The 72089-nt window shown below is 44.8% G+C and overlaps 2 pseudogenes; both read right to left on the bottom strand.

The window, feature by feature from the left end:
- Positions 1 to 26984: 26984 nt before the first annotated feature.
- On the bottom strand, positions 26985 to 27086 carry LOC144820534 (small nucleolar RNA U3; annotated as a pseudogene).
- Positions 27087 to 40476: 13390 nt separating this feature from the next.
- LOC144820360 (E3 ubiquitin-protein ligase MYLIP pseudogene) lies at positions 40477 to 41641 on the bottom strand (annotated as a pseudogene).
- Between the last annotated feature and the right edge of the window lie 30448 nt (positions 41642 to 72089).

A 72089-nucleotide genomic window follows, 5' to 3' on the forward strand; every position in this document is an offset into this window, starting at 1 on the left:
ATTAAAAAGGATTTGGTTGATGCTCCGGATGTACAATCTTTTGTACCTTTTGAAGGGACTTTTGTAGTAACAGATGCTAGTTCAAAAGGTGTGTGTGCTGTTTTGAAACAAAGGAGGAATGGTCAAGAGAAACTGATTGCATGTGCTTCAAGGAGTTTGAGGGGCTCGGAACTGAACTATTCGGTTATAGAGAAGGAGGCCCTGGCTATATAAATTGGGCATTAAGGAAGTTTAAGCATTTCCTATGGGGTATGAGGTTCACAGTCTGTACAGATCATAAGCCATTAAGGGAGATTTTTATGATGAAAGGTTTGGATAGTGTTTCATCAAGGATTCGAAAATGGGTGATTGGACTTCAGGAGTTTAGTTTCAGTGTTGTTTATATACCAGGAGTTGACAATGTGTTTGCCGATTGTCTATCACGTTTGGTTGATGAAGTAGAGGGTGTTGACTGTGAAGATGATGTTTGTGAAGATGAAGTAAATGTGTGTGAGATTACCTCTGGTGTCATACTTGAAGATGAGTGGTTGGAGGAAATTGGTAAGGATGTTGAAATTGGGAAAATAATTGATAAACTTAAAGGAAAGGTTAATTGGGATAGTTCTTTTGAGAAAGTTTGGCGCTTAGTTGAAAATGAGTTGTCAGTTGAGAATGGAATTCTTTTGAGAGGTACCAAATTAATTCCTCCATGTTCTTTGAGGAGAAGGTTGATTGATGAAGCACATCAGGGTCATCTAGGAATTGTTAAGACCAAAGAAAGGATTCGAAGTTAATTTTGGTGGCCAGGAATGGATCAGGAAATAGAGAGGGAGGTTAGAGAGTGTTTGCAATGTAGGGTAAGTGACAACATTTTAATTTCACGTACCGCCCCCATGGTTTGTCGAGATCTCCCAACAGGCCCATGGGAGGATATTGCTATAGATATTGTAGGTCCTCTTTCAGGTGAGCATCGTACACCATTTTTGATTGTATTGATTGATCTTTATTCAAGGTGGGTGGAGGTCTCTTCTGTATCTGAAGTTACTTCTTCATGTGTTATTTCTTTTCTTGAAGAAATTTTTAGAAGGGAAGGTTTTCCAAAATCTATTTTATCTGATAATGGTCCACAATTTTGTTCTAAAATGATGTCAGAATTTTTAATGTCCTGTGGAATAAAGCATAAAAGGTCTTCTGTCTATCACCCAGAAACCAATGGATCTGTGGAAAGGTTCAATAGGGTGATAAAGGAAAATATTCAGCTTTCAAGGGTGAATTCTTTGAATTGGAAGGTGGAGTTGCAAACATGCATTTTAGCTCATAGATTTACTCCACAAATGACTACTAAGAAAACTCCATTTGAATTATTTAAAGGGAGGGTTCCCAACACTAGTTTGTGTCCAGCTTGGATGTGTTGAGGTAAAGGGTTGATCAACAATGGAATTGGTGATTGGAGGGAAGGAGAGGAGAAGGTTCAGTTTAAAAACAAAATATGCTTTGATGAAAGGAAAAGAGTTAAGGAAGGAAAGGTTGAAGTTGGTGATGTAGTTAGGGTCAGAGCACCTGTAGGTGCCTTGCCTGGTCAAAATACACTACACCGATGCATGTCATTAAATGTTTTAAAAACTCTGTTAAATTGGAGAATGGTAAGATTTGGAATTTAAATCGTGTTGCCATTGTTAAAGATTTTACGATTACTGATGAAACTAATGTGAAGAATTCTGTTTGTTCTGATGATACAAATGTAACTCAACAAAGACTTAGCTCTCGCAAAAAGAGAGTTCCTGCTTATCTAAAGGATTATACCAGATAAAGAATCGTTGTTATGTTTCTGCATGAATTAATCTAGCATTGTTTTCTGTGCTCCTTTTTGATTGCATTTTCTCTCATGTTTTTCTCCATTGTTTCTTTTTGTATTACTTCAGCTTTTAATTATAAGAAAGAGGATGTGTAGTATTCTCTCTATATCTATTACTTCTGGTTTCCATGGAACTTAGAATGTTCTGTATGAGGGATTCTTGTTTGGTCAGTTATTAGCTGTTGGCTGATGGATAGGGTGCATATGAATAAACCTTACAACTGAGGAATCACTTTCTTTACTGTTTTATTCATAACTTTTCAACAACCACAACTTAACTAGACACAGTGCCTACAGCACATAGAATCGCTGGGACCCCAAGGAACCACCCAAAGTAGTGATACAGGGGACCCACGGAGGATAGGTGCAGTGTGAGAACACAGGCGCAAGCTCCGTACAATCCTATGGCAAAGTTGCTGTTGGAATTTTAAAGATTAAGGATACTTCGGAGAGGACTTTAAGCAAACCCCTTCAAAAATAGAAGGTTCTAAGGCCAGCACCGTTGAGAGTACCAAGATACCTGTGTTACCTATCCCAGAGGAGCCGGTGCATAACGGTCAAGTGATGTCGGAAACCTTCGCTGTTTTCAATGGCATTATGCGGAAAAGTGCGGCTGCCTGAAAGATGAAAAGTGTCCGTTGGAATACAAGCCTGGATCTGAGGTGAGAAGCCTGAAAGCAGAGGGGACAGAGTCTGGGTCACTTGAGGGTGAGCAAGGGCTTGGTAGACGAATGCCCACTGATGTCGGGAGTTTCAGGTGAGATGATGGGGAGCTTGACTCTGCAGCCATGGGGACCAGGAGATGTCAATGATGATCAAAGTCTGGAGGGGAGCTTTCCCATGAAAGATGTCAAATGCTGAGGGGTCAGTGTCCAGATTGAACACCAACAAGCCTTGGCAAATGCAACCCATGAGGGCAGAGGAAAGCAGGCCCGTTGTGGAGTAGCAAGGACCTGGAGAATCTCCAAGCTATGGGGAGTCAGGACACGTCTGGAGCAACCAGAAAAGCCCAACAGAAGTCAAAGTTACCTTCACAGGAACCCACAGGCCAACGAACTAGGGATCGCTAAGGTACCTCGAGCTGAATCACAAAATACCAGCCCACGGAATACGCGTGAAGTGTAGGCCAGAAATCTTCAGTGCAATTACTGCTCAGGGTCAGGACTACACGTAGCCCATAGCACAGTCACAGGGATCGCCAAAAAGCATATGGCTGTAAAACTACACGGTGCACAGGGGTTCGGATTGCACGGTACCCACGAGGGATACTGGTCTCAGAATTGCTGAGATGGCTGATCAACCACGAGATGCTCAGAAACCCACCTCCTGTGTTGCAGAAATCTTTGGAGTCCTCAGAAGCTTGGGAGATACAAACCGGTCAGATGCTTTAAACGTGCCTGCAGGGCAGGGGAGTAACTCCTTTACTGCAAGGGAGATTCTTCAGTCATCCAGCGTAGTGTAGATCATCAAAGTACTTGGTTTCTGCTTGCAGAGTTTAGTACAGGTAAAATCTAAAGTCAGGGTTCCTACTTTATACCCAAGGAAGGGGTGGGACAAACTCTGGGACACTCCTATAGAAGGGTCAGGACAGAGGGGTGGTTACACCCATGTCCGTCATCCAGTTTTGCACCAGAGCAGGAGATAATGGCTATGCAACCGGTTTGAACTGAACTATGTCCAGGGACATCAAATGTGCCCCCAGTGCAGACTTCAAACACTCTCAGAGTGCACCCACCCAGCCCCAATACACTAAATCCTGTCTTGGAGGTGGTCACACCTCCCTGTGACAGGTAACCTATCGTCAAGCCTTCCCCTGCTCGAGCTTGGCTCAGCAGCAGGAGGGCAGACTCGTGTCTGATGGCTGGCAGCATCCTTTTTGTTATGCCCAGGTCGAGAAAGCTGGTACCAGGTGTGTCACATATGTCCCTTTAGGAGGGTGGAATCATACGGGGAGGTATGATTCCAAGGTGTTTGAGACCAAACACAAGATGTTTCCAAGCAGCCATTTTAAAGTTAACATTTACTGCGAGATTATAATGCACACAAATATATATGGTTGGCTGCATCACAAACAACCCCGGAAAATAGGTTCCGAAGGCTGCAGAGGGGTTCTGCTCATGCATGGGCACCCTCTCACATAAAACCCAGCACCCTGCCTTCAGGATTGACAAGGACTGTCATAGGAGTGACTGATAGGTTTATATGGGCAGTGAATTAGGATAGATATAGTGAACCTATATCTAAGTAAGGGGTACATGCACCACCTTACACAGGCTGCAGTAGCAGCCCTGTGGTGACAGTTTGAGTGGTCTCTCAGGGGTGGTATAATACATGCTACAGCCCCTGAGAGGCCTCTGGGGTACCTATGCCCTGGGTACATAGTATACCATATACCAGGGACTGACAACAATCCACTGTGATCCCTCCATTTCCTCTAACTTCAGAGCCATCTCACATCTTCCTGTTGTTTCCAAAATCCTTGAATCTCATATGGACATCCAACTGACTTTCTTTCTGAAGCCAATAACCGTTTTCACTTTCACCAGCCTGGCTTCTCTCCTACCATTAGAATCAATGAGTGTCTTTGTTCTCAGTGAGATTCATATGTGCCTTGATGTAGGACATTCCGCTGTGCTTATCTTACTTGACTTATCTGCAGCCTTCAAGATAATTGCTCACCTCATTCTTTTAACACATCTCAAAGCAACCCATGTAAGACACTGTGCTCACAGCTGGTTTACATCTTTTCTGACAAACTACTCTCAACTGCTACTTCTTTCCTGTTTTCATTTAATTCAAAGCTTAGCATTCCCACAGGATCATCACTACGCCATACACTCTTTAATGTATTTCTCACTGCTTTATAAGCATTCATACGTGTGCTTAGCTTTATGCATGATGCATAGGCTGATGATACTGAGCTAATCCTTAAACTAGAAGTAGTTATTTCTTCTATGTAGTCTTGCTTCAAACACTGCATGATTTCCATTGCCTCTTGGATAATTAGCACCTCTTTAATGAAACTTAACGCCTCCAAAACTAAAACTTTGGTCTTTGCAAATATGTTGGCTCAAGATCCTAACCTGTGTTCTCAAAAAAAATATATTCATCATCTCCAGCGGATCCAAAATGCTGCAGCATGCATTTTTCTTGGTATCAGATTCTTCTTACATCTAAAGCAATTGCACTTTTCTTTTTGTTTAAAAAACGGCCTGTTACACCTGGCATCCTTGGAATGGCTTCTCCAGACTTTTTTGCTGACTATATTCTTGCTGGCTTTAGGATTCTATGCACTTTACCACTGCCTACAAGTAATAATGTGCATATACTCTGTACTCAAAACAAGATAGAATTGGCCTATCCACAACAGGCATATTTAATTCATAAGTCCCTGATAATATGCACTATGAGTGACTAGGGCCTGTAAATTAAATGCTATGGGCCTGCAGCACTGATTGTGCAACCCACTTCAGTAGCTCTCTAAGCAAGTCCCAGGCCTACCACTGTGGCGCCTGTATGTGCAGTTTTAAACTGCCATTTCTACCTGACAAGTTATCCTATTCGCCGGGCCAAACCTTCCCTTATATTACATATATGCCACCCTTAAGGCAGGCCCTAGGCAGCCCTGTGGGCAGGGTGCAGTGCAGGTAAGAGGCAGGGCATGTACTCTTTTACATGTCCTGGTAGTGATGACATGCTTAATTAATTTTCCTCCACTGCAAGTCCTATCTGTCCCTTAGGTTAGCATTAGGATTGCCTTAAAACCTCTTTTAAGTGAAGTGTAATTTCTAATTGGGAAAAGATGGAGATTTTGAGCTGTATGTCTCTCTGGACTCACAATTTACAGCGGGGCTTTGTGCATTCCCTCTAGACAGTCACACAAATGCAGCTGCTGTGTGCCATTTGTATCCTGATGGCCCATCACCAGATTGATGGGCCTTTCAGATGAAGATTTGGAGGGAGGAGCTTGCACCTGAATAGGGTTGTGCCTGTCCCCACAAAAAGAGCTGCAGTGAGCCCCCCCAGTGAGTCTGAAGCGAGGGCAAGAAAGGCAGGGACATTGTGATCTCCAAAGGCCTCTGTGAGCCCAATTCAAAGGTGCAACTGGGTCTAAGTACTGACTGGGTGGAAATCTCACAGTAATATCATTTTCGGAAATGTTAGTAAATGTTGCACAATTTCCTTTAATTACCCTTACCCTTTTTCCGGCAAAATTCTATTCTCAAGGTGATGAATCTTTGCCACCGCATTTCGACCAAAGGAGCTCCTTCATAAACACAGGTAAGTAATAAAATGCAAGTATATATTTTAGTCAGTAATGAGATTTGTGAGTAGTTTTAAAGGGATTATATTTAGTAATTAAAGTTTAAGATTCTCTTACTCTTCATTTATTAGTCAGGTTTCAATGAGTTTACAGAATTGATAGTAGAAAAATAGTTAGTGCACAGCATATCATAATTTGCATTCCATGAAGGAAAGAATACTTATTTTAAGAAAATAAGGCACAAATTGTGTCAGTCAGAACTCATGAAGAGCTCAAGAATAAAAGAAAGAGTGAAATTAGCATGAAATTAAATCAGTAATTAATAATTGCAGAATCTCATATTAAGAGAAATAGATCACAGACCAAATAAGCCGTAACAAAGCTAATTAGTAAAAGCATAAAACTTGGGGATTTTAATAAAAGTCAGAATGGAAAAAAACCTGCATCTAATCTCCCTTCATCTGCACCTGTTCTGCTCTCCATCAAGGTATGTCCTCCCATCCTCTGTAGGTCCCTAAACTGTGTCTGAAAAAGTCTGCAAAGTTCCCCGTCCCTAAGTCTGAAACTTCTAAACTAGGAACGTGGTTATAAGATAGAAAAATCCTGCAAGGCATGTGGTTTGATCTTCTTTCTTCGTCTAATTGGAATACAGAATTCTCCAGAAGTACATCTCCACCTCTCTGCTGTCTGCATATTTCACCCATCAGGAAGGCAACATCCTTCCCACAGCACATTCTGAATCTTATTTAATATAACTTCATCTCATAACTTTTTTAAAAGAAACATTTTATTTTAACTAGACAAAAAAGCAATAGCTGTAAAAGAATTTGTTATTTAAGCAGGAATTCTTAAAACATAATGTGATAATACATTTGAAAAATTAGTGTTTTCTATTCTCTAAAGTAAAGAAATTAATGACCTTTGTTTAAATGAAGCATTTTACAGCAACTCAATACGATAAGGCTCCGAAGATACATGCCATGAATTATGTAAGGCATCTCTCTTTCTCACAAGAAGAAACATTCCTCTGTTATCTTGAAGTTCAAGCTGGGGCTTTCAGAGCAAGCTAAATCATGAGCTACTTTCTGTGTTGTACAATTTAAAATGTTGTGTTAATTTAATACAAATTATTTTCTTCTACTGAAGATGTTTAACGTTTTTGTAAGTTAAAATCACATTCTACAGTGAGGACAAAATCTAAACTAGTCACATTAAATCAAACTATTAATTAACTGTGCATGTTTTATATGATTTGTTAAGGGGAAAGTGTCTGACTAAAGCCTGTGAATGTCAAAGCCTCATGTTTTCATTTTGGAGCACCAAATGACTGCGTGTCAATTTTTAAAATGCATTTTTGCGACTGATGCCCAAAGCAGGTTTATCATTATAGCGCTTAATTCTATAGGACATTTAAAAGCTCTTCATACTGGACCCTTGGCACCACCAAATCAGAACTCTTCAGAAATTCAAGACATTGTGCCCAGAAGAAGAGCTGTTGTGCTGTAGGGGGGACTGCCACTCTGCTAACTGCTTTTCTGTGTTGACCTGCTGCCTGCTGATTGCTGTGCTGTAGGAGAGACTACCATTTTGCTACCTACTTGGCTGTGTTGGCCTGCTGCCTGCTACTTCTTATCTGGTTGTGAAAAGGACTGTACCTGCTCTCTACATCCTTGAACCCATGTTTCTCCAAGGACTTGCTGGCTTGCCCCCTGTTTTTGAAGTCTCAGGGCCATCAAAGACTTCCTTCCACTTTGCTGCAGCTGCAGGAGCCTGCAAACTGTTATTCCTGTCCTGTTAAGAGGTGCCAATCCAATCCTGGGTCTTGTAAGTGGTTTCTGCAACGGTTTTCCTAAAAAAATCAATGCAGTGATGACTTTGTACCGATCGGAAGTGACGCAGTGCCCTTTGACATTAACTCAGTGCCAATCCAAGGACATCCCTGCACAGCTTGACGGAGATGCTGTACCTAACTGCGAGGTTTGAACACAATGCAGCACCAACCAAAGTTCCTGACTGTGAGGCTCGACGACTGCACACCTCCTGCATCATAAGGGGTTCAACAATGATGGGGGACACAACTTGTAAGGTTGGACTTTGACACAGTGACTGGATTGCGTGAATCAGAACTCATGCTCCATCCATGGTACTTTTTCAGAGGGCTCTACAAGGATCCTGTATCCGACCTGTCCTCCATCGCGGTCGGCCACAACCTTTGATTTACCCAGGTCTAGCATTAACTCAAGTAACCCCTGAGCAATATTGACATCTGAGCAATATATAGCAGGTTATTCTTTAAAAAATCATATTTCAAGTTCTTTTTATTGAAGGTTTCTTCTTTTTCATTCTCCTTCTTCTTCCTTCTCATTTCCACCTTCACTCCCCCTCTCTAAGCTTATTATGTCACTATGTATTTGTGGTATAGCAAAGCACAGGGCCCAGGCACCAGGCACTAGGCACTGAAAAAAAGTGTCTTGAGAGAGAGGAAAAATAAAAGGGCTGGCCCAACAATACTTGACCAACAATCTATCATCTCAAATTTGATTTGGTACAACAGAAGATTAGAAGAATATAGGTGACTGATAAATTGGAAACTGGAACTGAAAAACATCAATAAGGGGGTCAGACAACTCAGAGAGCGAGCTCTAGGATCCCCCTGAGAGGAGGAGGTCAAGCTGGTTGCGCAATCGGTTTGCCTACTGCAGATGTGGCTTGAGACCAGCCTGTGCTACATCCGCGCTACCCCCTCATCATCAAATAGTCACGAATTAAGTAAAGCTGCGATAAGTGGCAACAACACGCAGCAACACGCACTCAATGAAGCGCATATCAAGAGATCCCTCGGCAGCAAAAAAGAAAGATACCGCTAGAAGGAGGAGAAAATCACAGGCCAAACAAAATCCTGTAGACATTAAATCGCGCTCCTCCAACCACTCCACTCCTTCTCCATCCCCCGATCAAGCCAGGCACAGAGCTCTGTGGGTTAGAAAGATAAAAATGGATATGGTTAAAAACATCAATAAGGACAGCCTTCCAATGGATTCAACACCCTCAGTAGGAGCTGATTCCTGCACTCTATGCAAAAATATGAAGGCTCCCGAATTCCAGGGCACCAAGATAATCAACAGGGCTTGCCCCAGAGATTTGAGAATAAGGATATAGGGAAATCAGTGTACCCTCTTTTCTCTTTGGGAGGACAAAAAGCAAAAGCAAAATCTCTCCAAATACCCTGTCCTCCACATTTGAAACCCTCTTGTGAAGCTACCAATGAAGCGCTAGCAGAACAAGCAGAACAAGACCTATTTGATAACCAAACATTGGCAGATGCAGCTTCATTACAATCAACCATGCCAGTGGAAGAAACGTCATCGACTGCAATGCCCGCCTATTCACTGCCATCCACAACCATTGAAATTACTCTAAATCAGACCTTACATGAGCTTCGCGTCATGAAGCTTTCCCAGGAATTAGCTCACAAGAAGATTAACAAACTAGGCCAGCGCAATGAAAATGTTCATCAGCTTTCAACTGGTCTGACTCAGGCCGAACAGAAAGTATCTTCACTAGAGGCAAAACAAAATGATCATGGAAGCAATTTGAGCAAATTGCAGACAGGACTTGAGGATATGCAACAGAAAATAGACGATTTGGAAAATCTAGCCAGATGTACAAATTTATTGTTCATTGGGATTCCCGAAGATCGAGAAGCGGGCTAATCTCCAGTCCAATTCATAAATGAGCTGATACGGAAAATTGTTCTTCCTGAAAGCGTCAAAGATATTGGGGACTTGACCATCAATAGGGCCCATCGAGTACCAGGAATTCGCTCTTCCAACCCAAATTTCCAAGAACAGTTCTGGTTAACTAATGCAAAGAACAGATTCTATCAAAAGCATTCCTAAAAATAATGTTTACTTCCTTCAAGAGCTTCACTATTTTAGCTGAGCGAGGGCGCAAAGATTTTGTGCAAATGATTGATTAATTCAAACTCTATAATGCAACGGCGGGGATAATACTGCAATCCAAGCTAAAGATTTGTTCAAAGCGAGGTCATACATATTTCAGTCAGCAGGGTCGGCCCGGGACCTCCTTCATTCAATGAACCAGGGTATAACTAGAGGAAGTAGTATGTAGAATTTGGGCATATAAGAGATATAGATGGAGGGGAAATCATGCAAACTGATAGAAAGATAATAATGTGTCAGGTATGTCTATCCATCTTGGTATAATCTAGCGATGATATCCTCCACCTCCTGCTATTCTGCCCTCTCGGCTGCCATCTCCCCAAGGTGGCGGAGCTCTCAGTACCATATCAAGGTACAATAGTAGGGGAAAGGGGGGACACAGGGTGGGATCCAGGGCAGAGGAGGGCAAGGGTCCATGGCAGGCAAAGGCCTGACTCACAGAGAGGGAAGGATGGGGGGCACTCCAAGATGGGTGGCTGGAAAAAAAAAACAATCACAGATCTAATTAGGAGCAATCTTCACAAATCCAGGGTTGAAGGTAATGGAGCCCACTATTTAAAGAGGAATAAGAAATCTAATATATATAAAGGATAGAGGTCAGATAATACTAACCAGCATGAATGGTTGAACCAGAGGTGTTACATATTGTATGCAACAAAATTAAGAGCCACACTTCAATGGTTATTGGTAAATCAACCTTGTGTTATTCTTCTTCAGGAGTCACATTTTTAAAAAAGTATGCCTATACCCAAATGGCCAAAATTTACAAAACAAGCCGTTTTGTCCTCAGCAGACACCATTAGTAGGGGGGTTGCAATTCTTTTTACCTGTCATTATCAAGGGGAACCCCTTGAGACTATGAGTGATCCCCTAGCCAGATTGGTGATGCGAAATCTAAAACTGGGGGAACAAATTATCCACTGATTTAGCTTTTATTGCCCCTTACATGATGAAACGCTAGCATTGGAAAAAATGGCTGAACTTTTTATCCCTCTACGGGGAGCCATAATCATCGTAAGGGATTTCATTTTATTCAGACTTTTGGTTCAGACTCCTCCTGAAAGAACAACTCCCAAAATAAACGATTAACTGCCAGATACTTGAATGGTATGATGCAGGACTTCATGCTAGTCAATCCATGGTGGTCTCAGCACCCCGCCAGTAAGGAATTAATGTGTTTTTCCAAAAATATAACATAGCATCCAGAATTGACTTTTATTTAATTTCTCATCAGTGCAAAAAAGGGGAGTCTTGGATTATTCCTAATCCCTTTTCTGACCACTCAATCCTTGTAATTTAGATCAAAGCAAAAATCGGCCCAAGGGAGCGACCCAAATGGACATTAGATAAAACCCTGCTAACAGACGAGGTCTGGATTAAAAAAATGCTGTCACTACTTGCTGAGTTTGCCATCAGAAATGTAGGCTCTGCCTCACCTTTTGCGCTATAGGATTCCTGCAAGACTTATATTAGAGGGAAGGCAATTTCACGTAAAGCCAGAATCATCAAAGAGAAAAAAGAATTAGCTAGATATCTTCAATATAATTTTGATGACGCAAGTTGACTCAATCTTTCATTCCATTCCAAAAGAACAGCACTCAATTTAAAACAGGCCAGAGTAAATATCTGAAACTTTTATGAACATCAGGAAATAGTAAATCAAAAAACTTGCCTCCAAAATTGGTATGAGGAAAGTGAGCATGCAGGCACATTTTTAGCATGGTCCTTAAAAAGAATCGCAATAATGGGATGTATGACGTTACAACGCATACTTTTACAACGCCTACCTTTACATCACAAGTTTTACAACGCATACCTTTACAACGCATAGTGCTTTTAGGCGCTGGATAGTGAATAGTTTAATTTATTATTCCAACTCCAGTCCCCGTGGATAGTAGGGAAGGTGTTGGATAGTACATTAAACCTATTCCCTATCCTAGAGCGCCCCCCAGCGCAATGCATTGTAATAGTTTGCGTTGTAAAAGTTGCATCGTAAAGGATGTTTACCGCAATAATGCCATGGTGAAGTCCAGCTTTGATAATACAAAAGCTTAAAATGTCCACCAGGCTGACAAGATCAGTAAGGTCTTCTTATCAGATTATGAAAGACTATATACAGCTCTGAAACCTAAACCACTAGAAGAAATTGATAATTTCCTTAAAAAAATCATGCTGCGATATTAAACTCCCTCCCAGAATGCTCATGGTAGCACCAATTTCAGAAATCGAGATGGGTGCGACCGTGAAAATATACGCCTAGCAGTAAAGCCTGTGGAATTGATGGAATACCCACTGAATTCTATAAAATGTTTTTGCCACTGCTACATAATTTTTTGACTTCCTTATACAATGCAATCTTGAAAGGTAGCAATATCCCCAAGACTTTTTCCGAAGCAGAGGTAGTTAGTTTTTTAAAGAAAGGGAAGCCACCAGATATGCCCGGAACTTATCGGCCCATTAGTCTCTTAAAAATGACTACAAAATTCTCACGGAAATAATGGCAACAAGAATTATCTCAGTCACCCAAGGTTTGGTCACGAGGACCAATGTGGTTGTTTTACCAGAAAGATCTCTCACAACTATACAAACTTCTTAAACCAGGCCATCAACTTTTTCTTAAATAACAACACGAAAGCAGCAATCTTCATGATTGATGCAGAAAAAGCTTTCAACATGGTAAACTAGAATATTCTTATCACAGTTCTGAAAAAAATTGATTTCCCCCCAGTTATAGTGGACCTACTCATGAAATTATACAAGACCCAGGTGAAAATAATTATGAATGCATTTACTGCTGGTACAGTTCAGATCCGTATCAATTCACACCTTTACACCCAGACACTAAACTGCTACACTGTAGGGATCTACGAGTTGCAATTGATAAAAAGACATTGAAGAACTGGGAAAGGCTGGGCATCTATCCAATTAAAGATAATCAGGCACATGCATCAAAATAAAAACTGGTTGCAAACGGGCAGATTCTCAGAATCTTCCCCTTTGCGACCTGTATTTTCGCATTTGGGATGCATCATCCCAAAAGCAAAAATTACAATTTAAGTAATCTCTAAATTGCTATTACTTAAATTGTGATTGCATTTAAGGAATCGCAAATTGAGATTCCTTAAATGCAATGCATTAAAGTAATAAAATCAGCAATTTCACTAAACTGAACTTCATGGTAATTTGCAAAAACTTTGAAAAATTTACTTTTGTGCATTTTTTTCAGTTTCATGTTGCACACACACATGCCCTTAGGGCATGTGTGTGTGCAACATATGTGCACTGATGAATTTCAGGGGTGCAACAGGGTGTCCTTTTGACACCCTTGCACCCTCAAATTGCATGTGCAGTTTGCGAGGACCTATTGCCACTCGCAAATTGCGCATGCAAATTCCCATTCATTCCTATGGGCCTATAGGCCCATAGGAATGTATGGGAAGCAATTCCTTATTTGCGACTCGCAAATAAGGAATGTGTAAGAATTGCTATTTTACAGCGATTCCTACATGCATAGGATTTTGCGTGTCCTTAATTGCGATTCCTTAATTATCGCAATTAAGGACTAGCAAAATCCTACCTAGATGCATGTGGCTGTACGTAATAAAAAAGAGAGATGAAATCTTGGGGACAAAGTAGACAAGATAAAATAGAAGAAGTCCCTACCCTGATAGTTTCCTATCTTTAACTTCAAAGCCTAGTTAAGAAATTGTGACTCACAAAGGGTCAACTTCCTGAAGCCATTACCTATGCGTTGTATATCAAACAAATGGTGGGAATCAGAAACTGGTACCACATCTTGCAGCAACATATATATGATTCCCTAGTCCAAAGCTCCCTTCTAAAAATACAGAGACTATGGGCTGTCGCATAGAGGCAACCCAAGGGCAGGACTATAATAAATGGTCTACCAAGGCAATTCCCAGGATGAGCTATAAACGAATGGCATTCTTTTCTAAATGATTTCAGAGAAGTGCCAACAAGGGATTTTACTTGAAAGTGTTTATCACAGATGACAGACTATTTATAGAAGGATGTATGACGATACAACGCGTGGTATTACCACGCGTACCGTTACAACGCGTCTTTTACACTGCAAGTTGTTACCATGACTTGCGCTGTAGGGGTGCGGACTTAGGAATAGTTACATTTACTATTCCAACACCAGCCTATGTACAGTAGGGAAGGTGTTGGAATAGTAAATCTACTATTCCTTATCCTTGAGCGCCCTCCAGCGCAAGTCGTGGTTACGACTTGCGTTGTAAAAGATGCGTTGTAACGGTACTGCGGGGTAACATCCGCGTTGTAAAGGATGTTCACCTTTATGGAGTACCTGTATATGTCTGTTCCAATTAAATTGATGTCTGAAACATTTATCATAAAGCTACATATGTAGACAATGAAGACATGAGAAAAGAGCAACACGGGAAAGTTTTCATATCAAAAATATTTTCTTTTATATAGATTTTAGACAAAAATTAATAGGGTACATGTAAACAATGAGAATTAATCATAACTCATTCAAATTAACAAGAAAATGCAAACTTATTCCTATAATTCATTTTAGTAGAAAGTCCGGACCAGTGCAAATAAAAACAAATGACTCTTATTTTGCTAAAATAAAGATCACTTAGTGAAGAGCAGGTAAGGTAATGGACTTAGTCGTTGGCGTTTCGGTCTCATACGGTACAACTCATTCAGATCATCTTCAGGACAAAAAATTTGTTTGTAGCTGTGACCCCTTATTCGAACTGATCCTTTGTGACTTCAGGATGCATAAAGTAATAAAAGGACTTGTAGCAATGGTCTTGATGATCTGAATAATCAGTTTTTTCACAAGTCAGTAGATGCTTTGAGTAATTCCTTTCCTCACGAGCAGTTTTTTTCAGTAAGGTTATTGACCTTCGTTATTTTTGGCCAATTTGCGAAAAGGTGAGCGTACACCAACGTGGAGACGCTGGAGTCTTCCCAGTAGAGACATGCTGATCTGACCGAGTCACATGAAATCTGGCAGATCTGGTACCCTATTAATTTTTATTTAAAATCTATATAAAAGAAAATATTTTTTATATGAAAACTTTCCCGCGTTGCTCTTTTCTCATGTCTTCATTGTCTACATATGTAGCTTTATGATAAATGTTTCAGACATCAATTTAATTGGAACAGACATATATAGGTATTCAATTAATAGTCTGTCATCTGTGATAAACACTTTCAAGTAAAATCCCTTGCTGGCACTTCTCTGAAATCATTTAATCTGCCCAAGCCCGCAAGGGTAAATTGGGTTTCCCACCCTCCTTTTTCTATTCTTTTCAAAATGGCAATTATACTATTATACTATTATACTAAATTGCACAAATTGTTCCCGGAAACATCAACCGATTGTCTTAGATGTAGTCATTCAAGAGGGTACTGGACCCATATGTGTTTCTCCTACCCAAAATTGACCGTCTACTGGACCAGGGTCTTTCAGTCGGTTAGTCAACAACTCGAATGTAGCATAGAACCCAATCCTATGGTAACTTTATTTTCGATCCCTAACACTACTTTAACGGTGCAACAAAAACTATTTGTTTTGAATGCTTCACTAATAGCTAGATCTTTGATCTTACAAAACTGGAAAACACCGGATCCACATAAGCATGCACAATAGGTAATCAAAATGAGAAACACAAAAGAAAGAGAAAAATTTTCTTTCCTCTGGATATGGGCTATCCAGATATTTGCACAAATATGGGGAGCAGAATAAAATCTAAATTGGCAGGTACTGCAACATAGCATAAATTAAGTAATAGATGTTGATAACTAATCGTAGCTTCAAGAATCTACAACCTAGCCTGCACGTTTCCATGATCTATTTATTGTATTGTATTTATACCTGTACTTAGGTATAGATATCTAACCCTAAATATTGATAAACTACATTTTACATGACAACTATTTTCGGCATTTGAATCATGAATTGTCCCGACACTACCCTTCCTTTTAATGGTTTATTTATCCTTTTCCAGAAAAAAAATATTCTGTTATTATATAGAATGGTATGTGATTTATACAATAAATAAAGGAATACAAAAAAGTTCTTCTTATTGGATTTTTGTTGTTTTGGTCTTGCTTTACTCAAATAAATATGTTCTATTTTTCTAAACTGTGTGGAGTCTTTTTGTGGTGGTCATTTTGTTACTGTAATTGAAGTGTACCGAAATACTTCACACATGGCCTCCTAAGTAAAGCCAGACTGCTCTGTGCCAAGCTACCGGAGGGTGAGCACAGATTGGCTAGAATTGTGATTCCTTCTTGGACAAAGTGCAAACCTGCGCCAACTAGAAATTCAATTTCTTTCACGGCTGATTTAAACCCAAATTAAAACCAATTGTCTCTGTCACGGAGCCTATTTCCCCTGTGGCCTTGTGTACTTGGCAGAATGTCTTACACAAATATTCTCCTGCATGTTCTCTCAGATCAACTGCGGGAAACCTTCTTGCCATCCTGGGAACATCTTTGCCATATTATTTCTCATTTAAAATCCAGGAAAAATGTGAACACCTCCAAATATCTGCAAAAGACCTTCTAATATCCTCTCCTTACAGTTCTGTTTGTGTCTTCTAGCACCAGGACATCCAGTTGGGTAATATAGCGTTCCAAAATATTGTATGATTACTGACTGCTTAGATCAGGCAGTAGCTATATGTACAGCAAACAGGTCATCTTGGACTAGCGTTTATTGGCCAGATGCCTGTATTCATATGTACCCTGCATTATAACATTGTAGAAATTGTTTACTAAGGGCCATATGTATGAAGGCAATTTTGCGATTGCAAACGCCAAAATTCGCCGAATTTCGGCATTTGTGATCGCAAAATTGCTAAGTGGTATGTATGTAAGCAAAACAGCTTCGCAAAATAACAAATTGCAAATTTGTGATTACCTATTTTGCGATTGCATTTAAGGAATCGCAAATTGCGATTCCTTAAATGCAATGTATGAGGCCCAGAAAAAGTGCAATTTGGCCATAAGGAATTGCAAATTACCACCAACTTTAAGTTGGTGGTAATTTGCGATTTCTTTGAAAAATGCACTTTTTTGCATTTTTCAAGGTGTCAAAGAAAAACCAGCATCTGACAGTCCTCTTTAAACATAGGCAAATTCTGCAGCAGTAGAATTATGTGACAGTGAACAGTGGGAGCTGTTCTTTGGATACAACTTCAGCTTTCACCTTGCATTGAAAGTGCTCTGGATAGCTCCCAAAAATGAATGAATTACCGATCCCAAATTCAAAATCTCAGTGGTAAAGTAGAGGTCACGTGAGTAGCCGTAAGACACAATTGAACACATACCAGCTATTAGAAGCATAAGTTGGAAAGCATACAACACCCCATTCTCCAATAATTCCAGACATACAAAAAATGAACGTACTGATAACCAAATGAGGGGTAGGTAATGGAATGTATCCATATGTTTCCCCCTTGTCACAAATAATCCATAGCATTTATTTTTTTAAAGAATGGCAGCGACTTTTGCATCTTTGGAATTAGTCTCTCATAAGTGGTTATTCAGGATACTTCTGAGAGCCCTTCACTGCTTGAAGGAACAGTCGCAGCCCGCTAGTGCCTTTATAGACACATTTGCCACTGCCTCTATGGTGCCAATCCACCATCACCAGTAGAATCCCACCCCATCATTATCTGAAATATCATGAATCATTGCCAGTCATTGCCAGTTTGATTAACATCTTCTCTGCAGATTTTAGGTGAAAGTAGTAATGCCTTTAGTTCAGTGAGCCACAAGGTAGACTTCGAAATTACAGATTTTCCCCCTAAAAAAGAGGAGTTAGCAAAATTCAGAAAATGCCTATGAAAGAGTTACCGCACGGAGGAGAGTGCAGTGGGTCACTCTTTCTTAAGTATTTACTGTCAGAAAGAAGAGCTGTAACATACAACTAGCATTTAACAGCCTGGACAGCAAACTGGTTGGGAGCCATATCATGCTCATAGGTTCTTCAGGAGAAGAGGAGAATCTTTGCTCAACAAGGTGCATACTGCTGCTGAGTGCAGCCTGAAAGCTTTTGTCTGCACTAAAAAGGTTAGATACGTATGTTCCCAGAATCTAGTGGCCTGAAAGAGGGATAGCTGGTGTTTTTGATGTCAGCAGTAGGACATGCCAGAACATCATATTTGAACTACTCGGCCCACCTCGCCCGATATTTATTCTGCCATCAGTTAATTGTCAACAGACAAGGTAAGAAAAAGAGTTCAGGGGTCCTGTTAGATTCGAGTAAGGATGTACTGTTGTTTGGCCAAAGGAGCAGCATACCCCTCCCTATTCTCACCTAGTTTCAATCAACATATACAGCGCAGCAGCTCCTCCCCACCTGTACCAAGATCTTAGGCAATGCCAGATTGTTTTGCCCGCCTTCAGATCACTATCAGGTCAGGACAAAATCCGTCAACATACCGGTGAGAACCCTACCAAAGCTAAAAAAACAGCCGATCATTCAGGACTTCTTTTATTCAAGACTGAAAACTAGTGAAGAGGTAATTGAGAGAACTGGGGCTTCACCAAGCAATAGAATGATTCTGTTTAAGGAACCTGCAGACCTTATATAATTTCAAGAATCTAGTTAACTTTGATTCCAGTGGTCTGTTCTGAATTGCAAATGTAAGGAACAGTGATGAAATAAATAATAGTGAAGGAGTTAGCTACATAGGAGGTTTGCAAGGAGGATTGCACTTTTGGACTATTTTCAGATTTAATTTGAAGCAATGTTGACTCCACCCAATGTTGAGGAAATGTTGTTGTAAAGGGAATCATGTCTTTCTTTAGAGACAAATGTTCTCCCTCAACTGGTAACTAATATCCTAATATTTACGTGCCAGTTAATGTATAACATTTAGCTTTGTTTATTGTGTCCCTGTACCAAACAGAATATTAGACTGGGTCATTGCCTCGCAACTCAAACCAGCATTGAACAACATTTGACAGGGTCCACTAGGAGAACTGAAACTTGTTTGGCTGCTGGCAAGTCACTACCATAGTGAAAATAGATTTGGATTCTCAGAATGAATCTAGCCATCTCTCACCTCAATCAGATGCAGAAAGAAATCCGGGTTCAGAGGCTAACCGTCCAAAATGGGATCCTCAAGCCTTATCTAAGGAGGTTAGAATGAGGTACCCTCAAATAAGGAGGAAGACAAATGTCCTTTCTGAAACAATCACAGGTCCTTATAGTTGACTTTATACAGCATCTCCAATGACTCCATCATCTATGTTTGGGTTAAGTGGTGGGTTGAGAAAGAGTACCGATGGGAGAAAATGAAAACCTTTTAGTCATTAATCTCCCCAAATAAAATCATTTGTTCAAAGTAAATTATGTGTAGATCCAGAAGGAGGGTGAGAATTATATTGTACATACGAAAGCATGGAAAATAATAAAGTTAAATGAAAAACCATGTAGAGACCTCTTTGATCTCCTCTAACATCCATCCCTCTCAAACAGAGTAAGCAATGTCTTCTTAGAAATTAGATGGAGGAAAGAGTTTTAGAAATATGTAAAAGCATGGTAAGAGGGAGTTGGAAAGTAATGTTCGCATCACGAGAGATAGGTGTGCTAGCAGGTTTAGTAGAGGTATGTGAAACAACTACCCTGAATATTGTGGTCTTTTACTTTATTCCAGAAAAAATGCCCTGCAAATGTTTAGAGAGAAAAGCAGAATTATAGACTGCAGTTTGTAGCTGTCACTGGTTGAGAGACTGTATGTAGTACCAGGATGTAGCGACATGCCTAGTTCTCATATGATCCTCTTAGGCTATGTATATTTGATTTATTCCATGATTTGCACTTGATCAGCCCAATACGTAGAATGGTAGTACTGATAGCTTTATCTGGTATACTCAAATTGAGCACTCTTTTTACAGACACTATTGGTAAAATTGCATTTTCAAAAGATGAATCTAATCTACATGACCTCATAGGTGTTTCGGTTTCATTTAACACAAGATCTGCTCATATACTGTTAGATGTGTCAAAAAAATTGAATGACAGTTCGATAAACCTGGGGATCTTGGTGATGAATCAAACATCAAAAACACACTGCGGCCGATTCACAGAGCTAATCTGAGAGAAAATCCTAAACTTACTACTTTTGGTATTCTCAGAAGGCATTTATTAGTAGTAAAGGTAGGACTCCTGACGTTACTACTACTAAACTGAGATACAATCCTAAACTTACTACTTTTGGTATTCACAGAAGGTATTTAGAAGTAGTAAAGTTAACTCCTAACTTTACTAGTAAGCCATAAAGTTAGGATTTTGTCCATGGTTAATGGAAATTGGTGTAGTACAGTCAGAAATTGGTGTAGTGTGCAGATTTAATTTATGGACCAAATGTTTTATCAATGTGACAAAACCATAATTAATAGTTCATACTGTAGGCGCACAGTGATCAGTGACATGAATCAATAAAGTTCACGAGCTAGTAGCCAACATTTTCAGGAAAATCAGTTATACAAAAAACTAGAAAAATGCATTTTAGTACGTCTATAGAGATTTTGGGTTTCATAATCACGCCTTCTCATTGACCTCAAATAGATAGAAGCAGCAAAGATAACAAAAGACGTTCAAAGTGTTTTAGAGATACATTTTTGGAGACAATTCATGTTTCTGTAATAGTGGCCCAATTATAAGACTCTGGAGTACAGGAATCCATTTTATGTGGAATGATGAGGCTAAATAGACTTTTTGTGAACTAAAGACACAATTTATTACTGCTCCGGGGTTGCATCATCCTGATATTTCACAACCATTTATAAGTGAGGCTGATGAATCACTGTGGCTGTGGAATTTGCTTTGTCACATCAAGTTTCCATCACTATCACTGGGTAGTTCCATCCACTTTACATCTATCATAGAAAGTGACCCGCTGAGAGCAATTATCAAACGATCAAAAAGAATCTATTATCTCTCTTTTTTTATTATTGATTAACTGTACACCAATCATTGGAGCATTACCAACAAATATATACAGATATTTAATCATTAATAACATATACTTTCTTTCATCTTTTCAAAACAAAAGAGGGCACAAACGCAGTAAAATTAATACATATTAATACATATTTCGGGCATCAAGCAGCAAATAATACATTGGACTTTCCCACCAAGATTAATACTAATACCCTCCAAACCACCCCATCATTCTGGTCACTAAGTCCACTTTTACGGGGCGACTTCTAACCAGTCCTCACCACCCCTGCTCCCTCTAAGCTATTTACACATTGGTGCTCATATCTGACGTCCTTTCTTACTAGATCGGCTACTCTTACAATTATGTAATGTTCGTTCCAGATTTTAAATGGCTAACAAACAGCCTAACCAAGCCTGGTACCTTAGGAGCTCCACATCTTTCCACTGAGTGGCGATAAGCAGCCGAGCAATGGCGACAAGTATAAATGTAAACTTCACCTGATGTTGATCCAATTGTAAACTACAATCACAACCCAATTACATCAATAAAGGGGTTATGACAACTCTCCTGCCCATTATTTCAAATAAAAACAACTTGATCCCTTTCATCAAGTGTATCAGTTTCCCGCACATATTATATATATGGATCAGGTCAGCTGGTCCCTGAAAACATCTAGGGCATGCTCTCTCCTACCCCAACCAAAAACTTTAGCCGGGGTAAAATATAAGTTAAAAATTGTTTGATAATTTTGGGCTTTTAGATTAGCAGCTAAAAAAAACTTCTGATCCCAAAGCAATTGACCTATATAAATCAACATCCTCATCACCCAACTTCCGAACCCAGTTGGCTTCAACCTGCTGTAAGTCATCAGGAACTGTTTCCTGTAAGATTTTATAAATGTGTTTGATCCTAAGGCAGGAACACTTAAAAACTTCCAATAATGGGAATTTTACTAAAGAGAGTTGTTTATTCCGGGGCGGGAAGAAATAGCTGATGATCTGGATATATTTAAAATAGGAAACACCCGCAACCCCAAAGCCCTGTTGAAGGTCAGTAAACGATCAAATTTGATTAGCCCAACATAAATCTCCGACTCTGGTAATACCTCTTTATTCCCACTGCTTACTCACTGCATCATAAGATACTGCTGGAAACAAAGATGACCACCAAAGTAGTGAATATCTATTATAAGCAGGTATCTTCATAAGTTTTACCACTTTGGACCACACTTTCCAGGCTGCAATCACACACTCAAACCGTGTTCTCTTATAATAACTTGCTTCAAGCTGTCTAAGAAACATACAGCGGGCCATTGCACCCATAACCAACTCATAGATAGAGGAAATTGTTCTATCATACACCTGGCCCGGGTATCTATCCCAACATTATACCCTAAAAGCAATTCCACCATCTGCTGTAAAAAGGCTGCATAATAATAGCAAAGCATATTTGGGACCGCCCATCCTCCACGTTCTTGTGGTAGGGTTAATAACGTTAAAAATCTACTTCTTTAACAAATGCCCCTTAACCTTCAACGAAATAGTACAAATAAATACAGAATTTGTGGGAAAATCATAATTTTAAGTATGTTACATCTGCCAATTATCGTGAGATGTAACCTATCCAACCATTTTAAATCCATACTAATCTTGCTGACCATCGGACATAGATTTATTGACCATATTTTGCTGATTGTTACCCCAAGATAGAGAGCAACATCCAACCTGTGAATATCTGTGCACTTAGTATTAGGGTTGCAAACTATCTGTGTTTCCCCGGCATTTAAGAGATATCCTGAGGTCTTACCATATTGCCCAGTCAGCCTTTCTATTTCGGTTATCACCATCTCAGGATCTGCTGTCACGATGGCGATATCATCTGCATATGCCATTACCTTAGTATCAAAACAATTGATGGATATTGGCTTTATACTCTGATTTTGGAGAAACTGCTGGAGGAACGGGTCAATGAATAAGGCAAACAGTATAGGGGAACAAGGACAATCCTGCCTTGTTACCAGGCCAACCTGAATACAACCAGACTCTTGCCCCATGATCTGCAGCTTAGCGTAATGTCGATAATACATTGCATGTATTGCTGTATTTAAGCCTGGCCCAAACCCCTTATACTCCAGAATTCCCCATAGATACTTCCAGGCCACGCGGTCAAAAGCCTTTTCTGCATCCATAAGAATCAAGGCCATTGTTAGACCTGACACCATTGGTATGGGTCTCCCTTCCATTTTTTGCTGTTGTCTCCTATAGTTTTGCTATGTGTTTTGCTGGTCTAGATGCTTTGGGCACTTTGCCACTGCTATTCAGTGCCACAGTGCAAGTGCTTCCTATTGTAAAGTATTGTATTGGATTAGTGACTCCATGATTGGTTCATTTGATTTACTTGTCAGACCATAGTACAGTGCACCATGTGTGCCCAGGGCCTGTCAATCAAATGCTGCTGGTGGGCTTGCAGCACTGGCTGTGCCACCCATAGAGGCAGCTTGTAAAATGTGACTCAGGTCTGCCATTGCAGACCCTGTGTGCAGCCTGGGGCTGCCATGTCGACTTGACAAGTGCAAGTGCACTCACTTGCCAGTCCCTAAACCTTCCCATTTCTACATATTAGGCACCCCTAAGGTAGGCCCAAGGGCAGTGTGCATTGTATGTAAAAGGTAGGACATGCCCTGGTGTGTGTAGCATATCCTGATAGTGAATTACAGCCAATTTAGTTTTTCACTATTGCAAGGCTACCTGTTCCCATAGGCCACAATTGGCAGTTTGATTATAACATCTTATAATCCTAACTGACTCAGGGAAGTAGGTGGAAATTCGAGTTTAGTATGCCTGAACTCAGAATGATGAAATACATATTTTGGTGAAATTGGTTTTAACATTCTGTGTTTGAAAATATCACATTTAGAAAGTAGGTATTTTCTTGCCTAACCATCCAAGACTGCCTCTGCTAGGCTGTGTATTCCATATCTGGTTTTTGAGTGACAGGGGCTGGGGGGCTCCAGGAGACAGGGTGAGTCTGCACAAGAGTGGTGGGAGGAGTAGCACCTGGGCCTGAATAGGACTGTGCCTGCCTTACACAATGCTGGCTCCAACTCCTGTGGTGTGTCTGATGACACTGGCCCACACTGACAAAGGAACAAGTTGTGCACTGGCAGAATGCACCCAGAACTGGTTTGGACTAGGTACAGACACTCTCTGCCTTCAGAGAAAAATGATTTGGTATATAAAAAGGGGGACCCTGACCCCAGAACTTTAGATCACTTATGGGAATCAAGAAGAACCTTTTCTGAGGAGAAGAAGCAAGGAAGCTGAAAGAGGAGACTGCCCCTGTGCTGTTGGGGCTGGCCTGCAGTGGTTATGTTATTGCCAAGGTAAGGAGGAAAGGAACTTTGTGTGTACTTTTGCAATCTTGAAGAACAATCTCCAATGGCTTGTACTGTGCTTGCCTCCTGCCTGAAGTCTCAGGGATACAAGAGTTCACCACCAGCTCCCATGAATACCCTTGCTGTGGAATTCTGCCTGCAGAGAGGTGCCTGCTGTTGTTTGGGCCCTCTGATAAGATTGCAAGTCGCTGGGAGCTGGAAGTGCTATGCAACGAGGAGAAGCGTGTCGCCGACGCAGCAGTTGCCATCTCATCGCCCAAGAAGCGTGCCGCCGCTGCAGCTGTTCACCATCGCAGCATCAACGAAGCGTGTCACATCACCGGAGAAGAGTGTCACCGCCACAGAGGTTGCCGTCGCATCACCAGAGAAGCGTGTCGCAGGGCTTGTCGCGGCTCAGAAGTTACAGAGTTCGCCGCACGGCCGTAGGGCGTACACGCATAACATCCAATGTTGTCGCATCGCATCGAGACGCCATTTTCTCGCATTGCACCAGTTCATCGCATTGCATCAAGGCGCCATCTTGTTGCATCACACCAGATCACAGTAAGAAACTGATGCATCACCTCCTCTCCAGTAAGGAACCAACGCATCACCTACCCTGCGCTGCAGTAAGGAACCGACGCATCACCTTCCCTGCGACCCTTTTGTTTGTATTTTGTGATGCATCCAAGATGCTTTTGAGAGTAATGTGTTGCATTTACCATCTACATTGAACTGAGCTATTTCTACCATTTTAAAGTCTATTTTTGATTATAGTATTGTGGATTTTTGTCATTTGGTCTTGTGTTAAGTTTAGTAAAGATTACTTATTTTTCTAAGCAGGTGTTGGGTCCATTTGGAGTGTTTTCACTGTATTACTGTATGTGTTCACAAATGCTTTACACACTGCCTCTGAGATAAGCCTGTCTGCTCATGCCAAGCTACCAAGGGGGTGAGCAGGGGTTATTTTAGAAGTATACTCCCTTACCCTGACTAGAAGCATGGATCCTATTTGGTCGAAGGTACCTAACTCTGCCAACTAGAGACCCCCATTTCTAACAGCCATTGTTTCCCCTAATACTTCTGTTGCATTGAATAAAGCGATAGTTCGTCTAATGTGGCCGGTGGTGCCCCTCCCTGGAATAAAACCATGTTCCCTGGGGGACACAAAGCGGGTAATAATCCTACTTAATCGCGACTCACAGATTGTTGAATAAAGCTTGGCATCTGCATTAATGAGTGAAATAGGCCGATACGAAGCAGGATTATCTAGAGGTTTTTAATTTTTCAAAAATACAACAATATCCGTCCATTGCCATGAAGGTGGTGGAAAACCACTATGATGTACCTGAATAAACAAGTCTAAAAGTAAGGGAGCAAGCTCCATCTCGAACACCTTATAGACTTCTAAAGGAATTCAATCCCGTCCCGCCGGTTTCCCTTAGGCCATAGACTGTAGGGCACGTATCACTTCCTCCATTGTAATCTCTGCCTCTAACTGCTGCCGCGTGTCATCTTCAATCCCTTGAGGTCCACCCCTACAATCAATCCTAATAGGGGAGAAGGGGGATATATCTTCCTGCTGGTATAGATCCTGATAAAATATTAAAATACTTTAATTATGTCTTTTAAACCTGTAACATGTAGCCCATCCTGGTCTTTAATTCCCTGGATATTATTCCTTGCTATCTTCTGTTTAGTATGGAGAGCCATTAATTTACCCACTGATTCTCCATATTCATAGCTATCCTCTTTATGCGCCTGGTACGCTGCTGCACACCTCTTGTTATGATAACTAGTAATTTCAGCTTTAATCATCGCAATTTCTTGCTGCAGGATAATACTGTTGCCTGTTGCTTTTGACTGATTGCTAAAATGTGGTGCTTTTCTAAAACCGTTAATCTACTAGTCAGACCCTCTATTTCCTTTTCCTGAAGTCGCTTTGTCCCAACGAACTAATAACCTCCCCACATAGACCGGCCTTGAAGCTGTCCCAGACCATACTTTGAGAGGTACTATAGCGATATAATCTAGTCTGACATATTTACTGTGAGGATATGAAATATACATATAGCCTGGACCCGAGAAGCACTTCTCAACCCACACATCCACTAAATCATAACTTGTTTTCAGTGCAGCTAGGGCTTTATATACTAGAGGCTTCCTTCCATTATATTTTGATATGAAGTCCCAGCGCGCACCCAGATGGAAATTGAGATCCCAACAGATAACCAGTGGTTCTGGCCAGGAAGCCAGCTCAATTTCAAGATTGTTCAAGATTTTTGGGTCATCCTGGTTCGATCCATAAATGGTACAAATTGTCATTCCCATTGGTAATAATGCTACTGCCCATCACTGTTCCCAATACGCACATACAGAAGTCACCCTAAGCATGCAGTGTGCTGTATTGAGCACGAACTCCTGCGACAACGTTCGCGGCGCCGCCTTCGAAATGCGAGCGAGACGACGATTCACGAGTGCACAGCTGCGGGATTTGTATTCGTATTCGTGCTAATTGCAGCGCACACCAGCAGCTGTGCACTGTAGAAATGTAATGCAGAGTGTCAAACACGCGGCAAGCAGGAACATTACAACATTACAACTCTTCCTCGTGGTTTGCGAAGACCACCCACTTTAGAAACTCATTTCCTCAGTTAAGTACTACGGAAATGATCTCTGAAAATATGGTCTTCAAACAGTCAACTGCAGCTCACACAGACAGAAAAAGTAAAAACCATTCTTACATACAGTAAGAAAAGGTTCAGCATCATCAACTCCAACAAAAACATATGGCTGTATAACACCACAAAATAACGATCTAAAAATGCACAGGCAGATGCATTCTTCGCAATAAAGCATTCTTAGTAGATCCTGGGTGACTCACTGCTTTAAAAATCTACATATCCTAAATCCGCAACCAATCACGTTCAGCCTGCCTTTTCCTGACACACACGGATTCCCTGCTCTCTGCTTCCAAACAGACAGAGGACAAGGAGCGTAACACAGACCCCCGCAGCCCCCGCATTGCGTGGGGGGGGGGGGCACACTCCAGGGGCCCCCTCACTTCATCAAGGAGAATTAAGGCTCTTAATAAATTAAGTGGTGCACTGCACACGCACGGCTGGGCACCAAGGGTAAGGAGAGAGGCTCACCCAAGCCTCTCTCTCATTATATTTAAATAGCGCAGTGTGCACGAGCTGCCCTAGCCGGGCCTCTGCCCTGCTCTGACCCCTTAGCTTCTTCATTCAGGAATAGGTGACAGAGAATAAGATTGAGAGGAGCAAGGTGAGGTCGGTGATGGGTGAACAAGTAGAATGAAAGGAGAAAGAGAGAAAGGAGCAACAAAGATAGAGGAAAGAAAGAAGGGGGAGAGGCAAGTGCAAGCAACTTTATTTAAAAACGCTGCAATAGCTTTGGAAGAGCGTTTATTTAAAACACTGCAAGACATTTATGTAGAAAAAAAAGTGGCAAGATATTGGAGAGACAGTCTATCAATCACGCAGCAATAACTTAGACACTGGCATCTCTCATTTTGCCATTGGATTTAATTTGATTGTGAGGGACTGGAAATTGAGGGGGTTAGAGGAGAAATGGGTGAAGTCATCGTTTCTTATCTGAAAACATTCAACTTCGCTCCTAGAAGACACAAAAGTTTAAAATTAAAGGCTGTACATTGTCCACTGTCAACAGAAGTCGCAAATACTCTACCTTTCCCTCCCTCTATCTCCTTCTCCCTCCCTCTATCTCTCTCACTCTCCCTCCCTTTCCCACTCTGTCCCTCCCTCTCCCTCCCTCTACCGCTCTCTCCCTCTCCTTCTACCTCCCTCTCCCTCTACCGCTCTGTCCCTCCATCTACCTCCCTGTCCCTCTACTACCCTCTCCCTCTACCTCTCTGTCCCTCCCTCTCCCTCCCTCTGCCTCCCTCTACCTCTACCCCCTCTACCTCCCTCCCTCTACCTCTACCTTCCTCTACCTACCTCTACTTCCCTCTCCCTTTCCCTCCTCTACCTCCCTCACCTTCTACCTCCCTCTACCTCGCCATCCCTCCACCTCTCTGCCCCTCCCTCTCCCTCTAGCTCCCTCTCCCTCTAGCTCCCTCTCCCGCCCTCTCTGTCTCTACCTACCTCTCCCACTCTGTCCCTCCCTCTCCCTTTCCCTCCCTCTCCCTCTACCTCCATCTCTGTCTCTACCTACCTCTCCTGCTCTGTCCCTCCCTCTCCCTCTACCTCCCTCTACCTCTCTGTCCCTCCCGCTCCCTCCCTCTCCCTCTACCTCCCTCCCTCTCCCTCTACCTCCCCTCCCTTTCCCTCCCTCTGCCTCTCTGTCCCTCCTTCTCCCTTTAGCTCCCTCTGCCTCCCTCTGCCTCCCTCTCCCTTTCCCTCCCTCTCCCTCCCTCTCTGTCTCTACCTACCACTCTCGCTTGTGTCTTCCTCTCCCTCCCTCTCCCTTTCCCTCCCTCTCCCTCCCTCTCTGTCTCTACCTACCTCTTCTGCTCTGTCCCTCCCTCTCCCTCTACCTCTCTGTCCCTCCCTCTCCCTCTACCTCTCTGTCCCTCCCTTTACCTCCCCTCCCTTTCCCTCCCTCTACCTCTCTGTCCCTCCCTCTCCCTCTAGCTCCCTCTCTCTCCCTTTCCCTCCCTCTCCCTCCCTCTCCCTCTACCTCTCTCTCTGTCTCTACCTACCTCTCCGACTCTGTCCCTCCCTCTCCCTTTGCCTCCTTCTCTCTTTCCCTCTCTCTCCCACTACCTCCCTCTCTCTCTCTACCTACCTCTCCCGCTCTATCCCTCCCTCTCCCTCTCCCTCCCCCTCTCCCTCTCCCTCTACCTCCCTCTCTGTCTCTACCTACCTCTCCCACTCTGTCCCTCCCTCTCCCTTTCCCTCCCTCTACCTCTACCTCACTCTCTGGCTCTACCTACCTCTCCAGCTCTATCTCTCCCTCTCCCCTCTCCCTCTTCCGCCCTCTACCTCTCTGTCCCTCCCTCTCCCTCTACCTCTCTGTCCCTCCCTCTACCTCCATCTCCCTTTACTTCCCTCTAACTCTCTGGCCCTCCCTCCCTCCCCTCCCTCCCTCTCCCTTTACCTACCTCCCTCTCCCTCTCCCTCCCTCTCCCTCCCTCTCTCTTTACCTCCCTCACTCTACCTCCCTCTAACTCCCTCTACCTCTCTGTCCCTCCCTCTCCCTTTCCCTCATTTACCTCCCTCTCCTTCCCTCTCCTTCTACTTTCCCCTACCTCTCCCTCTCTGTCCCTCCCTCTAGCTCCCTCTTCCTCTAGCTCCTTCTCACTCTAGCTCTCTCTCCCTCCCTCTCCCTCCCTCTCCCTCTACCTCCCTTTCCCTCCCACTACCTCCCTCTACCTCGCTGTCTCTCCCTCTCCATCTACATCTGTCCCTCCCTCTCCCTCTCCCTCTCCCTCCCTTTCCCTCTACCTCTTTGTCCCTCCCTCTCCCTCTCTGTCCCTCCATCTCCCTCTACCTCCCTCTCCCTCCCTCTGCCCCTCCCTCTCCCTCTCTCTCTACCTCCCTCTACCTCGCTGTCCCTCCCTCTCCATCTACCTCTGTCCCTCCCTCTCCCTCTACCTCCCTCTTCCTCTACATCTCTGTCCCTCCCTCTCCCTCTCTCTTTCTCCCTCTCTGTCCCTCTGTCCCTCCCTCTCCCTGTACCTCCCTGTCCCTCCCTCTGCCCCTCCCTCTCTCTCTACCTCCCTCTATCTCTAAATCCCTCTCCATCTACCCCCTCTCACTCTACCTCCCTCTCTCTCTACCTCCCTTACCTCCTTCTCCCAACCTCTACCCCCTTCTCCCTCCCTCCACTTCCCTCCCTCTACCTTCCTCTTTCTCTACCTCTCTGTCTCTATCTGTCTGTCTCTGTCCCTGTCCCTATCTCTCTCTGTCTCTGTCCCTATCTGTCTCTGTCTCTGTCCCTATCTGTCTGTATCTGCCCCTATCTGTCTCTGTATCTATGCGCAATTGTCCAAATTCTGAATGTGCTTACATCCAGGCGCGCAACTACCATTGGGCTCAAAGGGCTTAAGCCCCAGCCTCCCCCCCACTTACCCCGTCATTTGTGGCAGCCCGGGCTGAGACAGCTTCCCAGGCTCGCACACAGCCACACCTGAGTACTTCACAGGTCTTCCATTTACTTGTTAATGAGGCTTTGTTGTTTTTATCACCCCTTCTTACAGCCCATGCATCTCCACTTTGCCTAGAAATGACAAGGCAAAGTCTGTGCGCTGCCTAAGAAGGCCTGCCGGGCCGCTGGCGGCCCGCGGGCCATACTATGAGTACCACCGATGTAATAAGTTTACACAACTTTAAAATACTTTTTAAGTGCTTTGAACTTGTATTTGCTATTTTGTGAGCTAAAAATTACGGCAAACCTAACCACACAACAGACTATAGTTTAACGTGGCACTGTATGTGTGGATATGCACCATCTTTTCAGATTTTTAAGCAAAAGTTTGAAGGGATATTTGGCGCAGCACACGCACACGGTCTGGTTCCTGGCGCACATAGCCATGGCTGCAGCACACAGAGACCCTACATTGCCGCACACAGAGGAAAAAAATGAGAGGAAACATTGCTGCCCATCTGCCCCACCTATCTTCCGCTACCTGAATAGCAGGTCCCAAACTATTTCTAACATGAAGAGCCGCCCCCTTATTATTGGGCATTTTGGTAGAGCACGCAACCAAAGTATAACCTCTGATTAATAAACTATCCCGCTTCCCCCAAGGGATGTGTGTCTCCTGCTGACAAACTATATCAGGCCCTTGCAATCTCAGGGCTGCCGCCACCCTTGCTCATTTGGCCCTATCATTCAGGCCCCAGACATTAATAGTGCGTATATTTAACTTACCCATTTCCAAAAACTGAGACTGTCCCTCCAGATTCTCTCTAATCCCCACTCCATTTGAACATTCTTAACCCCCACACAGTAGCATTCCTCTAAACCTTCCATCCTCACCCCGTACTCAATCATTATGCGATGTTCCTCTTTTTTCCTAAATACTTTTTTTAACACTTTTTGTCCCTCCTCTCTATCCTCTCCTTCCCCAACCCCCACCCTCCCGTCTCTTCCCTCTCCCACCCTCTACCCCACACCCTCTGTCACACCCGTCCCTTCCTCCCCGCTATATAGGGCAAAAGGACCAAGGTCCTCAGTGATGAAAAGCTGGCAGGCCCCACACACCCCAGTGTGCCCCCCCCTAGAAAAGACCTAATAGAGAGAAGACAAAATTACTTCACCCTCTGAAATACATGGCAACCAAACAAACAGGAAGAAGCAATAGAAGTGTTGAAAGAGGCATGAACGGTGCAGAAAGAAGCAACAGAGGTACAGAAAGAGGCAAGAGTGGTACAGAAAGAAGGAAGAGGGGTGCAGAAAGAGGCAAGAGGGATACAGAAAGAAGTAACTGAGGTGTAGATAGAAGCAACAGAGTTGCTGAAAGAGAGAAGAGAGGCGCAGAAATAGGCAAGAGATATGTAGAAAGAGGCAAGAGATGTGTAGAAGGAGGTAAGAGAACTGCAGAAAGAGGCAAGAGAGTTGCACAAAGAGATTCAATGCAAGAGTGGAGGCAGCACCAGGGCTGAAGTCACAAACTGGTCACTTTATTTCAAAAAGTTCTTAATTTTTCTTCATAAAAACACTCGACAACAGCCAACGCATTTCGTTCCTGTGAAAGGCAAGAGCAAGTGCGGTGCAGAAAAAAGGAGGAGGGGTGCAGAAAGAGGGGTACAAAAAGAAGAAACAGAGTTGCAGAAAGAGGCAAGAGAGTTGCAGAAACAAACAAAAGAGGAGCAGAAGGAATCAATCAATCAATCAATCAATCAATGCATTTCTAAAGCACGCTACATACCCGTGAGGGTCTCAAGGCGCTGGGGGGGGGCTGCTACTGATCGAAGAGCCAGGTCTTGAGAAGTCTTCTGAAGGCCAGCAGGTCCTGGGTCTGTCGTAGGCTGGTAGGGAGAGCGTTCCAGGTCTTGGCGGCGAGATAGGAGAAGGATCTGCCGCTGGCGGTGGTTTTCCGGATACAAGGAACTGTGGCGAGGGCGAGGCTGGCAGAGCGGAGGCTACGGGTGGGGGTGTGGAAGATGAGTCGGTCGTTGAGGTATGTTGGTCCGGTGTTGTGTAGTGCTTTGTGTGCGTGGATGAGGAGTTTGAAGGTGATCCTCTTGTTGACTGGGAGCAAGTGCAGGCCTCTCAGGTTGGGTGTGATGTGGCTCCGTCGGGGGACGTCGAGGATCAGTCATGCCGAGGCGTTCTGGATTCGTTGTAGTTGTCCCAGGAGCTTGGATGTTGTTACTGCGTAGAGGGCGTTCCCATAGTCGAGTCTGCTGGTGATGAGGGCCTGGGTGACGGTTTTTCTCATGTCAGAGGGGATCCATTTGAAGATCCCGGGGAGCATTCGGAGGGTGTTGAAGCAGGATGCGGAGACTGCGTTGACTTGCTTGGTCATGGAGAGGGTGGAGTCGAGGATGAACCCCAAGTTGCGTGTGTGGTCGGTGGGTTCCGGGGCTGTGCCTAACGATGTGGGCCACCAGGAGTCGTCCCAGGCTGATGGGGTGGGTCCGAGGATGAGGACCTCTGTCTTGTCTGAATTCAGCTTCAGTCTGCTGTCCTTCATCCAGTCAGCGACAGCCTTCATTCCTCTGTGGAGGTTGGCTTTGGCGGTGTGGGGGTCTTCGGTGAGGGATATGATCAGCTGGGTGTCGTTGGCGTAGGAGATGATGTTGAGGTTGTGTTGTCGTGTGACATGGGCGAGAGGTGCCATGTAGATGTTAAACAACGTCGGGCTGAGGGAGGATCCCGGTGGGACGCCGCAGATGATCTCAGTGGATTTCGAGCGGAAGGGAGGGAGGCAGACGCTCTGGGTTCTGCCGGAGAGGAAGGATGTGGTCCAGGCCAGGGCCTTCTCTTGGATTCCAGCGTCATGGAGGCGTGCCCATAGGGTGCGGTGGCAGACCGTGTCGAAGGCTGCTGATAGGTCCAGGAGGATGAGGGTGGCTGTTTATCCTTTATCCATCAGTTTCCTGGTGTTGTTGGTCGGCGGCGGTGAGGGCGGTCTCGGTGCTGTGGTTACTGTGGAAGCCGGATTGGGAGGGGTCCAGGATGTTGTTGTCTTCGAGGTAGCAGGTTAGCTGTTTGTTGACAATCTTCTCTGCCACTTTTGCCGGGAACGGGAGCAGGGAGATAGGCCGGAAGTTCTTGAGGTCCTTGGGGTCCGCCTTGGGTTTCTTCAGTAAGGCTTTGATCGCAGCGTGCTTCCAGCTTTCCGGGAAGGTTGCTGTGTCGAAGGAGATGTTGATTGTTTTCCGTAGGTGGGGTGCGATGGCAGTGCTGGCTATGTTGAAAACGTGGTGGGGCAGGGGTCGGAAGGGGATCCGGAGTGGATGGAGTTCATGGTCTTGATGGTGTCTTCGTCACTGACGTTGGACCAGGCGGTCAGGCGATTGGTGCGGGTGGAGGTCGCAGGGGTGGTGGTCTCGGTGGTGGGTGCGGGGGTGTCAGAGTTGAAGCTGTCGCGGATTTCGGTGATCTTGCGATGAAAGAAGGTGGCCAGGGAGTCCCACATGTCCTGTGATGGTGGAATGTCGTTGGTGATGGAGCAGGGGTTGGAGAGCTCTTTCACGATGCTGAAGAGCTCTTTGGGGTTGGTCAAGAATAAACAAACTTAAACCAGTAACAGCAGCTTAGACCGATATTTACGAGACTAATTTTCCCACTGCCTCCTCCCTCATCGTCCCAAAGCTTGTCGTCAACCCGACAATGGGCTTGACTCACCGACTGCAGCTATGCCCTCCCAGGGCAACGGATGATATACGTGCATACCCTGGGGTTTACAGTTATCTACTGGTGGGTCCCTCGGTACTCACTGCCGGTCAATGTCTCTCCCCTTCTGATGTCCCTCCAGTTCGCTTTCCCCTGTATGCTGTAAGGTCTGAAGTAGTCCCTCCCACCTGGTTGCTATGGGCTCTTTCCGTATCCCCAACGTTTCTTCTCGTAGGATGGCTATGCCCTCTGCTTTGTCCCATGCTAAGAGTGATTGTATCCATGCATGCATAGGCGGCGGATCTTGTGCCTTCCACTGCTTAGTCAGAAGCCGCTTGGTGACCACTAGTCCCAAGTCTAGGAACCTGGATGTTACCTTTGTAGTCGGGGCCCTACGGAAATGGTGTAATAAGTACACGGTCTACTCAAAGGGAATGTTGCGTCTGGTGCATGTGTGAAGGAGCTCACTGACTGCGCGCCCATATTCATATAGCCCACAGCAGCTCCACAGCATGTATATCAGATCAGCCCCTGGTTCGGCACAGCGGGGGCACGCTGCATCCACACAGTGGAAGTACTTGTTAATTAACGGGTGTAAGGTATGCTCTGTGGACTATGAACAATTGGATTTGGTGAAACCTCATGTTTCTGGGCATACGCACTGGGCTCCTTATGATATTTTCCCATTCCCTGTCCGCTAACTGTCGCCCAAGATCCATTTCCCATTTGTGACGAAGCGGGTCCAGACTAATCGCTGCATGTGTTCGGAGTGTCGCCGAAAACCAACGAACCAGGTGTCTGCCTCGCCCCATGACGTGAAGGTATTGTACTGTGAGGTGTTGGCTCGGCTCAGTGGTCATGTCCCCCCATCTAGCAGTGAGTGTCGTAACCAGTGAGCGGTGCCTCAGGAACTGCCCCGGTGGTAGTCCTGTGCCTTCTACTAGGGATTCAAATGGCAAGAGCATGCCATCCTGGTACAGATCTCCCAATGTATGTATGTCGATTTTGCACCATTCGTGAATGTACCTGTGGTATCGCCAGTGCATAGGGAACTAGCCTTCTGGTGAGGTATAGAGTTCTGCGGTAACATCGGTACGCCATTGCCAGAAGGAGCGGCTCCGGAGTTCTAGCTTTGGTGGCTGGATGGAAGAGTCTGGTAATTTGCTCCAGGCATTGAGAAGGTAGTATTGTCGCAGTGTTTTTTGCGGCCCTTAACCGCCAGCCAGCGGACTATCCACTGTAGCTGTGAGGCCAGGTAGTAGTGCTTGAAGGAAGGGGTGGCGAGACCCCCCCTGGTCAGTGGGCAGATACAACTTAGTTAGTGCCAGCCTATGTTGAGCGTTCCCCCAAATAAAGTCCCTGAGCAGTTTAGTGAGTGTGTTGAAAAAGGTCGCCAGAACATGTAGGGGCAGGTTTGCAAAGTAGTACAGGAGACTGGGAAGCATCACCATCTTGGATAATGCTGCCCTGCCAGTCACCGTTAATGAGAGCGTGTTCCAAAAGCGTACCTGTGATCTGATTGCTGTTAAGGCCTTTCCTAGATTGCCATAAAAAATGTCTGCTGGTTGGAGGTATATCTGGATTCCATGGTATCGGAAGGTGTCCTCCCACCATTGCACCCTTGTACTGTTCAGAATATACCCCGGATCAAGGCCCCCCTCTCCAAACTCATAAGTACAGGACTTGTTAGCATTCACTCTAAGCCCTGATATGGCAGCAAAGTCGTTCAGTGTACACGCTAGTTGGGGTGGTATGTTGCCTATGTCTCTCACATAGACTAGTAGGTCATCTGCGTATAACGACACCTGGTGTAAAGCATCACCCAGGGGTATTCCATCTCCCAGCATTGCACGCAGGGACACCGCTAGGGGTTTGATCGCCAGTGCAAACAGGAGGATTAACAGCGGACACCCCTGCCTGGTACCCCTGCATATCGGAACAGCGTCGAACATGTATGGTCCCAGCCGTATCCTAACTGTGTGATTCTTGTATAACAGATCAACCATCTGCAAGAATCCCAGGCCGAGTTCATATCGCTGCAGCACCACTGAGAGATAGCTCCATTCTAAACAGTCAAAGGCCCTCTCCAGGTCTAACACAAGGCATCCTACTCTGGGCCATACCCGCACACCGTCCAACGCCACCCTGAAAAACTGTCGCAAATTCATTGACGTGCTTCGCTTGGGCACTAATCCATTTTGGTCTCCGTGGACCAGTTTAGGGACTACCAGCACCAGCGGTTCCGCTAGTATTTTGGTTAATATCTTGTAGTCTGTGTTGAGGAGCGCCAAGGGTCTATAAGATCCTAGGGCTGTGGGGTATCTATCCGGTTTTAATAGAGACACCAGGTAGGCCTCTCGCATTGAGGGGGGTAGTGTGCAAACCTCCAGGGCTGTATTGTAGAGTGTGTGGAGGTGCTTACTAGGAGCTCGCGATAAGCCTTGTAATCTCGGCAGGCAGGCCGTCTGGCTCAGGCGTTTTCTCGGATGCCATGGATTTGATCGCATCCCCAATTTCCTCCAAGGCGAGGGGGCTATTGAGTGTCTCCTGGTGGGTTCCTGTCTCTGTGGGCAACTGGACAGATTCCAAAAATCTCTCCAGATCTCGGCTTGAGCAGCATCCCCTAGATTGGTACAGTCATCACCTTATTGATCTCGCGTTGTGTGTATACTAGGGTCCCCTCTAGTGTGCGCATGGCTATGATTGGGGTGCGATTGTTCTCCTGTTTCAGCAGCCAGTCAAGTAGACGGCCCACTCTATCTGCTGTGGTGTGTGTACGGGTCATGTGAGCCGCGTAACTGTGGCACTGCAGCTACTCCAGTAGTTCCGCAAGCTGTGTCCGGAGGCTTTCCATTCGGCCTGAGTGTCTGCCTCCTCCCTCCCCTTCACGTTCATACTGGAGCAGCTGGGATTCTAGACGAGCCAGTGATATTGCTAGCTGTGTGCGTATATTCCAAGTAGCCCCTAGACAATGACCTTTGACCGCAGTTTGAGGGAATCCCAGCGCACTGCTGGCGGTCCCTTCATTGAGTTCGAAGTATGTGAGGATAGCTGTCCCCAAGGAGAAGCGAAATTTGGGGTCTTCGAGCGTAGGAGGTTGAAGGTGCCATGTGGGTATGGGGGGACAACCAGCGTCCCAGCTGAGTTGGAGCCACAGAGGATTGTGGCTAGAACGTGTCCGCCCTAGGTATTCTGATCTCTCTCTCAGTGGAATTATAGAATGGGAGCCCACCACTCTGTCCAGACGTACGTGTAGATCGTGTACTGCAAAATAGTAGGAGTATATATGGTCATTGGGGTGAAGGACTCGCAACACATTACAGAGCCCAGTGTGAGAGCCAATCCATACGTGTCTGCGCATTTGATGTTGCTGTTGTCTTCCGAAGAGGGGGGAAGGATCTGTCCATGTGTATGTCGAGCACTGAGTTAAAATCCCAGCCCATTAACCAGGGGAGTCCAGTGTAAGGGGTCAACATTGATGACATCTGTGTGAGGAATGATGGCTGATCTACATTTGGGGGCATAAATCGAACCCAACAATATTGCCTGACCATTGAGTGTCCTGCGCACTAGTGTGTACCTTCCTGCAGGGTCTATCACTACATCTGCACAAACAAATAGAGTACCTGCTCTCACCCAGATTAGTGTGCACCTCGCATGCGCCGAATATACTGTGCCAGGTATCCGTCTCCTCCAGCGTCTGTGGAGTTTGTCCAGTTCGGGCTGGGTCCCGTGTGTTTCTTGTAACAGGGCAATTCCCACCGAATGCCTCCGAAGGTAAGCGAATATAGAATATCGCCGTGTTGGTGTGTGCATGCCGCGTATATTCCATGTGATTATATTAATTCGTGCCATGGCCTGGGCGATTTAGTCAATTGGGACGCCAAGGGTGGGGTAAGCCCTGATGTGTAGGGGGCAAGGGCAGGCATTAGTACATAAGTCAGCTGTAACCAAAACAAACGGTGAACTAAGAACAACTTAACAATAGGGGCGAACATTGCAGAAGTGTCCGTACAAACCTCTGCAACAACTAATAAATGCAAACTAGGTCAATGATGGGGTGTGCGTACAGTCGATATTCTGCCATGACCGTCCCCCCAAATCCCATGTGCTCTGTGCGCCATCTAAATAATCGTCCGGCTATGTCCAGAGTTAAGTGCCACCTCAAGCTTACCTGCTTCTCGAGCTGCTATGCGTAGAGTGTCTAATCGTGGGTGTGGTGATCTCGTGGTTGCCTCTTGGCATGGTGTGCTTGGTCATAAGCCCAGCAGACCCACCCTCATTGTTAGCACAATGCGGGAACATTAAAATTAACACAGGCAATAGTCTACTTGTGTGAGCAATCCATGACAGAGTTTGGTTTGCCAGTGTTTAGCCTATGAGATCATCGGCAGTCTTAGGGGTTACCACTGGCAGTCAAAGGTCATCAGATATTTCAGTGGATGGTGACGATGAACAGCTGGCCTCCACTTCACCCCGTATGCAGGATTTCAGGTGTTCTTAATTGCGCAGAGTACCCATGTTAGTAACCGCCCCCAAGGCCTCCTGCCTCTCCATTCTCTTTTTCTCCACGCTAGGGGCCACAGTCCCTGTCTTCCCAGCTCAAGCTGTCCCTCGTCATCTGCATCACCTGTTTCTCCTGCCCATTGAGTTACCGCTTTCTGGGTCTGAGGGTCTTGTACCTGTCCACAGCCCTGACTCTTCCAGCCAATGCCATGCCTCCACGTGGGAGGCAAAGAAGTGAGTCCCTCCCTTCACCGCCACTCTCAGCCTGGCAGGAAATAACAGGGAGTACGGTAGCTCTAGGTCCCTGTGCTGACGTTTCACTGCTGTGTAGTTGCTTCTGCGACGCTGCACAAGGAGGTGTAATCTGGGAAAAGCATGACCTGACTTCCACTCACTTTGAGGCTGTCCATTTTCTGAATATTGAACATTCTAGAGAAAATTGAGGTTTAACACATCTTGGGAGACAGATTAGTGATTAGGCTACTTTGCATGAGTCTGTTGTAAGGTACAGTCAAAGTAGGCCACTTCCTGCACCTTTGCTGGTTCTTTATACAAATTCATTGCTTCTTTCTGCACCTTACTTCTTCTTTCTGGAATTCTGGTTCCTCTTTCTGAATTTCTTTTGCTTTTTTCTGCACCTTTCTTCCTCTTTCTGTACCTCTCTTGCCTTTTTCTGCACTTCTCGTGCTTCTTTCTGCGCCTTTCTCACTCTTTCTGCACATGTCCTACCTATGTAGGCATTGTTAGAAATTAGCATTTAAAAAACCTTAGAGATTCACTGAAAAAAACACAGGTTTCAGGGATGTTATAGTTAGACATTTCCATTTAAAAAACCATTGAAATTCACAAAAAAACATAGGTTTTAGGGACGTTATAGTTAGAAATTAGCATTTAAAAAACATTAGAAATTCACTGAAAAAAACACAGGTTTCAGGGACGTTATAATTAGTTGGACATTTCCCTTGTACAAAACCAGAGAAACTCAGCTGTTTAATTTAGTTGAGCTACAAAATACGGTAGCAAGGCCACAGCTGGAGATAGACCCCTGCACACTAAGCAGTAAATCCACATCCGTGACCACAAGGGTGGACTGCATTGTGTCCATAAGCGTCAGCCATGATCCCTGAGCAGACAGCACTCTGAGCCCATTCCAGGCTGGCAAACTCTTTGTCCTGGGTTGATGGTCCCTCTTTCTGGTGCGTACCTGTGCCTCTCCGGTCTGCTCCTGGGAGACATACAAAGCCATAAAGGCCAAGCACTCACAGTCCTCTGAAGTCATGTTTCAAATGCTGCTATCACCAAAATGCAAACTTAACTGAAACTGCTCTTTGCAAGTCAGCATTTCCTATCGGGAAACTTAAACCCATTTCAGGAAGGTAATGGGGTTGTGGCTTGTTCGATGCATATAACTGTAGCACAGTAACAAAGAAAAACCTTGGATGCCACACAACTAAAATGTGTCAGAAGTCTTGTTAAGAATGCAATCTTTGTTTTTTTAATTATAAAATAGATTAAACCAAATAAAATGCTTTACATAGCTGGGGGAAACCATCATTATTCTGTGTAAGTGTCTGTGGTTACCCCCTCAGTGACACTGCGTAAAGTAACCTTTGAAATCATAGCCTACAGCGAGAGGAGCGTGTCTATAGGAAGAGAAAGGCATTCTGCTCTAACACCACCCTTATCCCAGTTCCTCTAGAATGAGAAGGCTGGTGAGCTATGACCTCCATTTGAAGTCAGATACACACCAGCTGGCTAATTATTTCTGATTCTTGACTTTGGCTGATGCTGGAATGACTATGTCTCTATTAATACAGCTTAACAGTGTAGTTCCTTTTTAGAGTATCTTGTATCTCAAACCCGAGCGTATCCATATGCAATGATCTTATCAAAGTAAGGTTCAGCAAACTTGTGTGGGTCGGCAGGTAGACATGCTAGACAAGCTCCACACAAGATTGACACACAGGGCACAACTGTAACTGCCACACACTCCCCTCACAACACACCATATGTGCACATGATCAGAAGGCCAAACTGATTTTCTCCTTGCAGCAGACCCTAGCATGGTCTCACTCAGTTTGCACAACTTTTCCTGCAGGTCCTTGGTTTGGTGACAGTGGAGGCCCTCTCAACTATCACAGCTCAGACCATGCTCTGAAGACTTGAGGGGGAGTTTGTGGTACTCTGGTTACTGCTGGGTACCAGATCCACAATGCCAGCACTGCACAGTACCCGCAGGGCAAGGTCATACATTTCCTTTGAAGTCCGCCTAATGTCAAAGACAGATTTCTTGCTGAGGTTAATGTTTTCGTTCGGGAACAAAGATACCAAGTGGCCTTTCAGGTCTCTGCTGTACTGCATTATGTCAGCATGGGTCTCAGTTATTGTTCTGTAGAGTCTACTCATGGCTTGCGTGCTGATCATTTTGAAGAGAAGCACAATTCTTGTGCCAGTCTTCTTCATGACAGTCAGGTAGATGTTCTTGTCAGACTGGGTTGCCATCGGGATTACTGGATATGTAATTCTTTGCACAGGGCTAAAATCTTCTTTATAGGCGGACACACCTAAGGGACCAATGCTTATAATCAATTTCTGCCCTTCGTTGTCCCTCACAGAATGCCATTCCATCCCTAAGTCTTCCAGAGTTGAAGAAATCAAAGTCTAGCCCACCCCTTCCAGTGCCTTGTGTTTTGCAGTGATATTGTTTAAAGTGGTGGTGCAAAGCTTATTCTCTCACAGCTCAAGGTAGCAGTACTTGGCAGTATATTGGTTTTAATCGCTAAACTCCCTTTGTGCCAACAATGAGCTGAGCTTCACTGCTTGGTCCAGGGAACACTGCAAATTGTCTGCAAACAGATCCTCTTTTACATGCAGGAACACATGTGCCAGGGTCAAACAGGCTTCCCCATACACTTTGGGGTCCACATCAACCTCCATGACCAAGGGATCTGGCCTCGTAACAAAGCACAGCATGGAGGGTACTGTGGCCAGGGCTACTCTCGCGCATGCTACTTCTGCACAGAAAATCCAGTCTGCACCGACCTCAAGCATAAAGATCGTGGCTGGTGCAATGCTAACTTTTATTGAAGTGTCCTCCTTTGTCCTCTGCACACTGGCAGGCTGAAAGGCATAGGAGCTCTGACTGAACAACAGCTTCTCTAACATAGCCACCACTTCTCTCCTGCAGCATTGTCAATTCTCGTGTTAGTGCAGTTTCCCCCAGGACGTGTCCCACCAGGTGGCTGGCAAGCAAACAACTGCACGAGACCGCACTTGGTTTTTTATTAACATTTTTGGTTTGAATTAGCAAATCCGTTGTGATTTTTGCTGTCCTTTATTTGAAAGAAAATGCTTTTTGGCTCTTGCAGGGTCCTTTGGGAGCCCCACGAACAGGGCTATTCCTAGTCCCAAGAAGGCTGCCAACACTTACTGATTGAAGTGTTAGCAGCCAATCAGATCTCTGCACGAGATTGAAAGGATTCGCAGAGGTCGCATCCCTATATATACAAATTTTCTTTTCTTTTAATAACTCTCGAACTACTGAACAGACTTACACCAAATAACAATAAGGGCACTTTTTGAACTAATACATCACTTTCTGCCAAATTTGGTGTAATTCTGTTCAATCTGTAGTCGAGTCTAAAATACCTATGGGAATTAATATGAGAAACATGCCTAAAAAACGTTTGAAATTCACAAAAAGGTTACGAGGACATTATAGTTAGGAAATAACTTTAAAAAAACAAAAATTCACTGAAAAAAACAAGCGTTTCAGGATCATTATATTTATGTGACTCTCTGTATCTGTGTGTGAGTGGGTGTGTGAGTGGCTGTATGGATGAATAAGTAGGTGTGTGAGTAGCTGTATGGGTGAGTGGCTGTGTGAGTGACTTTATGGGTGAGTGAGTGGCTGCGTGAATAGGTTTTTGGATGAGTGATTGACTGTGTGAGTTGCTGTATGGATGAGTGGATGTATGAGTGGCTGTATGAGTGAATAGGTGTGGGTGTGAGTATCTGTATGGGTGAGTGAGTGGCCATGTGAGTGACTTTATTGGTGAGTGAGTGGGTGGATGTGTGTATAGGTATATGAGTAAGCGAGCGGCTGTTTGAATGGCTGTGCGGGTGAGTAAATAGGTATGTGGCTGGCTCTATGGGTGAGTAAATGGGTTTGGGATCAGTTGTAGGGGTCTGTGAGTGAGTGTATGAGTGGTTGTGTGGGTGTGTGACGATGCGGGAATGATTCTGTGGATGAACTCATCAGTGATGTAATTTGAGATGTCATCAGTGATGTCATCAGTGATTTCACTGATCATGCATGAGTGATATGCAAGTAATACAATATGTGAGGTCATTAAGAAGTGCATTGTGGGATGTAAGTTAAAATTTGCTCAGCCAACTATAACTGCTGAATTTCACTGGCTTTGTACGAGTGAAATATGAGCCTAACTATTAAATCCCTGTAACCTTTGTTTTTTTCAGTAAATACAAACTCATAGTGGTACACATAAATACACTATGCCCACTTATATGCGTGACATTCAGAGCCAATAACCCCTAATGTTGCAACAAGTAAGTCCCCCACAGCAGGAGTGATAAGACCTCATTGAAGGTCCTTCCCCCTTTCCAAACTACTTTGCAAAGGGGCCACTTGACACACTACTGGTTTGGGGATGAAGTCTCCTCGGCTGCTGATGGTCATTGGGGGGCCAAGAACCCCTATTGTTGCCACAAGTAAGTCCCCCATAGCGTGATTGCTTACACCTTTGCCTCCGACAATCTCAATTACTTTTAAAAGGGGCCTCCTTGAGTACTATTGGTTGGAGGATGAAGCCTAGGTGTGAGCGTGCTGGTTTTTGCCAAACTCCGTTTTCCAAGTGGGGTGCAGAGTGGCAAAACTCAGCAAACTCCACCCGCAGAGTGGACTTTATTGCCAACCCCTATCAAAGACTTTCAATCCCACTCACAGACATACTCTGACACTCCCATAGCCACTTATAGCCCCACTCATACTCTCTCACAAACCTACTCAGACACTCATACACCCACTGCGACACTCATGCACTCACTCATACACTGAGGGTCCGATTAGGATGTCAGGCGCACCACCACCAATAGGCCATTGGTGGAGATCAGCCTGGCAGCCAGGATAGCTGTCCGACCACCGCATTATGATGCGGTTGGTTGGAGCACAGCGGTTGGAGGTACCGACCAACCCCTCCGACAGGCTCAAGTAGCTCGTCGGGGTGTCGGTTGTACCGTAACCCCGACAAGGGGGTGGTGCCTGCAGAGGCACCGCAGTAGGGATTACGGTGACCCTTTCCCTTTACATGGTGGTCTGATCGCCATGTAAAGGCAGATGGAAGAGGACTTTAGGGGCCCCTAGCAGGGCCCGTCCCTCGTGGGCCTCTGCTATGGGGGCATAGGGGCACATGTGGTGTCTCCCCAAACATTCATGCACCGCGTGTGCTGCCTGGGACACGGTGCATGGATGTGCATGGATGTTTGCAAAATGACTTTTTCCATTGCGGCTTGTGCTATAGTCCTTTTCCGGGGAAAAAGGCATTTTTCCGACCGCCTACACGGCAGCCCCATCGTAATTTGGTGGGTGGACCTGTGGAATACATGTCAGGCAGTTCCATTCCCACAGCGATGGTGGTTAGACGCTTCTCAGACCACCATCATAATCAGGCCTTTAGCGTCAAAGGTTAGTGGTTACAGTTAGGAAATAATATTAAAAAAAACCTTACAAATTCGCTCAGAAAGGTAGGAAATAGAATTTATATACCGGAGAAATTCAATGAAATACCAAAGGTTACAGGGACATTATAGTTTTAATAAAAATTCAAAAATAGAAATTCACTGGAAAAAAACAAAGGTTTGAAATGTCATCAGTGATGTCACTGACCATGTCATGAGTTATGTAATATGTTAGATCAAGAGCAGTGCATTGCGGGGGCACAAGTTACAGTTAGCTCAGGTAACTGTAACTGCTGAATTTCATTGGTTTTGTACGAGTGCAATCTGAGCCTTACTATAATGCCCTTGTAACCTTTTTTTTTTCAGTGGAAAAAAATATGTATATACATTGAGGTTAGGCCCCAATAGCAGTCTGAGTCTCAGGGGTCCCACTCTGACTCTTTTCAAAACGTCAAAAATGTTCCATCAAAAATGTTCCATAGCCGATGCTCTAACTGGCAGATAAGTTCCACTGGGCCGCCTAGCCCTTTGCTCAGACTTACCTGCACAAGCAGTCTATGTGAGTGTCTCAATAGTGGGTGTAGAGGCTGTAGTGGTAGCCTTCGGTGGGTATCACTCAAGGCTTTGCGGGACAGCAGTTGGGTGTCCTTCGTGCTCCTCTGGTGCAATATTAAGTTTCCTTTAATCCTTCCCACAGGTGGAGGAAATTCAACAGCTCCACGTTCTGATCTTCATTAAGGGCTTTTGCCCACACAGTTTACCCCAGCAGCTTCTTCTCTCAGTGTGGCATAACCAGATTACAATCCCTGTCCTTTCCGGTGACGCCTCTGGAATTCAGGGTCACCACTCCTACTCCACACTTATACAGTGGTCCAATCAGCATGGCAGCAAGGTCATCTTCAAGGCGGCACAGCTAGCCATGGTGGCCCCCTCTGACATACGGGTAAACAACACACACACATCACAGATCTGCATGGTTATCTTCACAGCAGCCCCCTGGCATTCTGGGATGCTGACTTCCACACTGCACATGGCAGAAAACCCGATTAGCAGTTAACTTCACAGACCCCTCTCTGCCATACAGGACAATGGCTTGCATATTGCACATGGGTGAGGGCCTGATCATCACAGTTTCCTTCACAGCATCCCCATCTTGCATAAAATGTCATTGACTGACATAGAGAACATGGGAATTATTGTTTCAATGAAAGTGGTGTGTGAGTAAATCTTTGGCCTGTCCAATATGGTGGCCATTGTGAGAATGTGCAGCCTTACCAATATGGTGGTTAACTCTTAAATTATATCTCGTGAATAAAAAGTTCACTACACATGGACAGCTGTTTTCCAACATTAAGGCCACATATGTTCATTTTTGTAGTCTCACAATTATTAGCAAGTGATGGGGACTTACGACCGTGCTATAGTGAGTAGTTAAGTTGTGAGCGTGGATGACTCAATAGAAGGGGTAGGTGAGTATGCAGCCTATACAATATGGCAGTCACTGCCAAACAATCTGAATTAGAGGTGTTAAGGTAGGGAAAGGGGTCCGTTTACTTGAGCATTCCTTTTCCACTTGTCATATTCTCCCTTATCAGACCCATGGAGGAGACACAAATTTGTTAGTTATGTTAAAGGGTGGGATTTCTTTACTTGGTAGTCTGGCTAATTTAATGACTATTAGGCAAAAATCATAAACATGGCTGATACATGGAAAGCTGCATATGGGTGGATAATGTAGATTTTCCTAGTTATTATGACGGAAAGTCTTAATTTTATTAAAGACATGGAGGCGAGTATTATGCATTCTAATCTTGCATTTATTACAATAGCAGCCAAATAAGTGAAAAACTACAGTTCCCAGAGGGCCAGGCGAGAACTGGGCCATGATAACGAGAAAAAACGCTAGGACATTAGCCAATCAGCATCGTGTAAACAGATAAGAGAACACACTGACTGCGCAGCTTCCTCTTTTCGCGGCGAGTAGGTCAGATAACATTAGAGAACAAAGGAAAAATAGCCAAAACAACAGAAACAGCCAAAGTCCAGGAGCAGATATCTTGAACCACAGGGAGCCAAGGGCAAAGTCCGACTTGAACAACTGGAGAAGGCGTTGAGAGAGATGAAGAAGTCCATGAAGGTGAGGCACGAAGTCGATGGAGAGAAGACCGCCTATGATGAAGTAGGTGGTAAGGCCGGATTCGCTGTAGGGAGGGAGAACACAGATTAGTAGTGTAGCGGCGGGATAATACTCACCTCCGTGTCTTTAATAAAATTAAGACTTTCCGTCATAATAACTAGGAAAATCTACATTTTATCGCAAGACCGGAGGCTCCTATTATGCTTGTTTAAAGCATATTAATGACATCAGAAGCAACAGAATGAACAGGTTTACAATAGAACATGCGAAAAACACTGTCATTGGACCAATCTGCTGATCTCAGGATGTCTTCCAGACGGGAGCCGGACCAAAAGGCATTAGAGGCCATGGCTCCCCTGGCCGAATGTGCTCCGAAAACAGAGACGTCAATACCGGCAAGAGACATGACCCAGAGAACCCACCGGGCGAGGGTAGGGGAAGAGACAGGAAGATGGGGTTTGCGAAAAGAAATAAGGAGTTGGGAACAAGAGGACGCCCTGAGATCAGCTGTCTTTTGTTCATATACTTTCAAACACTGTCCCACACAAAGCTGTGGTTGATAAGGGAAATAAGGATAAAACACAGAATCCAAATTAGTCTTAGTTCTTCTGCGAATCTGGAACAAAACACCTGTCGGAGAGAATTGTCTGGAAGAAATATCTAAAGCTCTAACATCAGAAACTCTTTTAATCGAGATCAAACAAAGTAACATGGTTAATTTTGCAGATAACATTTTGAGAGATAAGGCAGAGTTAGCAGGCCAATTCATGAACATTTTAAGGACTACAGAAACATCCCATAAAAAGGAATACTTAGCCAACGGAGGTTTAGCACATCGAACCCCCTTGAGGAGGCGACAGATCAGGGGATGAGCGCCAACTGGTTTGCCATCGATCTGAACATGGTTGAGAGAAATTGCAGATTGGTAGAGGTTAACAGTACGATAGGCCTTACCGGCACTGGCCTCAGAAGCCAGAAAATTAATAATGAAATTTAGAGGGTCTAAAAGGGGATCGATATCCCTCTCCAAACACCAGCTTGCCCAAAGAGACCAAGCGGATTTGTATGCTTTGGAAGTTCCCGGAGCCCAGGCCTGATTGATGAAGAGAGTAGCCTCTTGTGAAAGGAGGACGTTAGAAGAGGAAGGCCGGAAACTTTCCAGGCCGACAGGGTCAAGGAGTTGTCCAGAATAAGACTGTGACGAAGGCCCTGGGGATTGAGGAGAAGATCGTCGAAAGATGGAAGGAGAACAGGAAAGTCTATTGCCATCTCCAGCAAGGAGGGGAACCAAATTTGAGCTTGCCAAAAGGGAGCAACTAGCACCAGAGAAGTGGACTGGCGACGGACTTGAGACAGAACTCTGTTGATCATAAGAAAGGGGGGAAAGCATAGTTGAGGTGATGAGACCAATCCTGAAGGAAAGCATACATAGCTAAAGCCAAAGGGTCCGGCCGCCAACTGAAGAGCTGGGGCGACTGACAGTTGAGGCGGGAAGCAAAGAGATCTATAGAAAAGGGACCCCATTTGTGAGAAAGAGACAGGAAAACGGAGGGACAAAGCTTCCAATCGCTGGAATCGTGGAGGAACCTGGAGTGCCAATCTGCCACGGAATTGAGAGTTCCGGGAAGGTACTCCGCTGTTAAGAAGAACTGATGTGCCAGGCAGAATTCCCACAGACTTTTCGCTAAATCCGCTAGAGGCTTGGACTTGGTCCAGCCGAGATGGTTGATATAGCGAACCGCAGAAACATTGTCCATGCGAAGGAGGATGGAACATTGGATTCTGTCCTTGGAAAGGCTTTGGATCGCAAAGGAACCTGCAAGCATCTCTAAACAGTTGATGTGCAGCTTGGACTCCTCTGACGACCATGTACCTCCAGTCGAGATTGGTCCACAGCGGGCGCCCCAACCCGACAGGCTTGCATCGGATTCTAATACAAGATCTGGGGCAGTGGCGAAGATAGTGCGCCCGTTCCACGCATCTAAATGGTCTATCCACCATTGCAGCTCGGTGCGGGACTCGGGGTCTAGGGCGACGAGATCTGCGTAGGCAAGGCCTTGGCGAAGATGCCTGATTTTTAGGCGTTGAAGAGCGCGGTAGTGGAGAGGACCTGGAAATATGGCCTGGATGGAGGAGGAAAGAAGACCGACGATCCTGGCCAGGGACCTGAGGGACAGGAGGGACGACTGAAGGACTGAAGCAATCTCCGCTTTGATTCTGGAAACTTTGGAAAGGGGCAGACGGAGGGAAGCGGCCACCGAGTCCACAAGGAAGCCCAGGAACTCCATGTTTTGAGACGGAGACAAGGAAGACTTCTCTGTGTTGACAAGAAAATCCAGATCTAGAAGGAGAGACTGCGTTGTCCGCAGATCGGACAGAAGAGAGAGTCTGTCGGAATTCAGGATCAGAATATCGTCTAAGTAGATGATAAGTCTGATTTCGAGGGAACGGAGAAAGGCAACCACTGGCTTCAAAAGTTTTGTGAAGCACCAGGGTGCGGAAGAAAGACCAAAGGGGAGAGAGGTAAAACAGTAGGTCACTCCTGACCATTGAAACTGAAGAAACTTCCAATGGGACTGGTGAATAGGAACCGTGAGATAGGCGTCTTGAAGGTCCAAACGAACCATCAAATCCTTGGGACGTAGAGTGTCCCATAAATGGAGAATCGTCTCCATCTTGAAGTGGCGATATATCACAAACTGGTTGAACCACTTTAGGTTGATGACAGGACGTAGTTTCTTGTTTTTCTTTTGGACAAGAAAAATGGAGCTTAGAAAGCCGGAAGAGTCGTAAGGAAAAATCTGAATGGCCTGTTTTTGGAGTAGTGACAGAATCTCGTTTGAGATTAGGGCGGCCATATGGGAGGAGAAGACCGGGGGGGGGGAAAGGAGGTCTGGAGAGGAGGAGAAGAGAACTCTATTAGGTATCCTTGAACAGTGTTGAGAACCCAGGGGTCTGAACTGATGGTGCGCCATTTTGACAGAAATAACTTTAGACGGCCCCCTACAGGAGGGGTAGAAGAAAGGCTTACCTTGCTGGTTGGAGTTGGAATTACGGTAGGTTTTCTGTCCTCTGCCTCTGAAGCCACGGCCTCGCTGTGGGTAAAACTGAGGCTTGTATTCTTGGGAGGAGTTGAAGGAGCCTCTGGAGCCTTGGTTATAGGGACGGCCGGAAGAGCGACCCCTGCCTCGTCTGGCCCGGCCAAAAACACGAGGGGCAAAGACCTTTTTGATAGACTGTTGTGCCTTGTCGAGGGAGGCAAAGGTCGAAACAAACCTACTGAGGTCACGGACCAGGTTATCACCAAAGAGGAGACCATTGGCTTTGGGACCAGGATCCATGGGAGCGAGGTTGGCGAGTTTGGGATCCAGCTTGATCAAAAGTCCCTTAAGACGTTCATGGGTAATGGCAGAGTTGGCGTTGCCTAGGAGACAGAAAGCCCGTTGAGCCCACATGGAGATATCCTCCGCAGAGAGGTCTGAACCTTCCAATCGGGCAGTTTCTGCCATGTCCAAAATACGGGCCAGGGGACCCACCACATCCAGCACCTTGTCCTGACAGGAGGACCACGCCTTGTCTACCCCCTTACGAGGATCTTTGCCAAACTTGGAGAAGAAGGTGAGGAGGGGTTGATCAATAGAGGGAACTAGGGTGATTTTTTTGGGCAAAGAGGGTTTGGGGCACTCAGATTTGAGCCGAGACCTCACAGCAGTCTCCAGAGGGAGGCGCAAATGAGCTGAGATATATTCACCCACGTGATGTGAGGGAAGCCATTCAGTCGAATTAGGGTGTCGAATGGAGGACGGGTCGAACATGGGGAGACCCTCAGAATCATAAACGGGTTCAAAAGTAAAGGAATCTGACTTGGAAAGTTTGGGAGGGGGAGAAGGGGGGTCAGTCACATCAAAAACATCAAATAAGTCGTCAGCATCAGCCATATCATTGTCTGTGTCCAAGACGGTGGAAATAACCAATTTTTTGATTGGTGACTCTGCGTGCTTTGTCTTCTGCTTTTTCTTGCCCTCGGAACCAACAAACCCCTCCTTCAAAGGAGGCCTGGGAGGCACATTGTCCTCAGTCATAGGCGAGAAAGACTCGCTCATCAACAATGACGACTTTTTAGCAACATGCACAGGAGCAGAGTGATCCACCTTACGTTTTCTGCTATCCCCCGCAGAATGGGCCAAAGCCTTGGACATGAGGCTGAGCATAGAATTCTCCATTGTTTTTGACATACGTTTCATAGATACTTCCACAGCCTGCGCCACAGAAGTATTAATAAATTTACTTAAGTGTTGTTTAAAAGACCCATTATCCTCCTTGGAGGGAAATTCCTCAGAGGAACTGTCACGTTCCATAGTGCTGTGAAAGAGCAGGCAAAAAACGGGGCAGAAAGGGTTCAATAATGAGGGAATAGCACTGTGGGCGTGTGCGGGGCGGGTTTGAGGCAGGCGGAGGCGGGACGAGCAGAAGGCAGAAGAGGAGCACCAAGCCGGTCAGCTGCAAGAGCTCCGAAGCGCCGTGTGAGGAAAGAGCGAAGGTGAGGGAAATGCGCGAGCAGCGCGAGGAGCGGAGCCGGGCGAAACCCCCGGCAGTAAGGGAGAAGGGAGGGGGGAACAGCTGACAGACCGCGAGCGGTTGGAAATGCAGCGTGTAAAAGGAAAGGCGAACGCGCCACAGCGCGAGGAAACCAAGCACTGGAAAGCGAAGCAAGTACAATGCAATATAAATAACAATGAAAGCACAACACCAATTGACAATAAAAACGGTACTGGGAGCAAAGATAAGAGAACACTTATCTGACTGCGAGCAGCAAGAAAAGAGGAAGCTGCACAGTCAGTGTGTTCTCTTATCTGTTTACACGATGCTGATTGGCTAATGTCCTAACGTTTTTTCTCGTTCCCATGGCCCAGTTCTCGCCTGGCCCTCTGGGAACTGTAGTTTTTCACTTATTTGGCTGCTATTGTAATAAATGCAAGATTAGAATGCATAATAGGAGCCTCCGGTCTTGCCATAACATTGTAATTGTTTGTGAACTGCAGAAGATATGGATAACTATGTCAGGTTGCAGACATGTTATTTGTTGACCAATTGTGAACAATATTTCACTCTATGGACACAAGCACACTTTTCACTTGAGAACCTGTCATGATGCTTTGTGACATCCGTTATGGTTATTATCAGGTAAGAATGCCTTAATTTCAATATGTATATGTGATATGTAATAAGAGAGCATGTGTCTTGTATTTCTTAACCAATATTAATAATAATAACAATGAAATGTATATAGTGCATAGTTACTGAAAGCAAAGTGTTCCAGCACAAAAAGGTATACCTCCAATGGCCCAGAGACACAAAAAGCCACAAGAGTCAAAATCCAGTCTACCTAAATACCCAGGTTTTTAGTTTTATACGGAACACTGAGTACATTTCTGTCTGTCTTTAATGAAGGAGAAGGAAGTTCTACAGCTTGGGTGCTAGAAAGCTAATTGAGCTACCCCCAATGCAAACTTTCTCACAGCTGGGACATAGGCCAGCAAAGGCTTGGAAGACCTAAGGAGCCCATTACCTGCACCCCCTTGATGAGGGGGTGCAGGTAATGGGCTCCTGAGTTCATAATAACGCTGTAGAAATAGCACAGGGCTTTGAAGGAAAGACTCTTCCTCAGAGAAAGCCAATCCAGATTACAAAGTGCAGAGCCCATGGAGGCCCGTCTTGGGATAAATTCAACAACTGAGCTGCAGAGTTCTGCACACGCTGAAGTCTCATCAAAAGAGATTGAGAAATTCCCAAATATAAAAAGTTGCAGTAGTCCAGCCTGGAGATAACCAGTGCCTGGACTATTGTTTTACTGGCAGATTCAGGCAGGAAGCAGATGATATTCTTGAGAGACTTTATAATCCCAAAACATTTGCACACCAAGGCTGGAATCTGGCTGTCAAATGTGAGATGTTCATCAAACCAAATGTCTAGGCTTTTAACCCCAGGTGTTGGTGAAAGAAGGGGCCCAAGCGAAAATGGACACCAAGAAGGGGATAAGATTGAAGGTTGGGTGGCCTCCGACAGAGTCCACAGTGAAACAGCCACACTGACCTAATTCTGTGATAGGGTTACAATAAGATGAGTATCTTTGGTGTATGATATGATGTTAAAGCTGTGCGGCTTGATGATATCATTCGGGGGCACATACATAGATTGAATAAGGTGCAACTCAGTGATGAGCCACGAGACACCCCTTGCCGCAATGAAAAACCATGAGATTGAAAAGGTTTTTGCAGCACCTGGAAGGTGCAATCCTGCAAAGACGAAGTGAACCACTGCAAGATCTTGCAACCGACACCGCAGCTCCACAACCTCTCAAGTAGTAGGTTGTTGGATACGGTGTCCAAGGCCTCACTCTGGTCCAGCACCAATAGTGCAGGAAGATCACCCCTGTCCAGAAGCTGCAGATAGACTTAGAGGCAAGTAATAAAGCAAGCTCTGTACTGTAGAGAGGGTGGAGACCCAACTACGTTCTATGCAGTAGCTCCTTGACTTCAATAAAGTTCGAGAGCTGCTGATTAATGTAATATTCTGCAACTTTTGAAGAAAACAGGAGCAACAAGATCAGCCTACAGTTCTCAGGTTTAGTTGAATAGAGTGAGTTTTTTTTTTTAAAAAGAGTGACTACTTAAGAGTGCTTCCAGCATAGTAGAACCTGGGCCTCCGCAGATAAACTATTACTTAATTAGCTAAGCTCAGGTGGTACTGCTTCCACTCTTTGCTCCAGAATGCCAGGGGAGGCAGGGTCCAGTGGGGAGCCAGGTTTAACAGCAGATGACATAAGGAGAAGTAACTCATCAAGTTGGTTGGATTTACACTGGAACAGCCTTGAATAATCAGCAGAGGAGTTGGCCCAACTGCCAGGGCGCTCGACCTCGCTCCTGGAGATCTGGGCTCGAGTCTCGGTAACGGTGTGGAAAAGTAAATTTTGCCATGTTCTGTGTCCCTACGAGTCCTCCATCATATGTTATGTGTGCATGATTAATATGCATATGTATTCCCCATGTTCGATTAAAGACGCAATTATATTTGTGCCCACCTCTAGTATGCCAGTTTCCGGTTCTCGTGAATACTACGAATATCAGGCCTATGTAAAGCTACGTTGCCACGTTTCTCAGCGTGCACGTTAATCCATTGTAAAGTCCCCGTTTCTAGGCCTCAAAAGGGCCTGGACACCAGATTCAGCTCCTGTCTCCTGAGCCTCGCTGAGGAGCGATACAGCCCCCACCTGTGTTCCTGACCCTTCACTTACTTCCTGCCTCGCAGTGCCCGGTTCAGCCTGGCTCTGCCTCTGAGTCTGCCAAGAGTATGTTATGATTCCAGTTATCAGTTCAGTCCTCCTTCTCTGCATTCCTAAAGCTACTGAACTGCATCAATAGTTACCATCATAGTCTAGCCTTTACGTCTCCATGTAAGAGAAATACTGTATTAATGGTCATTTAATATTCTTCATCACGCACTACATGTAGAATAATGCATGCACCAGTCTTAGAGTCTGTTCGCCTTTACCCCGATAACTTTTGGATTCTATCAACATGTTCTCTAAACATCAGATACTAGATACTGCTTAGGTACATGTCGCCCTGACTCTCCAGACTTCAGTCTCTGCTCCTAGCACAGAGTTCGTAGCCCCCAGCTTCTTCTAGTAACACGTCATTGCCAGTTTGCGCGCACCACTAGGTTAGAGGTCCCGGCTCCTTAGGTAGCCCCCTCCATGTCTCCACCCCATTCATGACATATTCTGTTACGTTTGCATCACATGTCTATGTATACGCCTCTGTTACACCCATTTTCACCCTTATCTTTCGCGACTGCTATTGACCACACCCACTGCTCCGCCTATCGTATGTATTGTAATGCAACTGTTTTAGTATATATGATCGTGTATTGTTATTAAATGTTAGCGCGCTCATCCCAGATCCTGCCCGGCAGCTGTCGGGGCCCCCCTGTCGGGCCCTGCCATCCTATTCCTATGCAGGTTGTCCTGTTCCTGTCCTTTATGCTGTAATAAACCTGCAAACTCCTACTACCTCGAATCTTGACTCTTATTTATTGAGCTATCTGTTATTGCTATGCCTAGACAAAAATAGATCCGGTATTATTTATTTATATACCACATAATGGCGCCCGAACAGGGACTTGCCCTTTCCCCACGCGCCGGTGAAGCCACGCTGGCCCCCTGACCCTCTGCAGCCGTGACGGAACCATACCGTGCACGTGCAGATATTTCTGCTTCAAGTATCCCTCAGGCCCACGGAGGAGACGGAGGAGACGGAGGAGGCGGTCCAGCATCCAGACGAGGCGGTGGAGGAACGCGGCGAGTCCCGACAAGAGCCCAAGCCGAGAGTCCAAGGTCCGAGGTATCCGGAGGCCCACCCGTAACAGAAGTCCGAAGTCCGTCCGTCCGGCGTCGAAGCAGTCCAGTCCAGTCCGAGGCCTTCCGTTCTTGCTGCCCGGTGAGTACCGTTGCTGGGGTAGTATCTAGACAGGGTCAATCTAATTGACTCTGGTCTGTGGGTTGGTGGTACACAGACCCACAAAACGAAGTGTCCATTTCGGTGGATGCGGGTCCTGACGTGTCTCTGTATGAGACCGGTAAGTTTCGTACTGTTTCAGCAGTGCATCCAGTTTCTGTTCTAGTCAGTTCTGTTCTCGAGAAAATTCATGTATTCTGTTTTCCGTATTCCAGGTAGTATTCTGTTCGAACTGTTATTCTGAATGTTATTCATGTATTTTAATGTCGTGGTATGAGTGTGAAGTAATTATCGTGTTTATTGTGTATTGTGTTGTGTCCAGATTATAGTTCAGTCATGCCGCTCTTTTCGAGATTGCGTCAGTTAAAAACCAGAAAAGGTCTGCTAGAAGAAGCAGTTCCTGTTCCGCCTAGGGACAGTCCAGGTCATTTTATGTATCAAAAGCATGGCATAAGTGCCATACTATATCTAGATTTATGGGTAGAGTATACCAAACAGTTAGAAGAAAAGTATAGATGGCCCGTATCGGGTACATGGGATGCCGAGTGCATCATGAGAGTAGAAGAAGCATTATGGAAAAAGAAAGCCAGACAGTCACAGAAAGATGCCATCGAGTTATGGCGCAAAGAATCTCATAAAAGAACCGAAAAAGAAATCAGAAAGTCAGAACTAAGTAGAGAATCCTTGGAACGAGCCCAGGAAAGGGAATTAATCGAGATTGGTGAACGAGTCAAAACAGAACAGTTAGACAGACAGAGGCATGCCCTCATCAAGGGTATGTATCCTCTTCTTGCCGAGGGCTTGCCAAAAGCAACCCCGGAGGCATCCAGTAATTTCCCGCCACCATTAGTTCCGCTCAAGCTACGTCACAAACCAACCGCAGCTGATATTTTCATACCGTCCTATTTGGACGACACAGTCCCAGAATATGCAAATCCTGTTCCTGCTCCGCCAGTCCCTGTAAATCAGGCACTTCCCGCTCCTCCAGACACCGGAGTACCTGTTACGGTACCCCCGGTCCAGCCCGCCATACAAGTCCAGCCTGCATTTCCATTTCCCACTCTGCCAGGACGAAGAGCATCAGTAGACAACTCTAGTTTAGGGGCCGCAGGGGGAGGTCCTCCAGGAACCCCGCCGCCACACAAGCGTTTAACGTTAGCCGAATTACATGCACAAGCGTCACAGCGTACGCCCAGATATCAGTCTGTTGCAGAAATAAGAAAAGCCCTTACCGAATGTGGCTATGATCCAGTCCCAGGCGAGGATAATATGGTTTTATATTCATTACGCGTGAGAAAGGTGACCGAGTATCTAGTCACCCTACCAGATATGAAAGAAGATCTAGACAGAATATATCGTTTCATCCGTACAGGGAATGATCCAGAAAGTATTAGTGACGTCATGTGCCAAAGAAAAGTTGAAGTCCAGCTCATGATATTAAAGTTTCTGATTAATTGTTTAATACGAGAACAAGATTATCCGACCAAAGATCGAGCCGAAATGAAAATCCTGACAAGGTGGAGTGATAATATAGCCGAGGGTAAGCATAAGACCATCAGTAGTATAGAGAGTATGTACAAGAAGATTCGTAAAGAAATAATAAGGATACACGAACAACGTAAAGAAGCACAAGTAAGCGAGAAAGAAAATGACTCTTCTACAGAAGAGGTAGAGGACGAGAATCCCGACAGAATAGCGTATGTAGGAAAATCTAGATTTCCAGATCGCCATTTGCGCCTAGAACACAAGTCAATTTTTCATCATCCAGCACCAGAACAAGGTTCTCTGGAACAAGTATTTCAAGCTACCGATCACATTCTGAAATCACGAATCGGTTATAACGAGTTAAGTACTATGCATGAACAAGAACTAGTCCGATCAGCAGTCCGATGGATTACTGATTCTACCACTTTTCCAGACGAAATAGTGGCACAAATGTTTCTGAAAATGCCTCCAGCCGAGCAACGACTGGCGGGTATGTATATGATCCAGCACCTCATCACATTGTATGAGGGTCAACATTCTGATCCAGGTCCGTTACACGATGTCCTGAACGAGTTACTCCAGTATAGATGGAAAGGTTTAGGTACCGATTTAATTAGTGTCATTCTAGAACAGCGCCACAAATATAGTATGTTTTTGAACCCACATTTTGTTCATGTCTCACCCCCAGAAAGTAAACCCTTTTACATAGACAGACAGAATCCGTTACGAGAAGTGCATCCAGTTAAGACAGAGGGTGGTGAAATGCAACGAGTGTTTGTTTACACCCCTATCACAAAGATGGAACTCTTAGAGATGAAAAAGTTAATTCCCTGTCATGATAAAGATCCAGCAGGGTTCCACCGAGAATTAAAAGACATGCTCCGTATGGGAGAATACACGTATCCAGATATCATTAAAATGTTAAAAGTCTTGTTACCCGCAGGGGTATATGAGAAACTCAAAGAAAAAGAATGGGAGGTGGGAGAGAAAAAGATCGATTGGGCAGTCCTAGAAGCTGAAGACAAGGCACGAGTACCAGGTACCGGTCTTGGAGATAAATGTAAAGAATTACCAGAATTATTAATACAAGTTTTGCCTAGGTTATTGACAACTAGAAAAGAAGACTGGGATGCAATCTCAGCCTGTAAACAGAAACAAGATGAAGATATTAGTGATTATTATTCCAGATTTGAGAAATGTTTTACCATAAACAGTGGCCTCAAGACAAGTAGCGAATCATACCCTCATCTTTTTGTTACTAAATTAGTCGAGAATTCAAGTCCACAAATTAAGAATCGAGTTCTGAAAGTCGAAAGTACCTGGCAAGCTAATACCCCATCCCAGATGTTACAGATGCTTCAATATCACCAGAATAGAATCAGAGAAGAGCAAGAACATGAAAGGAAACGTATGAAAGACACGAAAATGAAAGTACTAGTTGCACAATCCGTTCCTCAAGACAGTCAGAAAAGGGGTCCGAATCAAGCCAGTCATCCTGCAGCTCCCGTTAAAGGAAACTGCAATTATTGTAAACAGCCAGGTCATTTTATAAACGAGTGTGCAGTTCTGAAACACAACATAGCTACCGGTAAGACTAAAGAAAGATCACGTCCGCCGAGACAAGAACAAGTTACACAGACTCCTCAGTCACAGAATGCACCACAGACAGTTACAGCACCGCAGCCTATCGCTGCAACACAGCATGTTACACAGCAGATGTACCAGTATGCACAGTCTGAGTATCCAGAGTATCAGCCATATTCATGAAACAGCCTAGAGAGGGAGGTAGGCTTGCCTCTCATCGAGATACCTGTAGATCAAGAAGGTCCCTATGTTCATAGTCAAGTATTAGGGAAAGACAGAAAGTTTTTGATTGATACAGGGGCAAGTAGGACCACCATTAGTCACGCCGAAGTTCCAGGGGCTCTGCTCTCAGGCTCTAGAAATGTTTCCCTTGGATTTTCAGGAAAACCTATTGTAAATGAAATATCAAAGCCAGTTACTCTAGAAGTAGGTCCATTGTCTCGCACTACTGATCTGTTACTTACTAAGTCATGTCCAGAAAATCTATTAGCAATTAAGACACTGAAAGAGTTAGGTGCAGTTATATGCTGTTCCCCAGAGGGAATACGATTGTTCCTACGTGACTTCAAGGGTCACTATGTATTACGAGATTTTGATCCCAGATTGTCCAATGTTCCGCAGCATCTATGGGCGCAAGGTCCAACTGATGTTGGCTTTATGCAAATCACACCCCATCGTGTGACTCTCAAGCCAGGTGTAGTCCTGCCACGAATAAGACAGTACAGATTGCCACCTGAGGCTGTAGCAGCCTTATCCAAAATTATTGACGAGCTCATGGCTCAAGGAGTAGTTGTAGAAACCGACTCCAATGTATGTAATTCTCCGATCATTCCAGTCATGAAACGTACTGACCCAAATGCACCTCCAGTATATCGTTTAGTGATTGACCTTCGGGAACTTAATAAATGTATTATTCCCCAGTATCCAGTTGTCCCAGATATCTCTTCCCTGTTGACAGCCATTGATTCTGAAGCCTCATTTTTTTCAGTCATAGACCTCAAGAACGCGTTTTTCAGTGTTCCCATTCATCCAGACAGCCAGTTTCTTTTCGGATTTTGTTTAAATGGAAGGAGCTATATGTTCACACGCGCTCCTCAAGGTTTCACAGAAAGTCCTAGTATTTACAGTCAAGCACTCAAGAGACAACTAGACAACATTCACATGCCAACTGACACTGCCCTGCTCCAGTATGTCGATGATCTACTGATCACAGCCCGTTCTGAATGTGCTTGCGAGCGAGCCTCACTTACAGTCTTGTATTTCCTAGCCGAGATGGGGCACAAGGTGTCCCCTTCGAAGCTTCAATTCTGTGTCCAGCAAGTGGTCTACCTAGGACACTTACTGTCCAAGAGGGGTAGGCAGTTGACACCAGACCGTATCCAGTTAATAGCGAGTCTTCCTCAGCCCAAGACCCAGAAGGAGGTACGTGCTTTTATTGGCCTTACTTCTTATTGCAGACAATGGATTCCTCAGTATGCATTTCTAGCCAAGCCACTGATACAGTTAACGACACAGGAGGCAGCCGTATCGACTGTCCTCCCTTGGACATCTGAACATACACTTAGTTTCAATGAGTTAAAGAAAGCCCTATGTCAAGCCCCAGTTCTAGCAACACCGAACTACAGTAAGTCTTTTACACTTTTCATCACAGAACGTGAAGGTACAGCATTATCTGTCCTCACACAAGATCAAGCAGGACAATACAAGCCTTGTGCTTATTTTTCGAGCACATTAGATCCTGTAGCCCAGGCTCTGCCTGCGTGCCTCAAGTCAGTTGCAGCCACAGCACTAGCTATCAGACAAAGTGATTCCATAGTATTAGGACACTCCTTGACAGTACAAGTTCCACACTCCGTGGAAGTTCTTTTAAACCGAACACAAACTCAGCACTTGACAATTGCACGTTTAACAGGTTATGAATTGACACTGTTCCAGCCACACATAGAAATCAGACGCTGCAACGTTTTAAATCCTGCTACATTGTTACCATCAGTTACTTCGAATTCTGCCACACACGACTGTGTGGAAGTAGTTAACATCATGACAAAGCCAAGACAAGATCTGACAGATATTCCATTACCAGATCCCGACCTGACACTTTATGTGGATGGTTCATGCATGAGAACTAGTACAGGAGAACTAGTAGCCGCGTATGCAGTAACTACTGACACTGAAGTTATTGAAACACACCGTATTGACACCCTGTCTGCTCAAGCAGCAGAGCTAGTTGCTCTGACTCAAGCCTGCATACATGCCAAGAACCTGAAAGTTAATGTTTACACAGATTCACGTTACGCATTTGGAGTCGTACACGACTTTGGAGTGCTCTGGCAGGAGAGAGGTTTCATGACTTCTCATGGAACCAAGATTCAGCATGGTCTTCTTATTCAAGCTCTGTTAGATGCAATACATTTACCGATATCCATTGCTATCATGAAGTGCAAAGCACATACGAAAGTTACTGACACTATTTCTCAAGGTAATGATCTAGCAGATCGAACAGCCAAGCTTACAGCTCAGACTCCAGACACTTCAGTTAATCCGACACAGACACACACTCCAGATCCGACTACATGTATGACAGTTAAAGACCCTACTCAAGATATCATAGATATCCAGTTACATGCTACTCCCGATGAAATCAAGAAATGGTCCGAACAAGGAGGGGTCCAGACAGATCAGGGATGGGTAACAAAGGGTAAAGCCACATGGTTTCTCCCCGACTCTATGGTTCAAGTCATTATTAATACCGCACATAGTCCAGCACATTTAGGAGAAAAAGCTATGTTAGACAGTATCCAGAATATTTGGTTCAACAAGCATTTACGGGCTGCAGCCAAGCAGAAAGTCCGTACCTGTATGATATGTTGTCAGTTTAATCTAGGTAAAAGTGTCCCGGTGGAACAAGGTGGATTCCAGCCCCCTGACCACCCTTTTGAAGTCCTCCAGATGGATTATATTCAGATGGAGCGATGTCGAGGTTTCAAGTATGTCCTTGTAGTTGTATGCGCTTTGTCCAGGTGGACGGAGGCATATCCAGTCCCAGATTACACAGCCGCGACTACTGCCAAGCAGTTGGTTCGTGAGTTCTTCCCCCGTTATGGACTCCCAAGGGTCGTGTATTCTGATAACGGCCAGCCATTCTCATCTGAGTTAATGAAGCATGTGTCCCTTTTGTTAGGGTACCAGTGGAAGTTCCATTGTGTACGCCATCCTGAAGCAGCCGGTCTCGTAGAGAGACATAACCAGACTTTGAAAATCCGCATTGCAAAAGTTTGTCAAGAGAAAGGTGTGGACTGGCTAATAGCTCTGCCAGTTGCTCTGTTTTACATGCGCATGGTCGCACATTCCAGATCAGGTCTGTCCCCGTATGAGGTCGTTTTCGGCCGCCCCCCTAACATGTGGGGTACTCCTAGACCCCGAAGTATTACCGATGTTTCAAGTAATATGCTGACAGATTACCTAGCTTCCTTGATGTCTGCCCTCAACTCTTGTCGTTCACAGGTTGCCGCCGCATTTCCAGACAATACCGAGGTGGCACCGCATGAAATCGTTCCCGGATCCATGGTCCTAGTGCGAAATTTCGATCGTTCAAGTCCGCTGGAGCCCCGCTGGAAGGAGCCCCGACAGGTCCTCCTCGCCACCCGTACAGCCGTGAAGTTGGAGGGACGCAAAGGCTGGGTGCATCTTTCGCATATCAAAAAGTTTTATGGATTGAAACCAGTTTCAAAGAACATTTCGGAGGATTTAAAGGACTGCCAAAGTACTATTCTTAAGGACTGTCCCGCAAAAGACACTGATACTGCACCCTCCCTGTTAGAGACAACTCCGCAACAGGAGTATAAGAAAAAGCTAAGGTCTAGTAAAATAAGTCAGCCAGTTTGATTGTCTAAGTCCTCCCCTAGGTGAAACGGTTAGACCGGTTTCTGACATGTATAAAATAGACCCCCATAGTGAGAGAGTTAGTCAAAACTCAATCCGATGTATCATTTTTCTATGTTTCGTTTTATTTCTCAGCATTATGATTTCCTGCACCAGTTATGCATTTTACTTGTATTTTCCAGTTTCTCATATAAATAAGTCTTCTAATGTTACAGTAGAGCACACGTTTAGTGATCTGCCTCCTCATGAACTCTCTTACCGCCTCGCTATGCGTAACAATTCTTTTATCCGCATGTTACATTATTCACACCAGACCAGCAATGCCACTAATTGTTGGGTGTGTGGTCGACTCCCCCCTTTCCAGACACCGAAGGGAGTTCTGCCACTCTTTCCTTATCCATTTTCACATAATGGTTCGTGTGGAGCATGGTCCACGTTAACGTCATCTTCAACAGATATGTCTTTTCTTAACAGTACATGTTTCCCAGACAAGCAAGGTCTTCCCCACAGAACAGGGTTAGATCTAGAAAACGAAGTTTACAATTTAGGAAATTATTCTTCGAATTTCATGGTCCTGAATGTTCAGTCTGATTCCACTTCAGACTTACCTGCTATTTCAGTATTACCAGTCAAAGGCGAATTATGTGTCCGAAATAATGGTTCCGTACATGTAGGACATAGCGATTGTACTACTATTGTCAAATATAGTGACAGTGGGAAATCTATTTTCAAAGCTTCACGTCATTCTTATTTTATTTGTGGTCAGACCGCATATGTTCGTCTGCCCCTCGATTGGGAGGGAACCTGTTACATTGCCTTCCTACTGCCACCTGTTTTCCTAGCTCCATCTGATTATCATAGAAACACACATCTAGTACACCTTAGACATAGAAGGGAGATCGAGTCCCCGATTGTCGATTATACTGAAACTGCTCTAGAACAATATACAGATTTCAATAGAGGTTTCTTCTTCTTTATAGGACCTATCCAGAATAGTAAGCTAATTCGTAGATTAACCAGAACCCTTGAAGCAGTAGTCAATGAGACTGCCTCTGCTCTAGGTAACTTAACTGAAGAGCAATCTGCTATGAGATTTGTCGTTTTACAGAATCGTCTCGTCCTTGACGTCATATTGGCCGATAGGGGCGGGGCATGTAGAGTCATCGGATCTAGTTGCTGCATTTTCATTCCAAATAACACACCGTCTGTTTATTCAGCTATAACCAGACTCCATAAAATTGCCCATCTGTTACACCAAGATCCAGGCACCTGGACATGGTCCGGTTGGTTCTGGAATATAATTTCCGCTTGGGGATGGAAAGTCTTGTCCTTTCTAGGTATTGCAGTAGCGATCATATTCAGCTGCTGCCTCTGTATACAATGTGGCCCTGCGATTTGCGGCATTTGTGCTACCTCTTGTATTCCTAGTCCCAAGTCCCGTTCTAAAACCCGTTCCCAGAAAATTCGAGACGAGCAAATGATACTGTATGAAATGATAGATGGTATCATGAATATTGATGTTTCCTGATGGAAACGTAGTGACAAGGAGGGAATGTGGAAAAGTAAATTTTGCCATGTTCTGTGTCCCTACGAGTCCTCCATCATATGTTATGTGTGCATGATTAATATGCATATGTATTCCCCATGTTCGATTAAAGACGCAATTATATTTGTGCCCACCTCTAGTATGCCAGTTTCCGGTTCTCGTGAATACTACGAATATCAGGCCTATGTAAAGCTACGTTGCCACGTTTCTCAGCGTGCACGTTATTCCATTGTAAAGTCCCCGTTTCTAGGCCTCAAAAGGGCCTGGACACCAGATTCAGCTCCTGTCTCCTGAGCCTCGCTGAGGAGCGATACAGCCCCCACCTGTGTTCCTGACCCTTCACTTACTTCCTGCCTCGCAGTGCCCGGTTCAGCCTGGCTCTGCCTCTGAGTCTGCCAAGAGTATGTTATGATTCCAGTTATCAGTTCAGTCCTCCTTCTCTGCATTCCTAAAGCTACTGAACTGCATCAATAGTTACCATCATAGTCTAGCCTTTACGTCTCCATGTAAGAGAAATACTGTATTAATGGTCATTTAATATTCTTCATCACGCACTACATGTAGAATAATGCATGCACCAGTCTTAGAGTCTGTTCGCCTTTACCCCGATAACTTTTGGATTCTATCAACATGTTCTCTAAACATCAGATACTAGATACTGCTTAGGTACATGTCGCCCTGACTCTCCAGACTTCAGTCTCTGCTCCTAGCACAGAGTTCGTAGCCCCCAGCTTCTTCTAGTAACACGTCATTGCCAGTTTGCGCGCACCACTAGGTTAGAGGTCCCGGCTCCTTAGGTAGCCCCCTCCATGTCTCCACCCCATTCATGACATATTCTGTTACGTTTGCATCACATGTCTATGTATACGCCTCTGTTACACCCATTTTCACCCTTATCTTTCGCGACTGCTATTGACCACACCCACTGCTCCGCCTATCGTATGTATTGTAATGCAACTGTTTTAGTATATATGATCGTGTATTGTTATTAAATGTTAGCGCGCTCATCCCAGATCCTGCCCGGCAGCTGTCGGGGCCCCCCTGTCGGGCCCTGCCATCCTATTCCTATGCAGGTTGTCCTGTTCCTGTCCTTTATGCTGTAATAAACCTGCAAACTCCTACTACCTCGAATCTTGACTCTTATTTATTGAGCTATCTGTTATTGCTATGCCTAGACAAAAATAGATCCGGTATTATTTATTTATATACCACAACGGCGCCAAAACCTCCTGTGATTCTGGGCAAATCACTTAATCTTCCCGTGCCTAAAATGAAAGTGTGTCCTCATGTAACGTAACTGGAAAATATGTAAAGCGCTCTGATACCTGATTCGGGTCTAGTTCGCGCTATATAAAACTCTGCAAAAGAAATCAGTAATCAAGACTCGGGGTATTTCTAGAGGTCTCCAATAAGGAAAAGTAGATGGAAGCTTTTTTATCAAAAATATAACTTAGCAAAAGCATTGCAGCTTTCCTCTGAGGCTGGAGTAAGGGCTGAAACTCGGTCTTATGAGGATAAAGATTTGAAAATCAAGAACATTTCACGAGATGAATTCTGAGCTGACTCAATTTTCCCAAGGGTGGCTTCTCCGTTGGAGCAGAGGTGCGTCGCCCCACATAATCTACCCCCAAAGATGAAAATTAAAATGGTTATTCAATACCATTTTATTTTTCATCTTTCGTCCTGAACCATGCATCAGGATGGGGGAGGGGCAGCTGCTGCATGACAGCATCAGGGAGTATGGTGGCATTTCCCTTTGGCCAGCCGTCTTGTGACAGCCAGCCTAACATGTACACTTTGAAACCTCTAACTCAGCTGTATTAATACAGCTGGGTTAGAGTAAGTGCAGGGAACCATTGTCCTCTGGAGCCTAGAGTGAGGCTGCTTCCTCTTATGCTGTGAGAACAGCACCAGGATTGGTGCCCGCAATGCATCCATATCCTGAGACAAGGTCTGGAGTGGAGGACGGAGGACATCAGTTCAGGTATGTTTTTGCATATTAATATTTGTGTGCACGCCCTCGACCCCTCCCTGTAGATACCACCTGCCACTGGATTTAATTAGCATAAAAATTGCAACAGACATGTCTGATGTGACTGTAACATGCCGTAAGAGCTGACCAATAACTAGCCTTGGTGGCAGTATCAAAGTCTCCGCGCCAACAATGCTCAAGTCACTTTCAGTTATTTTTAAGGGCAAGTAATTCTTCATTGAACCAATTAGCAGTAGGCATAGTTCTACATGTCAGTCTATAAACCGATGGTGAAATTTGCTCCAGCGCCCCAGATAAGCAGTCTTCCACTTAGTTTTCTGTGTTAAAACAGCCTTCAGGACTGGGACAATTAGTTGCCAAGCCTGAGTGAAACTGGTAGGGGCCACCTTAACCCATTTCAGTGCCCTAACTACCTGTCCGTGACTTGGGACAGATGAGTATTTCAGAACAGAAACCTGGAAGGGAATAGCTAGATGATCAGACCATAGGAAAGGGAGCCAGGAATCAACAACTAAATTGATTAAATTAGAAAAGATAGGATTGAGTGTATGTCCACACCTGTGTGTAAGGTAGAAAACTAATTGAAGAAGCTGAAGACCTTCCAAGTCCGCAATCAAGTCTGCTGCCATGGGACACATGGGGCCTCATTTATGAGGCCTTGCGTGAGTTTTGCGCTTCCGATGCGTCACTTTTTGTGACGCATCGGCGGCGTAAAACATGCCTCCTGATGCGCACTATTTACAAAATGACGCATCTAAGCAGATGCGTCACTTTGTAAACCCCTGCGCTACATTATACCTGCGTCAGGTATAATGGGCCTCATTTATGAGGCCTTGCGTGAGTTTTGCGCTTCCAATGCGTCACTTTTTGTGACGCATCGGCGGCGTAAAACATGCCTCCTGATGCGCACTATTTACAAAATGATGCATCTAAGCAGATGGGTCACTTTGTAAACCCCCGCGCTACATTATACCTGCGTCAGGTATAATGTATGCAGAGGGGGCGTTCACTCGCAAAAAGCCTCGTAATAGTGACGCAGTGAAATCTATGAGATTTCACTGCGTCACTTTTAGGATGCTGTTGCGTCAAAATCTTGCGCCTGCCTCACAGCAGACGTAAGACTGACGCAAGCCCTTTCACATGGGGCTTTCCCCATGTGAAAGGAAGCATTGCTGGAGTTGCGTCACTTTTGTGACACACTCCAGCAATGCGTCACTTTAGCGCCTACAGATATGTCAGAAATACTGACGTATCTGTAACTCCTTGCGACATGATGCGTCACATTATAAATATGACGCATCAATCATGTCGCAGGGAGAGCGCAGTGAAAAGTGACGCATCGCTGTTTTCACGCAGCGATGCGTCACTTTTCATAAATGAGGCTCAAGGTGTCCTCAAAATGAAGGTTACGGTCTCTGATAACTGTGAAAGTACAATAACGGAGGAAGAGTGTTGGCGAGATATCGGCAAGCATTGTAATGAAGCTAGAAGCTGGCCCGGAGGATGATAAATTAGGATCCCAGAGATAGAGAAATTACTTGAAAAGGCAAGGGAGAGAAAAGTGTGCATAGCACAAACAGACAGACTGTTTAAAAATTATAGTGATTCCGCCCCCTCATTGTAATATCATGTTTAGTCTTGCATCCGCATACCCTGGAGGAACAGCTGAAAGGATATCTGGCGCAGAACTTTCAGTAAGCCAGGTTTCCGTCACAAAAACACACTTGGCATGTGATCTGTGAGAAAGTCACGCATTTCAAGTTTATGGTTGGCTAATGAGCGGCAGTTGAGAGAGTAGAAACAGGCCATGTACGAGGCCTAAGAAAACAAGCTCATCTTCAAACTGGGTGTGCGGTCAAGCATACAAAACTGCACTTGCCACAGGACTATGCTGTGCAAATAAAGTCCAGCATCTGACGGCAGGCATGCAGTAGGATTCCTTAGTTGCATAGAGAAGAATTGTCTGAGGGTTGGCCCAAAACAACCAGGGGTCCTGGCGCCTTTAGGGCACGGATGGGCACGCACGTGCTTGGCTTAGGTGTGTCTTCAACAAATCAGTGGCACGCCAGCTGCGCGGATGTGCACCTTGCATATCAATATAGCCCGCCTATAACGGGAGAGGCTATGATGTGGGGAGAGGCTATGGTGTGACGACGTCAAAAAACAGAGAGGGCAAAAGAGCACAAACTGGAGCCCAGCAGCTAACCTGGACCTCATGATTCTGTATTTATAAAGTTAATATGAGCGCTCATAGGAGGGGTCTCATAGGAAGGGTGACTATAAGCTTTGAATTTACGTCCGTGCTCTGTTTGCCATTTTTCTCCTCTTTTTCTCTTGTTTTCTTAGATTACTTTGAGGGTTAGGGCCTCATTATATGCAACTAGAACTATATAAGAAGTCTTGTGAATTAATAGAAGGTTGACTTGTTTTGATGAGTGTTCTTTTTTTAACTGTGTTGTCTGAAGGTCCTCTTTTCTCAGAGCAAACGGTGTTGGCTGAATGTCCATTGATTAATTGTTTCTGAATGATCAAATATTGATTCAATGGATACAAATGATCTTTGAATTAAGCATTCTTGTATTACTAATTGGAACACTGTGGAGGTGGGCACAGCTGAGAAGAGCATTGGACTGTTTTGACTGAGCAGTGGGATAGGCTGAGGGTTGTCCCCTTCAAATGACTTCTCTGTGAATAAAACAGCACTCTCTGAAGTGTACTGAAGAGATTGTCTCCCCTTCCTCCAGTGTGTGTGTCCCACCCACCTCACAGAAATGTAGTAATCCCCAAACCTATCTGGGGGGGGGTCCTCGACCCCCTCATGATCCACCAGTCAGCTCTGGGTCTCCCAAATGAAGCTCTGAAAGTTCGGTGGGAGTTTACAAGAGTGAGCCTGGTAGCCTCACTACAGTGACACAGGTAAACAAGCATTTGCAATGCAATAGGTCTCGCATTAGGAAAATTTGAGCTATTGGTATTGTAAATTACACATTTTTTATTTATGTGTTGGTTTTGAAAATAGCAAAATTAATAGCGTTGTCATTGACAATGCCAATACTGTTAACTTTTGCAAATGTGACACCTATAGCATTTGTAATGCAACATGTTTTGTATTTACGTGACTTAGGTGTATTGATATTACAAATAACAATGGCTTTGAATTTTTTAAAATAATTAATACTTAAATAAAATGTATTGTAATTTATAATGTGTCAAAAAGGAGGGGAAGTGGATCTCTACAAGATCCAAGGGCTCAAATTACCAATCAGGAAAACCTCAGAATGGAAGGTCCAGCCACAGTTAGAGCCCAAAGGGACAAAGTCAAGCAAAGGCAGACTCGGCTGTTCCTGTAGGTTAGAAGGTAGGAAAAGTTAAAGGTAGGGCGACGGTCACAAGAAAGGATAAGGTAGTGCTCGGTGGAGGGCTACCCTGGGTATCCAACATGTTGGTATTACTGGCCTCACACACCCTTGCGAGTGTCATGCTTCATCATTGGCGGTTGCTCCTCGTTGGGCAGGCGGTGCAATGCCCAACGGGCTCACCTCAAAGAGGGGCTCTTTGGCGGAGATCTTTTTACCAACTGCCTAAGGGTGAAGTGTGAGTGAGGGGCCAGAGAAGAACGGATAGTGTAAATAAGTGGGTTAAAATGTGGCACAAGGTACCGGAGATCAATTTATTCTGGTGGTCCCTTGCCACAAGTAAAAACAGTGAGTAGCCTATGATCGCTGGAAAATTAGGATTCCACGTAACGATCCAGGACTACAATACATATCGTGAGGTCAACATGTTTCTCGCCTATGCACACTGGCAGCGATTCTTCAGGACCTAATGGTTACATCTATCTATAGTGAGACATGACCTTATTAAGTATCAGTTCAAAATAGTTGTACTACCTGTATGGGGCAGCTCTTGCCTAGGGAGACAAAAGAGATCATTACCATGGTTTAGTGACAACATTTCCCTTCTAGTGACCGTGAACAAGCCGTGCTGTGGTGGGTGCAGTGACATAAAGATAGTGACATACCAGTGATAATTTGGTGACCAGTATGTATTGACTCCATATCACACTGCTATTTAACACAGCACTACTAGGTAAAGCTAAAAGTAAAATATAAGGTTTAAAAACAGCAGCAATTACTGTACAGGCGTCCGTCCACAACCTATAGTGAGGGTCACATGTATACTCACCTATAGGTCAGGGTGTCTAGGTGTCAACAGTACCCGGTAGGATTTACATCAAGGGGAAAGAACCATAGGGGTTTAAGGCTAAAAAGGGGGGGGGAGGAAGGGAGGAAAACAAGCACAACAGCAAATGGTATAAAACATTTTTTCATGAATTCTATTTACACACAGTTGCCTAGTGGTGGTGGGAGGGGCGGGTGAAATGTTTATGGTCAGCTCTGATCCAGCAACACTCTTGGGTCGCTGTGTATGGCTTTATTACCAAGCTCCATATCGGGTAAAGGCTTAAAAATAGTTCTTAGACACATCCAAAATCAGGCTATGCACTACCGCTGCTGTACAGTAGTAGATTACAGAAGTGCATTCCATTCATGTGGGCATATCAAATCAAAACATATCTTGGAAGTACCTCTCAGGAAGGGTGCATTATATAGTTCCTTATAATCACCCTTCGTGTGTGGATCTCTCAGTGCCCCAGCAAACAGTTAGTCAGAATAATAATAACGTCAGTAACATTTGGGGAGGGCTCAGGTCAAATGGTCTAACCTCATCTGGCCCGTTAGGGATGTTTTTATTATATCCGAGTGGTTCGTATTTCTGGGAATACGTGGAGGTGCTCAATGAGTGCCTTCGTTAAAATGCAGCGTGTTAATGCAGCGTGTTAAGGTGGTTGGACGCGTTAGCCGAGCTATTGTTAGGCGGGTAGCTGAGTGCGCTCGAAAACGCTGGTGTGAGCGTATCGGCGTCTCAAGCCTCGCAAACATTACGCGCTAGGTTTGTAGGCGCGGTGCTCAATACAGATTGTTCCAAGGTTAGATAGGTTGCCGGGCGCGCTCTCACACGCTGGTTTGGGCGTGTCAGCGTTTTGAGCGTCATAAACATTACGCGCTGGGTTTGTAAGCGCGATGCTCAATACTGCATATTAAAAAGCGCGGGTCTCAATTAGGCTTACCCATAAGCGCGGGGGTTGCTGTAAGGGGAAATTCACTTACTTCTTAAAGCCTTGGTCAGCGCGTGGTCTGCCTACCCATCTCTACCGGGATCCGGATAGTACCGAGTCCTCGGATAGGAATCTAGTTAAGAGGTTTGCTGGGGGCGTGGTCGGGGTAGAATTTCCCTAAAGGTCATGTGGGAACACGAGTTACCACGGGGGCCATCTTGGAAGGGACCCATCCACAATTAAATAGATGCAGTATCAGGGTGGTGGAGCTATAAATAAATCAATATAAAGGTATCTTTACATGTATTTGTTATCAATTTTACATATATTTCAACGTGTGCACACACATACAGGCAAATTGTGTGTTAGGCTGATGTAGTAGTGATTATCATAGTGCGCTCCAAGGAATGTCTTCGTTGAGTCCCTGGCTGTCTGAGGATAGCCTATGTATCCACCTCTGTTCCTTCTGGAATAGGTTCTGTTTGGATTTGTTACTTGGTGTCTCTAAGATGAGCCATCTCAGTGAGTCAGCAGTATGGTTTTGATCTACAAAGTGCCTACACATCTTCTTATTAGTTTTTTTGCAACGCAAATTGCTTCTGTGTTCCGAGATGCGGATCTTAATTGGGCGAGTGGTCATGCCCACATATTGAAGATCACAGGGGCATCTGAGCAAATAGATGCAATTAGGGGTATTGCAATTGGTGTGGCACCGGAGTTCCCACAGAAATGTCTCAGTTAGTTGAATAGACTTAATGATACTGGTAAAGGGGCATACACTACAAGAACCGCATGGGTAGTGGCCTTTCACTGGTGGAAGTTGCCAGAGTGTGCTTTGTCTGTGGGTTTCCACCTGTTTAGGTCTCGTGTGAACTAAGATGTCTTTGACATTTTTAGACCTTTTGAAGGCAAAGCTGGGGGTCGAAAGGTTCAGATCTCCTGTGTTTAGAATCTGCCAGTGTCTCTTTATTATTTTCTTGATTCCAGTAGAGGCTGGGGAGAAAGTTGTTACACAGGTCAAAAGATCTTTGTCTCGTGGAGTTGGAGTATTATGTTCCAAGAGAGCCCCTCTGTGGTTGTTCTTGGCCCGTTTTTGTGCTTTATAGACCTCCCTGGCTGGGTAACCTCTCTCTCTCAGATTTGGAGATAGAATTTTGGACTCATTTTTGTAATCTATGAGTTGGGTACAGTTGCGCCTAACCCGCAGGAAATGGCCAAAGGGAAGGTTCAGCCTCAGGGCTTTTGGGTGGTGGCTAGTGAACAGGAGTAGGCTGTTCCGATCTGTAGGTTTTCGATACATAGTAGTATCAATTTTACCCTCCTCTAGTCTGATCGTCAGGTCCAAAAATGCTATCTTAGAGCTAGAGGCAGTGATGGTAAAGGTCAGGTAGTTGTTTAGGGTATTCAACCAGTTGAAGAACTCTAAGTAGAGGTCCTCGGTCCCTTTCCAGAGAATGAGGAT

The sequence above is a fragment of the Lissotriton helveticus genome, chromosome 2_1 (assembly GCF_964261635.1).
Source record: "Lissotriton helveticus chromosome 2_1, aLisHel1.1, whole genome shotgun sequence".
Lineage (NCBI taxonomy): Eukaryota > Metazoa > Chordata > Amphibia > Caudata > Salamandridae > Lissotriton > Lissotriton helveticus.